The sequence below is a fragment of the Plectropomus leopardus genome, chromosome 14 (assembly GCF_008729295.1).
Source record: "Plectropomus leopardus isolate mb chromosome 14, YSFRI_Pleo_2.0, whole genome shotgun sequence".
Taxonomy (NCBI): Eukaryota; Metazoa; Chordata; class Actinopteri; order Perciformes; family Serranidae; genus Plectropomus; species Plectropomus leopardus.
In genome coordinates, this window is record NC_056476.1 from 29,399,128 (window position 1) to 29,471,216 (window position 72,089).

General features: G+C 39.2%; 4 protein-coding genes across 4 annotated transcripts in view; 2 read left to right on the forward strand and 2 right to left on the reverse strand.

Annotated features, from left to right (window-relative positions):
* Positions 1-758: 758 nt before the first annotated feature.
* lrit3b (leucine-rich repeat, immunoglobulin-like and transmembrane domains 3b) lies at positions 759-13,197 on the reverse strand. Its single transcript, XM_042500833.1, has 8 exons — positions 13,071-13,197; positions 10,474-10,812; positions 9,007-9,067; positions 7,280-7,654; positions 5,844-5,929; positions 4,674-4,967; positions 3,997-4,056; positions 759-1,414 (listed from the first exon to the last, which is right to left on the reverse strand). The coding sequence occupies exons 1-8, from the start codon at positions 13,195-13,197 to the stop codon at positions 948-950; spliced, it is 1,809 nt and encodes a 602-aa protein (XP_042356767.1). The 3' UTR covers positions 759-947.
* Positions 13,198-21,968: 8,771 nt separating this feature from the next.
* Positions 21,969-30,875, reverse strand: LOC121954029 (jnk1/mapk8 associated membrane protein). Its single transcript, XM_042501338.1, has 7 exons — positions 30,769-30,875; positions 29,615-29,694; positions 28,839-28,993; positions 27,699-27,905; positions 26,912-27,093; positions 26,375-26,451; positions 21,969-25,095 (listed from the first exon to the last, which is right to left on the reverse strand). The coding sequence occupies exons 1-7, from the start codon at positions 30,770-30,772 to the stop codon at positions 24,877-24,879; spliced, it is 924 nt and encodes a 307-aa protein (XP_042357272.1). The 5' UTR covers positions 30,773-30,875; the 3' UTR covers positions 21,969-24,876.
* A 4,607-nt stretch (positions 30,876-35,482) lies between these two features.
* Positions 35,483-38,425, forward strand: LOC121953857 (G-protein coupled receptor 135). The gene is made up of 2 exons (XM_042501107.1): positions 35,483-35,740; positions 36,553-38,425. The coding sequence occupies exons 1-2, from the start codon at positions 35,625-35,627 to the stop codon at positions 37,901-37,903; spliced, it is 1,467 nt and encodes a 488-aa protein (XP_042357041.1). The 5' UTR covers positions 35,483-35,624; the 3' UTR covers positions 37,904-38,425.
* A 10,666-nt stretch (positions 38,426-49,091) lies between these two features.
* The window catches only part of daam1a (dishevelled associated activator of morphogenesis 1a), a 33,684-nt gene continuing 10,686 nt past the window's right edge, over positions 49,092-72,089 (forward strand). The window contains exons 1-16 of the mRNA XM_042500478.1: positions 49,092-49,243; positions 59,624-59,843; positions 59,951-60,040; positions 62,109-62,180; positions 62,468-62,562; positions 62,693-62,912; positions 64,450-64,563; positions 65,196-65,306; positions 65,568-65,671; positions 66,482-66,548; positions 68,416-68,533; positions 68,658-68,796; positions 69,005-69,063; positions 69,562-69,749; positions 69,865-70,116; positions 71,930-72,037. Coding sequence (XP_042356412.1) covers positions 59,658-59,843; positions 59,951-60,040; positions 62,109-62,180; positions 62,468-62,562; positions 62,693-62,912; positions 64,450-64,563; positions 65,196-65,306; positions 65,568-65,671; positions 66,482-66,548; positions 68,416-68,533; positions 68,658-68,796; positions 69,005-69,063; positions 69,562-69,749; positions 69,865-70,116; positions 71,930-72,037 — 1,923 coding nt within the window. The 5' untranslated portion in view covers positions 49,092-49,243; positions 59,624-59,657. The remainder of the gene's footprint in view (positions 49,244-59,623; positions 59,844-59,950; positions 60,041-62,108; positions 62,181-62,467; positions 62,563-62,692; positions 62,913-64,449; positions 64,564-65,195; positions 65,307-65,567; positions 65,672-66,481; positions 66,549-68,415; positions 68,534-68,657; positions 68,797-69,004; positions 69,064-69,561; positions 69,750-69,864; positions 70,117-71,929; positions 72,038-72,089) is intronic.

Sequence of the window (72,089 nt, forward strand, 5' to 3'; positions counted from 1 at the left end):
TCACAAAGATAACCGACTGCGTCAGATGGAGTTCTGTAAGGAACCCTTACGTGTGGGGGTGCAAGAGCCCGTCATCACTGCTTGCAGCTTTAATTTCTCTTATTTTTTGTTAAAAGAAAACATAGGAGAAGACAACTCCAGATGCACCAAACTTTCTTAACCATCCAAATCTGCTCTGACCAGGTGTGCTCAATGATGAATCCCACTTGATAATAAGTCACCTGTTAGCACAGGTAATGCCCCCTAAACACTATATAAGGGCAGGTTTTGTACTGTGTGCAAAGACTCTGACACATGAAGAAGATTGGAGACATCAGGCCCCACATGTCTAATGCTATAGCTACCTGGGTATCAGATGAAAATAGGCCCAACATGGACATCTTATCCCACATGGGTAAACCTTGACTTGGGTCCCCAGAGGATGCTGCTTTTAAAAGCATGCTGATTTTATGCTTCACTTGCTTTTTCTCAAGCACCACCATGAAGGTGATATTTGTGGACAAGGTGAAATATCTCAATAACTATATTGGCGGATTGCCTTGACAGAGCAGCATGTGTTTATTTGCAAAATATTATATGAGAAATAAAGACGCAGTTTTTGCAACCTGCTATAAACTGAAAGGATAACCAAAATAAATGACTGAAACCTTAACAAAATGTTCCAAACATATGGGGGCTGTATTACCTCTGGTGTCAACCCAAACTCCAGGTGTCAAAACATACGTTTACAAAATTAGAGGCGTCATAGACATCCTGTGTCACACATTTTATTTTTACAAACAAGTTACATTTCAACAACATCATCAAATTGTGCATTATTTTGCAGTTCAGAATGAGCCCCAAAAGCTTGAAACACTAAAACTACAGGTAAGCAAACAATTAAGCTTTATCTCCATCCTCTTGTTTAGGTCAATCGAGTAACTGACCCAGACCAACTGCAGCGTATCTTATACAACTGTTTCTGACAACAGAGCAGTTGTAGTGTTGTCCAGAGGCTCAGGTGTGAACTGGATGGATGTCTTTGCATCAGTTAAGTTCACTTTGCGCCTTTTAATGTACTTGTCTATGGAGATAACTTTGGGCAAAGGATTAGGAGCCATCTGGGTCTTGTTAATGGAAGGTGGTGTAATGTTTTGGAGTATCTGATTCTCCTTCACTGAGGAGGTGTTAGTAGGAGCTGCAGTCTGGTTTGGCTTCCTGTATTTTGACGATGATTTGGGTGGAGTCTGCTGGGACTTCTTTTTTGGAAGACGGGATAGTCTGGTGACTCCCACCACCTTCAGTTTGATCGGGGCTTCAGATATTCCTGCCATGTTGCGTGCCTGGCAGCGATATTCACCAGCATCCTTGTACGATAATCCATTCAGGCTGATTATGGACCAGCGAACCCCGACTCGGGGAGATTCCTGCATAACTGGACAATGAAAAGTTGTACAATTTTAGCTCTCAGCACATTATACCTATATATTTTTTTTCCATTTAAGTATGGCTTCGAGTTTTGCTTTTGACACCAGATCCAAATGGATCCAACTGGTACTCCCAAAGACATTAGGTCCTTATGAATTAGGTTTAAAGAAAATATCATACTTGGAATGAAGACATAAATGTGTAAAAATAAATTAAAAAGTGTAAAAAAAAATGTTTTAAGAAGAAATCACCACAAATTCAGATTTGCAGATTGGATAACACATGGCTCTTCTGCTCTTCTGACAATACCATATATATACATGAATAATGAAAATAAATGAAACCTGTTGATTTGATTTGTTGAAGTTTTTCATGAAGTTGAAAACCAGCTGTGTTTCTCCCTTTGACCAGAAATGTGGGCTTTTCTTCTGAAAGCATCTCATTCCCACAGCTTTGCAAACTGTTGGCACTGTTGTAATGTAATAATAATAATAATAATAATAATAATAATAATAATAATAATAATAATAATAATAATACCAGCATGGAATATGCTGTTTATATGACCCATATCAAATTCAGAATATTGTCATATTCTGAATAAAAGGGGATTACTAGTATGCATGTAGCTGTAGCCAATGTCTCTGATGCTTAGCACTGAATCACCCAAATATACCTAAACCACCATCAGTCACTATGTTAAAGTTCACAGTTATATTTCAATTATACCATTTAACTGGACTGATGTCCTTGCCCCAGTATACAAGCACCAGGGGAGAGTTTATTTATTGAGGGTTAGGGTTAGTATAAGTAGTAGTAGTAGTAGTAGTAGTAGTAGTATAAGTATTATTAAGTATTATTGACTCAACTACGGTAGATGGGGATATGCCCCCTTTCAGATTTTTTTGAATTCATGCTGCTTAACTTCTAGGTCAAAGACCAACATGGGGACTGTTGAGCATGCGAAGAACGCCTAGGCCAGTTTAGGTCCGACTGAGGCGTTTACATAAAAGAATAAATCTTTCCCGAACCACATTATCTTGGTGTGTTAGTTTGACTTCAAGAAATTCAACTTAGTACAATGTCAGTCAGACTTACATGTTTAAATGTATTTTGTAAGTCCAGTTTTAGTTGGACTAACACAATAATTCAACTTTCTCTAACATCATGTTAACGTACTAAGTGAAAAAAACTCAGCATAAAAAAGAACGGGCAGGGAGCTAAGGAGCAGAGAAGACTAACAAGGCTGATGCAGGACAGGTGTGACAGAAACAAAACCATAAGGGAAAGTGCATTCCATGTAGTCGTACTACCTGCCCTCATTGACTTTCCCTCAGCACTTGCCCTTGGGAAATCACCTCCACCATCATAAGATTATTATAAAGACCATTCCAATTGCCTGAAAAACTGAATTGAACTTGAGATCGACCCTCAGAGCTAAGAGATGGAGTGAACATCGCAGGTCAATTCAGAGGTCTCGTACAATGCGTTGCAGTTCTGCATGTGATGTAAGAAAATGTGTCCATGGTTAGGTGGCAGTAATGAGTAAAACTCTGATTCCACCACAGAGGAAGGAGAAGATGAGTAAAACTGGTAAATCAATAAAGCTAAATACATGTGACATGCTTTTCAGTTTCACTTTGTTCTGATGTATCTCCTCGGTCTGTATGGGCTTACATGTGTACAGATTTACTCATCTGTTAGCAGATAGCTGCTTGTTAAAAATTGCCATATAACTGATTGCAGTTAATGTTTACATGTACTGCTGTCCTGTTCAGCTTGTGTGATTTCGGTATTCCCAACATTATTATTATGATAATCATCATATCAAAAACAGATATTATAAAATGAGAAACAGGTGCAGCACAGTGACTGTCTGTTTATTACATTTATCAGCAGAAGACGCCCTCAGCTCACAGAAAGGAGTATGCAGGTATTTATTTATTGATATGTATTCCTAATGGTTTGTAAAGGCAGTACAGCAGTAGTCCTGCAGCTGGTGGTCAGTCCGTGATAGTCGGGCTGATAATGAATGAGAGAAGGCGTGTTTCATTTAAATTGCAACTACTAATGAAAGGCAGCGCAGGTGAGAGGACTGCAGGAGTAGTGAGGCACAGGTGAAACTAATCAGGGGCAGGGCAGACAAACACCAAGGTCTAACGGCCTCTGGACCTAAAGCAAGACCGTGACAAGTCCTGGTTTGGATTTATTAAGATCATTTCTTGGCTTTTTAGCCTTTATTAGGTAAGACAGATCAATAGAGTGAAAGGAGGGGAGAGAGAGAGAGAGGGGGCGACATGCAGCAAAGGGCCTCAAGCGGAAGTTGAACCTGAGGACGCTGTGGCAAAGACACTGCCTTCATTCATGAGGCACCTGCTTTATCCACTCAGCCACCGACGCCCCCTAATTTGAATTTATATTCCAAACATGATTATGGCCATAAACTCCTTGCTGTGTGAGGAAACCTTTACAGCTGCTCGGTCATGCGTGCAAACATAACGGAAAAGGAAATATAGGAAAATTCTAGTAGTAGGGGAACATGAATGTGAACCCTGTATGATACAAAAATGAAATGATAGCTCGACTTACAACTCTCCAAATTCCTGGGCAGCTGGTCAGAGTTCTCAAAGATGTCTTGTTGGCAACAACCTGCACAGAACAGAATCACAGCATGACTGATGCTCAGATCTTAGGCCACATTTAAGGGGCAATCACACCAAGACATTGACAAGGAGTGTGACTCCGCACCTTCAGTGGAAAAGTTGAAAATATTTTAACTCTCATGCATAGCAACAAGAGAGGAGCAACCGACAGGCGTGCTGTACCATAGGGCAATGCTTCTCTAGTGACGCATCTCTATGTGATCGACTCCTTAGATGAGAATGGCTCCACTAAAAATGGAAAAGTCTTTCCTTTGCATTTTTAAAAAAATAACACATATGATGACACAGATCTGAAAAAAAAAAAGTGTAAGTTTGTACTGACACACCATAGAGGAACACCACGTGCCTGCATGAAGTGCCGCTGTGACGTCACCATTCTCACAGGATCCATGCATTGCCAGTTCACAGGGGTAGCATTTCCAAAAGATTACACCCTGGAACCTGGTTTCAAAAGTTTGCGTTTTCAGGCCCCTAAAGCTCTGTTGTGTAGATGAAAGGCCAAACTGCAACAAAAGTTTAACGTTTCATGCAAGAATAATTGCCGTATAAATGGCCCCTTAGTACTATCACTTTATCACCTGAGAGGGACCCTGGGCTGCTCACCAGTGTAGGCAGCGGTTTTGATCCAGGTCAGAGTTGGGGTTGGGTAGCCGGTGGCGTCACAGCGGAGGATGACATTGCTGCCCAGTGGAGAGATGACTCTGGTGGCTGCAGGCTGGACTGAGGGCCTCATGCAGCGGGACAGCTCTGCCTGCGTCACTATCATCCCTGACTGACCCAGAGACCTGCGGCACATCAGCAGCTGGTCCATGAGAACCACAGGACTCCCCAGGGACATGGACAGGGACATCACCATGGAGATCTGGCAGTCACACAACCAGGGGTTGTCATGGAGACCTGGATAGTCAGGATAATTTGACTTATTTACATAATTCTCGTGTTTGATTTGTCTCATGAATTGGATGGTGTTTTAGAGACTGTGTTGTTATTCAGGATGTCAAACATAACACATAAGGCAGGTTTCCATTAACCCTCAAACTGCACAACTAAAATGAGGTGGTATTTCAGGTGATTCATAAAAGCCATATTTTTTTCAAAACTGTAATGGAAACACATTTTTGGTTTTTCTAGCTCACATGATGCTGGCTATATGCTTGTCAGCGGGAACTGGCTCCCTCATGATACAGCAAGAGCTACAAGAGCTGTTACTGCATCACATAACTCTTCAAAAGTTAAGTAGATCGTCCAGAAGTTTTGAATCCACAATTCCTCTGTGAAATTGTGGACTATCACCTCCCATAAATCCCTCATACATGGTCGCTCCCATGTATAAGGGGCTCGCCTTTCCATTATGGCTCCATAACACGCCTACGTGGTCTTGGATTGGAAATAATGTCAGCTAGTGTGGTGGCTGCAGTAGAAATAAAAGATGCTGATGTTTTGAACATCTATCACCATGCTTCTTGGAATGTTATCACCAGAGGAGAAGTTGCAGAACATCATTCAATGGAAATACAGTTATCTTGCAACTGTGTTTCATTGACATTTCGAAATATCATTTAAGTTTTGCGCAAATCTATGATGGAAACCCGCCTATAGATATGTAAACTAGTTAACTTGCAACTCTTCAAGATCATGGATGTATACTTGGCCCATGGGAGTGAAACTCCTTCTGCCTGAAAGATATTTATCTCATGTCTTTGCCAATGTAAATCGCTGCATTAGACAGCATTAGAATAAATTATGCCTCCACTTCTCCAAAACATACTGTACCCAAAATCCTTCTTTGGACCTGTCCTCCTTCTTGTCCAGCGAGAGGAAACCAAAGGTCTAGCAGCTCAACGGGTAAAATAGTCAGCCTGAGAAAAGGAAAGGAGAGGAGTCAAGCTGAATATATCTGTTGTATGCTACTGACTACTGTCAGTGCAGTACTCTCAGTACTCTACATCAGTGGGTTAGTGTAAGTGGTGCTATGGTATCTGGACCAAGCGTTAATCTTCAGGACTGAAAAATGAAGCCAACAGGAAATGCCAAAACTGCAGTTCCTCTAATGGCCACTTGAGGCTGGCTTCAAGAGCAATTCAACCCCCATAGAACCTTTTGTTAAAATGTCCAAATTAAAAGCAGAAATAAACATGTTTACAGCCTGGTACAACAAAAGCTTTGGTCTCTGTAGCTAATTTCCCTGTTCATGACAACTGTGCAGGGGGTGAAATTTTATATAATTCACCTTGTTTTTGTAGTGTGTGTATCTTTTTACTTTGTGAGTTAGTTTTTTTACATCGCAAATTGTTACAAAATGTTTATGTTAAGACTTAAAGGTACAAGGATGTAGGTGCTTTGAATGAATGGTGGATGCTGTCCACAAAGAAGCTGCTGCCAACATGTTGATTAGGTAATAAAATTACGGCATAACCTCAGATTCACAGAATAGGCCTATAGGCCTGAAGCTATTGCTATTTTACTGTGTTTTCAGTTTGTGAAAGGTAACTGTAATGTTTTGTTCGCTAAAAAATGTCTTGCTCAGCATTGGGTTGTACTTGGAGACCCCTCTAAGGATATTCAGTTTTCCCAGTTTGTCCTTTTTGTTTTAATGGCTGAACCTTTAGAAACCTAGAGTGACATCACTTATCTTGCTTTCAAATGCCTTTCATGAGTATTTACACCTTTGAAACCTGGGCAAATTTGTGCAATGTCTTTAAAAAAAACATGGGGGAAATGCAATAATCAAAAGGGTAAGAATTGTTCCACAAACTGCCAGAAATTATCAGATTTAGAAAATTATTATTTTTTAAAAGCTATGGGAAAATGTCTAGGGGAAAAAAGAAAAAAGCCAGGGAAAACTGTATTTATGGTTATCATAATTACATATTTAAAATTAAGTAAGAGGATTGTTAGAATTTTGAAGCACTATTTCCATGTAATTTCCTTTCTTTATTTTATATACCATTGCGCAGGTAATTTTCTTGTACCTTTTTCTAATGTCTTCCTATTTTTTTGGGTCATTCCTTCTTTTGTAGCTTCTTGACCTTCCCATGTTTTATAATTAATTTAGGCCAATATGTTTTCTGCTGGTGAAAATTAGCCTTGGCATTATCACGGTTAATCCAGCATAAGCACAGCAAAAATGCCGAATTTGAGGCTTTAAAACAAGAGTCCACAAACCAATGGGTGACATCACGGTGTCAAAGTCTTTGATTTGAACACACCTGTTGCTGGACAGGTCGAGATAGGTGATGTTGGGAAGAAAGAGCGAAGCGTGGGCAGGAAGAACGGACAGACGGTTGTTGTGAAGGCCGAGAGTCTGGAGGCGGGGCATGTCCCGCAGCCCCTCCCAGGGGAAGGATGTCAGGAAGTTTCCATCCAGACGCAGCTCTCGCAGCGCCTTCAGGTTAACAAAGCTGCTTGGGTGGATGGATGTGATGGAGTTGTAGGTCAGCCACAAAAAACGCAGCTCTGACAGGTTGTAGAAGGCTGCCCGGGGCACCCTGGAGATCAAGGTCTTCTCGAGACGCAGTTTGACTGTGTCAGCTGGGACATTAATGGGAACGGCTGTGATTCCAGGGTCACTGCACTGCACCAACCTGCCATGATACACACAAACCTGTGAAGACTCAAGTTTGGACAGATACACTGAGACATATCATTGCTGATTATATATATATATATATATATATATATATATATATATATATATATATACATACACATACATATATATGGTCACTGCAAATGTGCACTGTACAATATTTCTGGTCTTTTATAACATCAATGTGGTATAGTCATTTATGGAATATTTTGCTTTGTCTCCTGTGTTTGGATGACATTTCATCCAAAATCAACAATATATAATGCTATGTATAACATTTTTCACTGTCCAACACATGTATCATGTCAGAATAAAATGCTGTTTTGTTAGCCTGTGCGAAATTTGGTTGCATCAAGATTAATGCAACCCTCTGTATGTTATCCACTATTATCCATCCATCCATTATTGGTTACTGCTTATCCTCTACAGGGCTGCGGCTGGCTGGAGCCAATCGCAGCTGACATTGGGCGAGAGGCAGGGTACACCCTGGACAGGTTGCCAGACTATCACAGGACTGATTCATGAAGATAGACAACCATCCACACCTACAGGCAGAGATGGAAGAAGTTCTCTGATCTTCTACTTCAGTAGAAATATCAGTGCTTCAGTGAAGAAATACTCTGTCAAGTATGAGTCCTGTATTAAAACTTTTACTCTAGTGAAAGTATAAAATTATTAGCATCAATATAGTATACCTTATGTACCAAAAGTGAAACCTCTAATTATGCAGAATAGCCCACTTTAGAAATATATACTGTATATTATATTGCTGGGTTATAATGATTGATGCATTCATGTGCTCATCACTTTATTGTTGCAGCTGGTAAAGTTACTATTTGAGCAACTTTATATGTTGCTTGGTTGCTTAATCTGGAATACTTATATCATAATTTAGTTGGTTTAAAATGCGCACTAATTATGAAAATCTGCTAAATAGCTCAAAGATAAAGCTGTCATATATGCAGGTGAATAAAATGTAGAATATTTGCCTGGGTAGAGTATAGTATAAGTATAAAGTAGCAAAAAATGGAAAGGCTTAAGTAAAGTACAAGTACAGCCAAGTTGCACTTTACTGTACTTGAATAAATGTACTTAGTTACATTACACCATCACCTACAAATTATCCTGCCTGTCTTTGGACTGTGGAAGGATATCAGATACCAATAATTGATAAAGTACTTTGAATCAAATTTCGTCATATGATTAAAATCATCAAATATAACATCTGTTGCCTTGGCACTTTGTTTCCTTTCCTACTCAAATATAACATGTCATAATGAGCTGTGTTCCAGCACAAACACATAACCTGCACACACAGAGATAAGAATGAAAAGCGCCGGACTGCACCTGAGCTCTGCTATTCCACTGTTCCCATAGGAGCAGGCACACAAAGCTGGACAGGACAGCACTGCCGACACACAGGAATGCAGGATGTGAATGAGCAGCAGCAGATACATCCTTCATCAGACAAACAACACACTCACACGGCCACTTTGTATCTCCATATTCCCAGTCCCCCTCCAGTCTCAGGTTGTGTCCACAGTGCAGAGTGAAACTGAATCCCAGATTAGCTGGGATTACACTGCTTACAAGCGGCATGTAATCCCACGCCTCACTGTCACAATCACAAATCACAACATCAGGGCAAGACCAGGCCTTTGGGACCTTAAGGACCATTATATATATATATCCCACCACCTGAACCTGTGGAGTATTTCATACTGAGCATGATACATCACAGAACAATCCGAGACATGAGGACATAAATTTGAAATGGCTCTGTTAACTACTGTCACTCTGTGTTGTTTAACAACATGTCAAGGCTACGTTTAGGCGGCCCTAAACAGCCCTACTAAAAATGGAAAAGTCTTTCTTTTACGTCTAAAAAAAAAATCCACGTTCATATGATAACATTACGAAAACGATCCTCATGTACATGGACGGAAAATTACCTGTTAAACAAAGAGCAAAAAATAAAAGAGCAAAAAGCAACATAATCTTAAATATATACTTACAATAATTAGAGCTAAAAATTTTGAACATTGGAACTGAGATTTGGTTATGTATGGTTGAGGGATTGTCATACAATTTACACCAGTCACTCAGGGAGGCTCAAGGAAAAATATATGTAGTTCTTGAGAGGGTCATGATGATGTTTAGCCCTTAGGACCTGCATTAATATTACACATATTTGTATCACTGTGCAAAAAATGCGCAGTTGAACCAATTCAAATTGCATTTTTTGATCTAACAGCAATCAAAGCATAAAAACATGCATTTAATTATTTCTAGGTGTTATTCTGGGCGTTTGACTTGGATTTGTCATTTTTACTATATTTGGCATATGGACAAAAGCTATTTCTACTAGGTGTACTTTCATAATTAATCAAAGTTCACATATCCCAGATTGTGATAATAATAATAATAATAATGATAATGATGTTAAATAAGCATATTGAAAATAATGCATTTTTATGTTTTTTTTTTTTTATCTAAAAACACAGTGGCATCATGTAAAAAAAATGGCATTTAAAGGGTTAAAATTCAGAAAAGTAATGAATATTTGGTATGATTAGGACTGATTTTGGTTAAAAATCAATTCAATGAAAGTAGAAAATAATACTAAAATATAATATTTTTTAAACAAAAATACAAAATCTTGCCAAAAGTTGTGCCATACCAAATCAAAAAGGATTAAAATCCCGTAAAATACGCAAAATGGTCCGTAAGGGATTAAAAAAAAAAAAACAAAGAAAAGAAGTCACCCCTCAGCCACCCTCTACTCCCTCTGATAAATAAAGTACAGTTCCTTACCATCCTCGCCTGTAGGTGGCGCGTGCTGCCGCTGCGACTCCGCATTGGATGATGTTGAGCTCTCGCGGATGTCTCGGGAGCGCGCGGCACGTCTCAGGGCGGACACGGGCTGATCTACCAGCACTCCACGCGCATGTTTTGATTCGTGAAAGTTACAGTTAGTGGACCAGCTGTAAAATGTCCACTGTAACGCAACCGGCACACGACCAGTATGTTTTCCGTCGACGTGAGTTTGAGGAGCCGCCGTCAGAGCACCAGAGGAGATTGCAAACACCTCAACACGTCCACGGAGCGAGACACACCGCGACACACCAGCAGAGACACCGGGTGAGCCAAGTACTGTACCGAGCTAGCTGTAGCCGTTTATTAGATATCATGCTAGCCGAGTGGCCCCGACACGGGACAGTCATGGCCAGGACTCGTGTAGTTGTCCTGTGTCTGAGCTGAGCTTTATGGGTTCCTGTGGTAGAGAAACAGCTCGTTAGTGTCACTTCAACTTCCTGTCCCCTCAGTTTGAACAGTTCGCAGTTATCCCACGGAACAAGCCCCGGTAACAACAGCGCGTGAGCCAAACCCCATACAAAAATCTGACTTTTCAATGTTTTCTTTCAGAGGCAAGTAAGACATTCCTGTCAGAACATGACTTGCATATATTAGGAATGAACACGATTCAGTGTTTCATTCGGGATATGGTTCTTGAAGTTCTAAGCTACTGTACTACTATGAGGTGTATATTTATGTATGTTGTTGTCATGTGTTGGTGAGGCAGCGCGGCAATTGTAATCCTTTAAAACCTGAATGGACATCAGTTTTCTTGCACCGCGCTCAGACACCTTTCGACTATTTCGACTGCGACTATTTGAACATTTGAAAAGCAACCAGCAAATTGATATATATATATATATATATATATATATATATATATATATATATATATATATATATATATATATATATATATATATACATACACACACATATATATATATGTGTATATGTGTGTGTGTGTGTGTGTGTGTGTGTGTGTGTATTAAAGGGTGACAAGAAAATAACCTAAAACTTGATGAGTATTGAATGAGTATGGAAAAATATCAAGAAAACTTTTTTAATGTATGAATGTTTATCAGTGTATTTAATTATCATAACGATATGTTTAAAATTAGATGACAAAAAATATTTGTATCATTATTATTTAGATTTATTACTTTTATTTTTAGAAAAAAATTAGATTGAGGGTATATTATATTATTATTTCTTTTCTTTTTTTTTTTTTTGCTAAATTCAGATTCTTTCAACTTCTTACAAATTCGTTGCTATTTTTTGCACCATTGCCTTCTTTTTTTGTTTTGAAAGAAACTGAGCCAATTTGAGCAGTTTTAAAGTGTCCAATCAAATGCTTTTCTAAATGTATGTACAATTAAGAATGAACATCATGTGACAGGACCTGGTGTTATCAGTTCAGCAATTATTTGTCAGTTTAACAAAGTGGAAAGGTAGCACATTTTATGACAATATTTTAACAAAGTTAAGGGGTGGGGGATATGGCTCTTAAATAATATCAGAATATTTCAGGGAATTTTTGCAGTAATAATATTCTTGAAGGTATGACAAAATGCAAAAAAATAAGATATCTGACTGTTCTGGTGGAATTATTGGATAATGATCAGATAGTTATTGTGTTTGTATAGTTCCTTAGTTCATAATTGTATAACCCTTACATTAGTTGTAGTGGTTTGAATTTAGAGCCTTACATTATGCAAGGTTCCTGTGGATCCTTATCAAGTCTTAAAAGGCAAAGGATTCATTAATCTAAAATCAAGGTCTTACATGGTATTGAAATGTCTTAAATCAATCTTCCCACAGTCTTAAAAAAGCGAAGACATGGTAATTTATTTTAGTTTTTAACTTTTTTTCTAAAACTGCAGTGTTAAGTGTGACAATAATTTTAAAAAAAATTTAAAAAAAAAGCTGTCACTGTACTGTGGGTGACAGAGATTTCACTACATGGCTAAAACCCACACAGGGCAATGCATGTAAGGTTCATTGTCTTTTATGCAAAAAAAGTTTTCAAACTTGGCACGATGTGAATCAAGGCAGTGTTGCAAAGTTAGACACACAAAATGGAAAACTCGACAACGTCAGGTATTTACCATTTCTGTTCTACCCTTGTCTCTGCCATAAGACAAAAACGTCATATTTTATGTCGCAATAAACATTAGGGCCAAAGTTTCTCCAACCCTAAGTATGTTGGTTTATGTTTTATTTCTTAAATTTTAAGCTTATAAAGTTCATTGTAACATTGGTCTTAAATTGAATGCGAAATGGCAGTTAACAGCATCTTACATCTAACCTTCCTTTGGCTTTAGAAACACTGATTAATACCGAAAGCGGTAGCTTGCTACTCCCTCAAGCTGACAAATACAATCTATTTTTTATATCAGTGTCATTGAAGCGTTTCTTGTAATTCTCAGTTGTAACACTTTCCTGGAATGAAGGTTTCAGTTTATGACTTTGAACTGTGTGTGTACATTTTTAGTTTTCAAACCTGGGTGTAGCCCGTGGTGTTCTGTTTTCTAGCAGGTGATTAGTTTTCCTGCCTGTGGCGATGTCTTTATGGTATGTGAGCAGTTCAGAGAGCAGGCAGGTGGGCTGTGGTGTGAACCTTTGTAAACATGATGGGGTGTGTCTCAGAACACTCGCCAGTTCAGCCAGGAAGTCAATCATTATGCAGTGAATGGGATTTCAGGCTGCTATGAGATTAGGTAACACTATATGCAGAAGGGGCTGTGATAGCACAGATTGAATTGTCATCAGCGAGCCCGTCCACATTAAGAAAGATTGGATTTAGTGTCATGAAAACAAAAGAACATACAGTTTTTAGCTGCATCCATACTTGTGACATTTCACAGAGGTGTCAGATAAGATAATTAATCATTAACAATGTGTATGTGATCCATGCTTGTGAACTGGCACATCTAAATTTGGAGCACAGTGATATCACTTCCAGTCAGTGCACAGATTGAGGAAATGGCCACAGTGCTTTTTTACAATGCATTCTGGAACTGTCGAGGGAGATATTGCTCTAATACGGAAGAGACCGTAATTACTGTTGTTGGACTTGTGCTGTTTTCATGTAAGAATCACTGCAGAGAACTGAGTAACCCTCTGGTTTTCCCAAAGCTTTGGTTCATGAGAGATCATGATAACTGTATGAAAACTAATGATATCAGTGGATTAGAACTCATTTTGACAACACAGCATAAGTTGACAGCGTTTGACACAGTGGAGTGGTTTGAGTGTGTATTTAACTAACTACTTAACCCTTTGAAACCTGCAGCTACATGACTTTTCTCTTGCTGCTTTCATATGCCTTTCATGATTATTAAAATCTTTAAACCTTGAGCAAATTGGTTCAAAAACATGGGAAAAAAAGGCAATGAGGACCTTGGTGAGAAATGTCTGACAAACTGCAAAAAATAAGTGGATTTATATATTTTTTTAAGCTAGGGGAAAAAAGGAAAATGCTTTGGAAAAGCTATTTATAATTAGTTTGATTGCATATTTAAAATCATGTTATATAAGTATTTTAATCTCATTTCAGGTCATTTCCTTTTTATTTAAGCTTTTTTTAAACTCCTGTTTTTTATTCATTTTTAGGTAATTTTCTTTTACTCTTTTACTAATTTCTTGTTCATTTTTGACTTATATCTTATACTGCTTATTGCCTTCTTCTCATGGTTTTGATAGAAATCAAGCCAATTTTCAAAGGGTTAACTAAGGATGTCCTGATCAGTTTTATTTTTAGCTCTGGTCTGAGTTTTCTGCCATGGAGTCTGATCCTTACCTAAATGTTGATTATGTGTCTGTCTGACTCATTGGCCCAGCAGCTGTGGCTCTCTGTCACGAGCTACTTGATCCAGATACTGGAGGTCCTGGCTCAGAACTATTAAGTTGATCAGCCTGAATTAGAAATACAATATGAATGGAATTAAACTGAGAGAAATCGACACAATCAAATCAGCTAGAGAGTTGAACTTTTTGGAACAATAGAAACATGCAGTCCACTTGAGGTTTTTTTGTACCGATGCCAGTTTGTACACAAACCAAACAACAGGGCAGATTCATTTTGACTGATTGTGGGTGTCCAAGGTACACACAATAACAACCGTCAGAGTGCTGATGGAAAGGTTTATCACTGTGACCAGAGCTCAAAGAAACCTCAAACCCTCAATTTAAACACAGCGTGAGACGACTGAACCAGAGCCAGCAGACCAAAAATCAGACTGCACAGTGACAGGGGTTCTAGATTTATGGACAAAAATGAACATTTTTACAAATGCAACAATTAGTCTATTTGACATAAAGTAAAATCAATTGAAACATTTTTTTATCATTTAATTGTTTTAGTAAGTTTTCGGTAAAAAAAAATGGTGTCTGTAAGCCTTTATTTGAATATATGTTGTGCTCTTTTTGTATATATGTTGTACTTTATATGTTTTCTGTGACCTAAAAAATGTGTCAAAATAGACAATTGTTTGTTTTTTGCTCGTGGGGAATGTGACTGAGTTGTTTACTCACAGCCACTCCTCTATTTAAGATTGCTTTCTCGTCTGAAACAAATGTTTGCCTGATGAAGGTCTAGTACCAAAACGTTAAAAAATAAAGTGATATTGCAAGTTTGACAGTGTGTGGGAGTCCTTTTGCAGCTTTTTGGTCGATCCGTCCCTCCCTAACGCACCTGTCTCATCTGATAGATGTGAGAAAAGTTCTTTTGTTTAAGTAATTTTTCAAGCAAAAGTGCCAAATAAGAGTTCAGGAGCAGCTCTGTTCATCACCAATGGGGACTTAATGACTAAATGATAGCTTAGGATGTGTTCATGTGTATTTATGACCTGTCCTGAACTTCTCCACAGGCTGAAGGCAGCCGACCCCGACCTGGCCCTCCCAGTGACCCAAGCAGCAGATGGCCCCATGTGGACGACCCCACCACCAGACAGCCCCAGCTGGACGACTGCGAGCGGATGGGGACTCTGTTTGGGATGCTCAACAAGTGTCTGCGGGGGATGGGCTTCAGCCAGATGTACTTTGGGGACAAGATAGTGGAGCCGGTGGTGATCGTGTTCTTCTGGCTGCTGCTCTGGTTCCTGGGGATCCAGGCGCTGGGCCTGGTGGGAACTCTGTGCATCATCATCATCTACATCCAGAAGTAATGAGAGCGGACGGCCAGAGCGGAGCCTGCTGTTTTTTCTTTGTTTATTGCTTCCGTACACGGGACTCATTTCATGCTGATGGTTGTTTGGACTGGAGTCTGCAGTGGATCTGGGGGGGGGGCTGTGGAGAGGGCTGCGCTGTAGTGACGAGGGCTCAGCACGTCTCTAAAGATGGTTTGTTCGGTCATTCTACAGGATTATCAATGTGGAGCTTTTCCTCTCAGTAACAGGAACGCTTTCGTCCCACTGCCTCTGCTCTTATCTTGATGTAATGGTATGGAATGGCTGATTTAAAGGAATAGCACGGCATTGTGGGAAGTCTTTTATTTCTGTTCTAAGGCCAGGAGTCCCAGCACTCAGGAAACAGAACTCAAAAAGTTTGGAGAGCTTTGCTGGCATACAATATGTGAATGTGGTGTGCAAGTGCAGCTGTGATGTATCTCCAATAATCTATCATAACTAAACAGAATGTAAAGCTGACAGTACACGTTATGTTCTTCTGAAACCTTTTAACTGTAAAATGTTTACTTTGAGATGATTCTGGGGATGCACAACATATTAATGGCTGATTATGAGAACATTTTTGTTTTCCAGTGATGGAATTTAAGCTGGTAATTACATTGAGTAATGGATAGATGTTTTGTAGTAGCTGTGAAGAGGGATGCACCTGTGAGATGTTGTCTGGGATTGTTTCTAAATAAGTAAGTGGTCCTTCCTCTCTAATAGGCTTGAGTGGTATGTAATATTTCATACCTTCCTGAAATTTTATCTGGGTATATGGTATATTACGGTTTAAGTGTGCTGCGCGAAATCCCTCAGACAGCGAGTGTCACTCTTAATTTCAGCTTTTCATACTAATAAATACTCAATAGAGACACACAAAATTTACAGAAAGTCATATTCTCACACCTAAATGCTTTAAATTTAACTTTCTCTCAGTCACTGAAGACTGGCGAGGCTTAATTTCCTCATTAACTCATCATCAGCCACAATTCATTCAAACTCGACAGAAACAAAACAGAACCGCCTTGGTTAATCTTTGTAGTAATTTAGTTAGTAAGTCCACTGTTCCAACAATCATCAGCTTCGGCTGAAAATCCTTAATTCACCAAGTTCGATGTAACAAAACATGCTGTTATTCCCCACCGTCTCTCCGCCTGCTGGCAGCCAGCTGTTTACAGTCCTGTAACTTCTCCCTCCACCACTAGGTGTCACATGTCTTTCAGCTCTGCTGCCTGTTCCACCAGTAGAGACTGGAGACTGAGCTCTGGTGATGCATGCTGTGCACTACATACAATGAGTTTAACAGAAAGAGGAGCACATGTATATATGATGTTTTTGAAAAACACACTATCAGAATTTCTAAATACTAGTACTGTATGATTTGGCAGTACAATACCAGTGTTCCATGATTTGTTTTGAGGGGTTTTTTTCCATAAAGTTTTTAAGTTTGAATGAGTTCAGCAGGACATTGAAAGTGACACTCATGTTATATAGTAAACAAGCTAACAGCGCTAATGACGGATTGCAAATATCACAACAGATATCAAACAAAAATGAAGAGACTATTTTTTATTAAGTGACTGTGAGCTGTTAATTCACCACTCGCGGTGCGGCCTCTCTCTCCCCCTGTGCTGCTGCCTGCATGACCACGACTGCTTGTGCCAAAGAGTAGTGTGAAAGTCAAGAGCGCTCACTTTGTAGCAAAATCTGGGGACCAAGATGTCTCCAAAACACACTGCACAGCAGACTGACAAGCAAACACAACACAAACAAACTAAAAAAACACTGCTCAACCTGAAGCAATCTTAGGCGATTGAAGAGTCTCCGACTGATGATTCAAATCTCCAACTTTCAAGTGGCAGCCCTACTAAACACCCTGGTACACTTCAGCTTTAGTCACTCTTGAGCTTTCCCTCCTCTGCTCTCGGTTTCTTGGTGCCTGTGCTCGGTTAACCTCCTCCCTCTGTGTATCAAACAGATGATTATCAGCTATTGCTATCAGTCCTGAAATTGCACATAAGCGCATGTCTAGTACATGGAGGTGGAAACCCTCTCTGACAGGAATGTGAAGGATTTCTCACATTCATGGGAAGGTCTGCTAGCTCTCAATGAAACTTAATGTGTTCAGCAGAGACAGAGGAGGTCTTGCGAAGAGACAAAACTTTTCTTCCAGTGTGTCTGCTGCTGTTGCAGAGCTGCAGTGTTACTCCCCACATGGCCATTTACACTATACCTTACACTTTATACTATACCTTAACACTGACTATGTTTACATGCAGCCATGTATACTTAGAAAAACGCGCCCTGCTTGTCAGTTTGCTTCTGTGCATCAAAACAGGATTTTGTCAATCTTTTTTAACCTGACTTGTTAGACGGTGTGAATGCAGCCTCCCTCTTTATTCTTTCAGCTACTATCTTTAAAAGTTAAGTGTTGTGATATGCACATTTCTAAAAACCTGCTGATATCTAAGTCTTTAAAAAATGTCTTCAGCAGGTGTTTCTTCTTCCAAACGGAAATGTGGGTATTTCTTCTGGGCATGCATCTCTACCACAGCCTTCAAAATATTAGTGAGCTGGTTTCTGTACAACATATCCATGACAACGCACAGAGCTGACCATAAACAGACAAGAGGCCGCCTGTCACAAATTGCAGTAAAAGCCCCGGCTGAGAGGCGTAATTGCTAATTGAGAATATCCAAACAGATTATGCAGTTTACATGTCCTGTAACAAAGTCAGAATATTGTCCTAATCATAATAGAATATTAGTGTGCATGGAGACGTAGTCACTGCTGCTGAAGAAGTCTCCACTGCAGTGTTCAGCCGAGTAGCTGGCATCACAGTTTGTTTATGTGTAGAGCGACTGATAGAATAACCTTATTATCATATCAGAGCAGATCTTGTTTGTGGATTTTGGTTGTTTTGTGAAATGTTGTGAATTTGAAGTCTGCTTAACATCAGAGTTACACTGTTGTCTGCAACTATGGGAGCATAACACGGGATGCCTCTTTTTAATTATCATATCTGACTGTAATCATACTCCCAAGTCCTGAGATTTATATATCTTATGAAAGCCTTCTCAGGCTGTATTTGTTAGTTGTTAACCATTTGTAACCCAAGCAAATTGGTTTGATTTCTCTCTGAAACATGGGGAGAAGGCAATGAGCAACTTAACAAAACATGGCCCAAAAAAAATAGTAAGATATTTGTAAACAATAACGAGAAAATTACCTAAAAATATATGTATATATGTAGTTTTTTTTACTAATTTTCGGGGCATTTGTTTGTCACCTTTAACTAATTTCTTGCAATATGCAAGATATTTTTTGTAAAGTTGCGGCCTGCCTTTTCTCCTGTGTTTTGAAAGAAATCATACCAGTTTGCTCGAGTTTTAAAGGGTAAAATAGGTCATGGAAGTCATCTGAAGGCAGTACAAGAAAACCAGTGTTGATCCAGGTTTCAAATGGTTAAATTAGCAACTGAGACTGAAATGCAAAGTAGAGAAGACCAGCCCTGTCCTCTGTCAGTCACCCACAAATGCTACTTTTTCTGTTAACCATTTCCATTCACTGGCATCGTTTTCACAAGACTCTCAATACCCCAGGATGATAAAGGCAAAAAAAGATGTTAGAAATATTTGCAAACTTGTTTAAAATAAAAACAGGGTTACCACATATCCTTAAAAGTCATAAAAGGCATTGAATTCATCAATCTAAAAATAAGGCCTGAATTGGTATTAAAATGTCTTAATTCAAGTGTTAGAAAAAAACAAAAGACTTGGAGACATTGCTTGTTAAAATATCAATAATCACTAATTTTCAAAAGAATAATGTCTGTCTATGTCTGTCTGTAGCATCATCTAACATCATTTAAACCTCCAAAACCTTAGATAATTGGTTTGATTTTTTTCAAAAACATGGCTAAAATGGCAATAAGCAAATAAGCAAGAAATGTTCTGAGAATTGCAAAAGAAAAAAACGTAGGGGAAATAAAATAACCTGAAATGTGTTTAAAGAGAGAGAGAGAAATTATTAGATAATATATTTATATAATATAATAATTTATTAAACCATTTTGTCTTTATATTCATTAATTATTATTTTATTTATATTATATAATTTATTTTTGGGGGTATTTTGGTTTTGTTCTGTTTGTTTACCTTTTTTTGTTTGTACTTTTTTTTGTGTGCTTAATATCAGGTAATTGTTTTGTAACTTTTTCTCATGTTTTTGAAAGAAATCAAGCCAATTCGCTCAGGTTTCTAGGGGTTAACGATCTGTTGAAGAACACTCCCTCAGCCACCACAAAGCTTCGCTGGTGATGAGCGGCGCCTGGTTTCCTCCCGACGTGACGCCAATCAGTTCAATGTGGGTAAATTTGGACAGAAATTCTAGAATCCTGTGTTTCTTTTGTCATGGGGTATTGAGTATAGACTGATGGGGGTCTGAATGTTCACCTTTACCATATTTTAAAAAAACAACATTTGCATCATTTTCATTGTTTCCCACAGAAACAGTTTGATTTAATACAAAGCATCTAAATGTGGGGTCATTCTCAGGAGAACTGGCTGATGAGGAAAACAAGCAAACAACAAGCAAAAAAACGATTGCAGTAACTCATCTCACACCTCAGTATCTAACAGTATGGGAGTATCTTAAGGTTTATTTTTCTTTAACATTTTAAGTTTTTTTGTAGTCTCAGGTCCTTTTTACAGCTGTGTTCGTTTGATGATGTGAATGTGCTGCAGATGTCCAGTTTAACTGACCGCACACTGTTGTACACGAGCTCAACTGTAGTCGTCACACTGATTTCAAAGTTTACTACTGAGTGTCAAAGTTTAGGACAAACGTGACTGACGGTATGTCCACCGCTGACTTCCTGAAACGTTCTTGTTTTCACACAAACTGTAATGATTTTAAATGATTGTTTCTAAGGTGTTTGCACTGACCTGTGAAAGAAATATTGAAAATGTGCTGCAAAGTCTGTGATTAAAGCAAGCGTTCCTAAAAATCTTCTGTTGCTGTCACTGCTCTGTGAGGCTGGATTTACTTGCTTTAAGATAAATTTGTTGACATTGTGATGATCAGCAGGTGATGTTCACCATGTTCACCAGCGAAGTTCAGCAGGCAAACATTTGCTAGTTCAGCTGAGGCTGATGGGAATGTCATTCATTTTGTTGGTCCTTGTTCTGAAATCAAATGACGGATGAGAAGTCAGAGGATCACAGAGATCAGGGGTGTTTCTAGGATTTAAGGTCACTGGGGCCTTAGCCCAACCTCTGTATGGGGGGGGGGATCTTCCTTTTTGATGAACAGGCTCAATTTTGATGCTTTTTTATGCACACTGACTCTTTATTCATGCTGGAATTAGTTTTAGCTTTAATTATGAATTGTTATGTTAAATATTAGTAGTAATTAGGTATTGTATATCTATATTGTAGTGATTAATTCAATTACATTTTGGCTTCCTTTTTTATTTAGTTTTTAACAATATTTTTTCTTCTAAAATGTATGGGGATTTTTTTTCCCCCAGACCCGTAGGGCCTTATAAATAAAATTAAGCAATTTGAAATGACCAGAAAGTGTAAAAACAGAAATCATCATTGGAGTTTCCAATTTCCAACGGTCGTTGAACACATCAGGGGGGAGGAACACTTTATACATTTTCAGAAGTCACCCAGGAAGCCTCAAGGGAAGCCACCCTCTCTGATGAATAAACAACAGTCCCTTAGACCCTTAGGTATTTATATATATATATAAATAGTGGTGTCATGAGCGGTTTCATGACAGTCATTGAGGAGAGATTCATTTTCACTTCCTGTGGTTGCAGCCAAGACACTGACTGCTGTCTAGCTGAAAGTAATCAGCTGTTAGCTGTGAGGGAGCTGAAGGGAGTCAGTGCATGCAGAAGTTGAGTTTTTAGTTCTAATACCCAGGAGAGTAAAGTAAAGTTTTGATTGCCATAACTGTTTTTATTGTGTTTAACTTCTGTCTCAAAGAAGTACTTTTTAAAGAAGACTGAACACACTGAGTTGAAGTTGGAAAGCAACATTTGATTGTCTTCATGTGCTGCACCCACATCTCCAAAGCTCCAGGATGACTGTATTTACAAGCAGGTTAGACGAGTCCTCTGCTTCACTCTGCTGGATAAAGGAACTCTGCAGCACTGACTGATGGATCAAATGGACGTGTTCACATCTGGTAATGCTTGCTTTGCATACTGGATGGAAGCGGCTTAGATTTGCATGAGGAAATAAAATGACCACAATGACATGAGTGTGTTTTTACCCCTGCGGGTACAGACTGTTTGTGTGACTGACAGCAGGTGTTTATTTAAGATGTGTACGGGTGAGTCATAAATACTTTGAGCTCATGCATACAGGTTATCAGAGCACACAGAATTATACAGGCTGCTACGTTCAACGTAAAGCATGCGTTTGTAATTACAGTTTGTGTAAAAACACTGATATTTACAAGCTTACACATATTTACAATAATATACACATACAGAACATTAGCAGCTTAAAGTCAACAAACTGCAGCTCTGTGAGGGATCACAGCCTCAGGATCCAGAGAGGACAAAACCTACATCACATGAGCACTAAAATATCAGACAGCTTCTTGATGTAGTAATCAGTGATAGAATGATGTAAAACACACAACAGTGACACCATTTACATGTGTTCTCTGAGTTTGTGCCTTTTATAAATAATCATGTGTGTTAATAGGAAAACATCCATCTTTGGCAACCCTGGAAAAATCAACAGAGTTGTAACAGCTACTGCAGCTCTGGAGAGACTTCCAAAATCAACCAAACAACAAAAATATTCTGTACACCGCACCAAAAAATAGTGAAAACGTCACAACAGCTGGTGATGTTTTCACCTTGTGAGTCTGTATGTCTCACCATGGCAACATGTGGTCCTTGTGACACCAACTGTGGCGAGAACTACCACAGATGTTTTTTATGTATTTGGCCAGCTGTTTATGTGTCAGTCTGTGGGCAAATGTTTGTCAATGTGAAAACGTTGTGACGGTGCAAGATGCAGCCATGAAACGTTACACGTGTGTAGTTGAGATCGAAATGAAGGTCAAAAAATAATAAAAATAAAACAAACAACTAACACAAGGTGACATTAATACAGACAAGCAAATTACATCAAAAATTGTTTTGAACAAGTCAAGCAATCTAATGTTTGTCCAAGCTACAACCCTGATTAAGAAACGGCTGCACCGTGTTCACTGGGTTAAAAATCTATCTTAAAAATCAGACTATTTTTTCATTGTTAGAAGAATCTTGTAAGACTGAAAGTACCAGGGCTTTCTTTGAGGAAGCAGGATGCTCCTCTCAGTGACTGTAACAGTAATATATGAGCGGCACAAACCGGAGCTAACAGTCAGCTGTCTGTATGTGATGTGATGCACTCGTTATTCAGACATCCTGTTAATCTCTCCACCACATCATCAACTTTCATTCACAACATTTACTGTATTTACAAGATTTACAAGATGGGCGAAAATGCCAAAAAAAAAAGAAAAAAATCATCACACTGAATTAACGTGAAATAAATACAAGAGTGGCACATAAAACGTAAAAAGTGATTTCAGGAACGAGTTAAAATACTAAACACTGTCAAACGTCGGGAGATTTGCTCTGTTCTGGATCACTCCAGATCAAATCCTTAGTACGCTGCAGGGATGAGGTTATTCTGTAGGCCAACGTGGAAGTTAGCATCACCATGGTAACCCCGACAAGTAGCCAATTTGAGTCTTCCATTGGATTTTGAATCACAATAGAAAATAAGCTCTGTGGGAAACAAAAGTTTATGATACTTTCAAGTTTTGTTCAGCGAGATAATTGCACAAATGACCAACACTTTGAGCATTTTTGAGGCCTAAATCACCACATGTGAAAAGTTAAGTTAAGTTTAGCTCTAAAACTACACCACAGTCACTGACTTAACATCGCCACCACGACAAGACTGTGAAGCGTGTTTGGTGTGCAACAGGTCTTGCATGAAGCGTTAAACTTTTTTTGTTTCATTCTCATGACAACAGCATTTTGGCGGCCTGAAAGTGCAAACTTTTGAAACTGGGTTCCAGATTGTAATCTTTAGAAACTGCCACCCATTCTGTTGCTTTGTGAACTGGCAATGCGCAGATCCTGTGAGAACAGGGGTGTCACGGCCGCACTTCACACAGGCGCGTGTCATTTTTCTACAGTGTTATCACAAAGTTACAACTGCTAGCCTGGCATGCATATTACAGCGTCTGCTGATATTTTTGTGGATCTGTGTTCACGACGATCATTTCCACAGTTTTATCATATGAATGTGGATTTCTTTATTTAAACACAAAGACTTTCAGACAGACTTTCCGTTTTTAGTATGGCCGTTCTCGTCTTAACGTGGCCTTAGCCAATCATTAGTGTCCACCTTTTTAAAGACACATAAAGCTTCAGAGAGGACAGTGGGGTATGTACTGACATATTTTAAGTAGTAGAGCAAAACATGAAAGTCTCTTCAGCTTGTGTTTAACCACAGACCTTTTTTTGTGCCTCTAACCGAAAACCTATTCAACTGACTTCATGACGAGGCAAACAGGAGTGCTGAAATACGAACTCATTTCCTGGGTTTAGGCCTCATTCCTGCTCCTGTGGTAACTCATCATTGGCTTTTGTCATTAGTGTTATGGATTCTATGAAAATAGATTTTTTTTTAAAGTTAAAAGGTGAATTCACTCTGAATGAACAGAATCATAAGCTGCGAGCATGCTAACATGAAATGCTGTAACATGAGCACTCAGTGAGCAGTTGTCAGTGTGGGCTGTGAGGAGTCATGTTACCCTGGGAACATTTGCATGTTTAACTACTGAAATAAGTTTGCACAGCTGAGTGAACCGATGTGGAAACAGATCAGAGACCAGCTGTCCTGCTCAGAGAACATTAACGATAGGAAACCTAGAGAGCTTATTCCTTATTCGCAAACTTTTACTTAACGCACACCTTTTGGAGTCATTCTTGATCATGACATAGTTTTAAATAACAATCCCAGCCACGTGATGTCATTACTTTATGGTCATTGACTGGTTGAGCCAGTTTGATCACGTTAGCTCAGAATACTGAGGGACACACTGCTGTCAGTCCAAAGTTTGGACCGCAGCTAATGTGTGAAACCGTCTCTGTCTCTGTCTGTCAGTGTCCGTTGCCGCCCTCAGACAGGATGCGGCTGGGCTCCGTGAACTTGGCCGTGGCGATGTAGAACAGGGCGGGGCCCGGCACCAGGGCCAACAGCGGCAGGTCCTGCTCCAGCTTGTCCAGTCGGGAGATGGAGATGATGCCGTACGCGTGGAGCAGCCAGTGGCTGAACAGGACCACCAGACGCTTCTTCTTAGCAACCAGGTTCTTAAAAGACTGCACACACAAACAACCACACACACACACACACACACACACACACACACACACACACACACACACACACACACACACACACACACACACACACACACACACACACACACACACACACACACACACACACAGAGAAAACAGGTCAGAATGAATCACACTGGGACAGCAGCTCCTGATAAACACACTCAACGTGCAGGTATTCTGGGATGCTTCTGATTGGACAGCTCACAGTAGCAGTGTAGGGATGTCAGCGGTCACACGTCGGGGAACACGTGGAAGATAATGAGCATGTCATAGTATCATAAAAGCATCTATTTCATTCACCAACAGATGTGGAAGAGTATCTGGTATTTCTGGATGGTTTTCTCTGTAATTTTGCATTTCTCAGTTTGCATGTGAGATTCTACTATTTGGATTCCCATCATGGCGAGTTTAAGAAAAGGAATACATTGAATTACTTTTAAAAAAAGTTACCAATTATTATGCAATTCAGCGTCGTAGAAAAAAAAACATTCTTAAAATCCTACTTCCCATGTCTGAGCATTTTAAAGACTACTGAAAGATTAATTTATGTCAATTTAATACCAGTTGAGGCCATTTTGCATTTTTTAAGGCTTTAGAATGGGATGTCATAAAAGCTCTTGTAGGTGTAATGTGTAGGTGGCCCAATACTTTTGTCCATATAGTGTATGTATGTATATACAGTGTGTTGAGTTTTCCGTCTTCCTATTTCCTATTTCTATGTCTAGTTTTGCATCTTGTGTTTTTACTATTTACGCTGTTCTTTTTGCTGTTTGTCGTGTACATACCTTGCCTTGATATTCCTTTGCTACTCTTATCTTTTCTAGATTACTGAATCAAAAGTCTTTTAAGTCTTAAGGATATGCTTAAACCCTGTGGTTGTTTTGATGACAGTATAGTCCACAAGTTGACCATTTTATGTTCATTTGGACAAAGTGTTGCGTGAGCGTCCATCGTTTTGCCCTCTGGAAGGAGACGTGTTGAATTCTGCTGACAGTGGCATCTCCAGCTGTGCCGACACGACTGCTGGCATGACTGGCGAGCAGCTAGCTAGCGTGCTAACGAGAACATGGCGTAAGAACTGTGCGCAGAGCCCTTTGACCTTCTTGCAAAAGTGATGGAGGCAGTAATGAAATCCCTTTTTAGATCACAAAAAATACCAGACCCACTAGTTCCACATGTTTAAATAAAAGCATGAAGACAGTAATAGTTTAATTTTCCACACATTAGACAGACGCAGTGCACTGAGGGTTGTTACCTGGATTTCAGAGGCCGACATGTAAACAGCCAGTGTGACCAGAGACAGGACCAGGATGATGTAGGGGAACGCGTAGTCTGAAACACACAAACTGTCACTCACAGCTGCACAGCTCAAACTTAACTATTGTGCATTTTTATTTATTAAACTTTAGAAGCAGGGTCACTCCATGCTAACTCAGCCAAAATCTACAACTTTTCCCAGTTCATGTCATGGATTTTCTTAAAAGAAATATGTTGAAATTTCTATTAAATTCATGGGACATTGCAAAATTCTTTTAAGTTACGAATTTTTGAAGTTTGGCCCTCTGAGCTAAATTTCAGAATTTTTGTGATAGTTATTAAAGTAGTAACAGGAAGTCATTTTTAACCAGAACGAAGAATCTGTCATTTTCAAAAGTTCATATCTCTGCTAGTTTTCACTTTCTTGCACGTTTCTTGCATGATGTGTATGAATATACTTCTGTCACGTGTAGAAGCTGACATGGAATGACTCAGCAGTATAAAGAGACCTCAGCAGCACAGCGTCAGCACTCACAGAGCAGCCCTCCTCCCACAGCCTGCAGCACCGTCAGGATGGGGAAGAAGTACAGAGCGGCGTAGATGCTCTTGAAGCGATCTGATTTGCCCAGACCGCACGCGATCTTCTTCACCAGCAGAGGGCGCAGCAGCATCATCAGCACCAGGCAGAACGCGTAGTAGATCAACACAATGGTGTAGCTGAGGAGGAGGCAAACAAGATAAGAGGAAATTCACAACAATCACAACAACCTGGAGGGCACATGATGACATTACATTACATCCAAAAATTGCAAAAAAAAAAAAACATAAACACAAAAGTCTCCCTAAATCTTTATCATTCTATGATTTGTCCTTTCATTAGTTATTGCAACATCGCCTGAGCCAGCACTCACCAAATTTAACTGCAACAGATACTCAAAGAAGTCATACATGACCTCTGTTTCACAAAACTTCTTACTCAATATTTATCAAATCATAAACATCCAAGCTGCTTAGTTTGAGCATGGTTCTTTAAATAGAACATTTGCCCCCCTTTTTCATGATCTCTCTATTGCTAACAATCAATTTCATAATTACTCCACCTGAAAAAGCATTTGCACCCCCCCACCCCCAAATCACAAATCACTTCATCCCAATTTAGTGTCATAAACAGAGGTTCCAAGACATGGAATTAATTTCCTCCTCATCTTATTAAACTTTCTCCTTTATCGTTTAAAAAAATCTGTGAGAAATATCCTACTACAAATTAAATCAGTACTAGACTGAAAAGAATAAGCGTCCTCCTGCATGTAGTCCGTACTCACAGAGGGTAGACGGCCTCCTGGGTGCAGTGTAAGGTGTTGACGTAGTCCGGGCTGGGGTTGTAGAGCATGGTGTACCAGTCTGACAGCATTTGGACTCGACACGAGTGGATACTGAGCTTCCCCACGGGCTCTGTGACCAGCAGGGTGACCACGGCCGACACGCTGCACTCCAGCATGGCTGTGATGTGCTGCAGCAGAGCGCTGGAGCTGAACACACAACAACACAACTTCAAACCACACAAAGACCAGGCATTTTGGGTGTCTGTGACTTTTCAAATGAAATCAAAAGGGGAAAATGTGGCGTTCGCAGTGAAGCCACTGTCAGATAAAATCGATTTATTCTCGTGAATTTAAACTTTCGACACCTGGAGCGACATCTTTTTCTCGTGCTGTTTTCAGACACCTTTCACAAGTATTTAAACCTTTCAACCTCAAGCACATTGGTTCTATTTTGTTCAATAACATGGTAAAAAGACGATGAGCAACATGGTCAGAAATTGCAAGTAATTAATATATTTAGACAATTATTTTTAAAAAGCCAGGGCAAAATTTCTGGGGAAAAAAGAAGAAAGCCAGGGAAAAAAATATTATTATCATAATTAAGTATTCAAAATATTTTAAAGCACTTTTTCCTAGCTCATTTCCTTTTTTGTTTTTTAATGCTTTTTTCTATTTGATTTTTTTTCTTCTGGTTTGTGTTTTTTATGTTTTGTTGTCATTTCTTTTTATTTTCAGGCATTTTTCTTGTACTTTTTACCAGTTTCTCATTACTTTTGGGCCATTTCTATTTTCATAGCTTATTGCCTTCTTCCCATGTACTGAAAGAAATCCAAGCCATTTTGCTCAGGTTTCAAAAGATTAATTGAAAAAACTCCTATGTGCTCAGATAGTGACTGGCCATATCAGAGATTTGAGTTTTGATTGGTATCAAGTGTCTGGTTTCAGGGGAACTGAGCTGGCTTTTATTTCCAGCCCTGTATAACACAAGGACTAACCTACCTTAGAACTACTGCAAGCATTCAGTTTAAACTGGGGTCTTATTACACTCTGTTGAAGCGCTTTCTGTGATAATGACTGGGTTGTTCATTAAGTTGTGAAAGCAGAGAGAAAGAGTGTGTGTGTAATTGTGTGTATCCTCACCTTTTTTTCCCAGAGTACCACTCGATGAAGAACCAGTGCAGCACCAGAGGTAACATGGCCATGAAGCCCAGATAGAGCCAGTCGTAGAGCTCAGGGGACTCAAGGCAGCGCTCACACACATACTGCTGGTTGACCCGCTCTCCACGAGGACACACCTGGCAGGAAACACACACACACACACACACACACACACACACACACACACACACACGGCTATGAGTGGAAACAACCTACAAACACTCACTGCAAGCCCAACAGCCACATTTCAAGTCAAGTAAATGTCATGTGGATTTCATGTTTGCCTCGGAGGGCTCTACAGCATACGACATCCCTCACATCAACTCAGAAAAAACTCCCCAAAAAAGCCCTACAATGGGTGAAAAATGGTAGAAACCTCAGGAAGAGCAACTGAGGAGGGATCCCTCTTCCAGGACGGACAAACGTGTGAGAAAAAGAGTCCTCTTTTCCCTCATTCCCTCCTTTCTCTCTCTAATCCAACTCAGGATCTAATCTACATCATTACAATGCATTTCACTGTGAGAACTGTGATAAGTTTAGTTTCTATGGCTCTTATGTATTCTTGGATACCTAGGAGGATATTTTTTTCTCAGTTTCTGAGAAAAAAATATCACATGCAGTCCGACTCTCCCTCGAGCTCCCCTTTCAGACTAATACAGTGATATTGATGAGGCAAGGTGTCTGCACAGATGGATGACAGGCAATCTCACACACATTTCCACCAACAGTCAGACACAAATCTGATGGTGAGTACTCACACCACACTCTCCCTCCACTGTTCTGTTGACCATTATCCTGCCACAGTACAGGCCGGGACATGTAGAGCTCATGGCCACAGCTGCAAGGACACAAAACACCACAACAGCAGTCAACACTGGTATACAACAGGTTGGCAGTGTTACATAAATACACTCTTTTCCATAATGAAGCTGGGTACACCAGAAGTATCAGAGACAGTATGATCATTAGTGGAATTGATCTGATTAGTATTTTCTGGTAACATTAACTACTATATAGCTCATCACTATGCACTGTAGCAGGGAACCTTTGGAAGTCCTTTCTTCCAATGGCAATAAGATTTTTGAATTCCTCGCACTTTACTAAGCTAATTTGCACAGGAATGAATCTTATGATGCACTTTATTCTCTGACTCTTTTTTTTTTACTGTTGAGTTTTTCTTCTATTGACCGTCTGTTCTCTGATTTGTATTTTCTGTTATTAGGTTTTAGTCCTTTAGTGTTTTCTAGGCCTGTGTTTTTTTATGTATTTTTTGTTTTTATCTGTTTTTACTGTTGTTTTTACCTTGTTTTTATTGTTTTGCTTTGTAATTATTATTATTTTCTACTGTGAGCTGCTTTGCGCTTTAATTTCCTTCGGGAATAACAAAATTGATCGAATCTAATCTAAGATATAAAAATGTTTGTTCCCTATCTTTGCAGTACACTCTGTATTTAAAGGCAATTTGACAGTGGATTTTATATTTACCTGTCAGAGAAAACACACGCACACAGCTTCTAATAATAAATACTGTTGGGGGAAATACTGACGTTAGACAGTTAACGTTACCATGCATACAGCTTTCTGGTGAGAAGCGTAACGTTAACGGTAGCTCGTGACCAACAAAAGACACCACGATAACAGAACAAAGTTTCCGCTACTAGCTCAAATACGACTGTCACTGGTCGGCGTTAGAGGTGTCATGAACACACTCCTCGGTTTATTTGACCAGAGATACAAAATAAAAATATCTCCTGGTGAATCATTTTGGCTGCTACAGCCAGTGGAATGTTGTTAGCTAGCTAGCTAGTTCACTGCTAACGATAGCAAACATCAGTGTGATGCACCACAAACCGTCTAAACAAGATGACTGTTGTAAGATACAAAATAAAAAATGAACGCAACCTTAACTCACCCATCTTGGGGCCAATAATAGTTCACACAAGCTCTCTCGCCTCAGTGCTACTGTGTTTTCATCTGACAGCTGTTATTCAAACCGGATGCAGATGAAATCGAAGTAGCACCATGGGTAGCACAAACCGGAAAACGCGTTCTTCTTCTTCCTCTGGTTTTACTGGCATCCTTTCAAGTAGTACTGCCTCCTACTGGTTTTACTCGTTAACTGTCACCTTATTCTGTTGTAGTCTTTTTAATATACTGTTGTTTCAAAAACCTAAGTATCAATCTCCATGGAGTCCCCACACTAAAGCACCTCTTTAACTCTTGCCTCCCCTCGTCCCTCTGCAGTCTTGCAATCACTATCCCTCGATCCTCCTCATATTTCCTGCAGCATATGACAGCATTTATTTTATTTTATTCGTTTATTTGACAGCTAATTAAAGCTAATTTACATCTGTGGTCCTTGGGCAGGAGTATCTAAAAACAAACAATAAAAACACATCATGGAGACAACTAAAAACAATAAAAACAGCAATATATCTTATAAAACAACATACTTCAATTTACAGTACATTCTCTTTAAAAATGAGGAAACGTTAATTTACCACAGCATTTTAACAGAGTTCATAAAACTTTAATTTAATTGTGATGAGTACATGATTGAGTTGATTTTAGCCATGATTTCATCCCAGATTTAAGTTCTGCAAAGCTGCCACATTCTCTGATTTTACTTGGTCATGAGTTCCAGGAGGCCGTTGCTGTAAGAGAGAGAGCAGATTTGCCGAACTCAGATGATCTGTAATGTATTACACAGTCACCCCTGTTAGCTGTCCTAGTTGTTCTTCCACTATTTGCACGCATTGATATGAATTCTTTTAGAGCCAAACCGTTGATCACTTTGTACACCAAACACCCAAATCAAAGGTTAGGAGGTTGTAGTTCTTAATGATGTTACAGTAGTGATTGCTTTTTGGCTTTTTATCCAGTACCTTCAGTGTTTGCTTGTACAGTTTTCCCAGCTTGAGTGCAGCTTGTGATAACGTACGACATGGGAGAAAATATCATTAAGTGCAAACAGCTTTGCTGCATCAACAGGTAGCTGGTTTCTTATAAACCTGAAGGTCCTGAGATTAAATCTTACAGTGTTACACAGCTGTTTCACAGGTTTCTTAAAGGACAGCTTTGAGTCTAAGAGTACTCCCAGGTATTTGAAATGTGAAACTGTCTGTATCTTTTCGTCCTGAACACAAATATCAGGTTGAAATCCATTTTCCATATATAAAAGTACATACATGCTGTTTTGCTCACATTAAGTGTGAGGCAAGACTCTGAGAGCCAGTCAGTGATTTTAGCCATTGCAGAGGTTAATTTGGCTGCCACTTCTTGTCTGACCTTGCCATGTGCATAAATGACAGTATCATCTGCATACATTTGGGTTTTAATTTCAGGGCAAACAAGTGGCAGATCGTTCACATATAAACTGAATAAAAGAGGTCCCAAAACTGAGCTTTGAGGGACACCAACACAACAATCAGCAAACGATGAAATCCTATCTCCAACATGTGTGCATTGTCCCCTTTTGCCATCCATCTGATTGAATCAGAAGGGAAACTAAAATTTGAAAGACGGGTTGCTAGTGTGTCACATAGTATTTTTATCATTAATTTAACCACTTGTATTTATGTTATTTTTTATGTATATTACGTTTTTAATGTTAAATAAGACCCTCCCTCCCACCAATTTAATTAAAAATAATTTCTGTTTAGGTGAGAAAGGCAGGAGCTCACCTGCAAGTCGTCTTATTATAAACAGGGTTCTGGTAGCGTTCTTCAGTTGGCTGTTGAACAGAGAGAGAGCAACTAAAGAACAGCCAGTGACTGTTTTGTTTCGAGTGATTCTTGGGTGCAACACTAACAAGTGGCTAAATGAGGTTACAGGATGTGCCATTTCATGCAGACATGACCGGTTCTGATTGGCCGCAGTCTCAAGTGACGTCGCCCTATCGACTATCAAACTGCTGCAGCAGGTGCCCTCCAACCATCCGGGGGCGTACAGCCAGTTCAGCCTGACCGCGTTCAGAGGTTTATCATATGGACGCAAAAGGTCGCTTTGGGTGTTGGATTGTACTGATTGTACACACTGTACACACTGTCAAAGCAGCAGTATTTGACCACTTTGGAATGAGAAGTCATAATATATAGACCAAGAAGTCTAAAAACGTTCTGAGAATGGTACAATGCAACCAATGCAATGTTTTAGTCTTTAGTGGCAAGTTTTCTTATGGTTACCAGAATGTTCTTCATAAACATCAAAAAAATTTGATTTTTTGAAAACACATGACATTAGATTACATTTTCATGGTTTGTAATCTTAAACCTCAATAACATGTTCGGAGTGTTACTTTGAAAATGTTCTTCCTTTGTTCTCATGTAACATTGTGGGAACATGTTGTAAAAGAACATTCTATGATCACCTCTCAACATCACAAAACTTCCTCAGAATGTTGCAATTATAACGTTACGTCTTTGTCAACATTTAACCCTACAGGGACATTAATTTAATTGATAAACATCCTTAAAACATTTTTGGCAATTCAGAATGGGTAGTGTACATTGCACATAGTCTGACTGTAACTATTGACCAACTGTTGACTGCTGACCAGTTTAGGACATTTTTGCAGCACACATAATCTCACAATAATCAGAGCAGCTGTGTAGCTGTGGACCAGCAGGCCTAATGGTCAGGACACACCAGCTATGAGGAGTCTTTGCAGAACCACCTGGTTAGATGGTGTTGGTACATCCAGTGCACCAACACCATATCTTTACGTATCAGTTTTCAGCAGTATATTTTGCAAACACCATATGATGTCGTTTTACAGGGACATGGATGCAAAATCTATCACCAGTTGCCATGGAAACTGCATTAAACGTCACATGAAGCACGTTCATATGGGAGGCGTGGCTTCAGAGGGGGAGAGAGAGAGAGACTGAAAGCAGGTAGAGAGACCCCGAGACACAGAGAGACACACAGAGAGGTGTGAGTTGATATGCGCGTGCAGATTTGCGTGCACACCTGGGATTTGTGCAGCTGGTGTCTTCTGGTTTCAGAGCTTATCAATGGAGATTCAGAGGTAGAAGCTGCTGTTATTGTTCCAGAGAGAGATCAGCAGGGCGCGAGCTGCTGTCCTCCCCCAGCAGCGCTGAGACAGACACGCGGGCGGACTTTCTTCTCCTCTCCAAACGAAAGATTTAAAGGCCAAAATCTGAACAACACACGAAGGCCTACGAGCTGACACCAACGACATGGGCTCGTGAGTGGTTTCCTCGCGCAGCATCCAGAGGAAACAACGCTCGTGGTGTGAGGAAGAAGCTGAAAGATGAAGAAAAAAAGCAAACTGACAGACAGACGGAGACAGAGGGACAGAGAGACATGGCTTGTTTGTGTGGAGCTCACTGTGGACACACTGTGACAAAATGACCACAGTCTGAGGGAACACGAAGAAGAAGAAGAAGAGAGAGAACAAATAACGTACGCTGCAGAATAACGGACATTTATGCTAATTCAGCATACTTTGACAAAATGGTAGCAGCCTACGACTCTGGGAATGTAAACAAAAAAGAGTAACTTCCGGTAAGTTTTTGAACACTGCTCTTGTGTAAAAAAAATGTTTTTTTAAAATCATTTAATTTATTTATTTAGAAATCATTTTTAAAACTTCTTGTTCTTGCTTTATTTTTTTTCAGTAATGTGAATACTGAAGTAAACCCTTAGATGTTAATGGTTTGATTCTTACAACACGTTTTAAGAACCCAAGTGTGTTTTAGTGTGTTTTAATTATTTCAGCATTTTTTTTACTTGACGCACTGATTCTATTTTGAATTATTTATAGCTTTAATTAATTTATTTATTTTAAAGATTCCTTTTCTTTTATTTTTTAATATTCCCTCTTCTATTTTTGCACATATATATATATTTTAACATATTTTATATGCTGTATTTTCTATCATTTAAACTGTCATTTCCACACCATCCTTTGATCAAAGCACTCAAACAGTGGTGAGCTACATAACCAATCCTTCCGCTGCCCTTCCTGAACATGTAAACCATGTAGAACTATTTTTTTTTATTTAAAAGATGACTGTTGTTAAAATTCTACATTAAACATATGTTACATGATAAATGATATTTGTTCATTTAACATTGATTTTCAAGTAATTTTCTTGTAACTTTTTGTTGCTAATTTGTAGGCAATGTCTTATTAAGTTGCTAATTGCCTTCGCTTTTGAAAGAAATCAAGCCGATTTGCTCAGTATTCAAAGGGTTAACTGTGGCCGTCACAGGGCACACCTGTGTATTGATGATGCTGTGATGAAATGCCACACCTGTCAGGTGGATGGATTATCTTGGAAAAGGAGAAGTGCTCACTAACAGGGATTTTAACCAAATTACGACCATAGTTTCATAAAAAATCTGTCTATTGAGTGCATGAAAAAGTCTGAGATCTTTAAATTAAACTTGTGAAAAATAAGAGCAAAAACAAAAGTGTTGCATTCAAATTTTTGGTCAGTGTGTAGTTAAAAAGAATCTTAATCCACTTTTGTTTTACTGCCATTATTATCTTACAAAAATTCAAGATATTGCATTGGTATTTCAGAGGAGCTTAATATGTCTGTGTTAGCCTGTGAATACAGGTTTGACTTTCTTTTGGCTTTTGCTGTGTTGATGAGAAACTGAAAACCACAAACAGATGAGGGGGAGTTCTCAGCAGCTGCATCTGACTCCATGACACCAACATGGACTGACTGTAATCTGGATGGATGTGTGTGAGACGAGGGATGACCTTTGTTGGGCTGTTCTTACACTCCATCGATGGATTCGCCTGTTAGCACGGCCCTGCGGGGCGGTGGCGGCAGTAACTACACAGCTGACACCCCAGGTCCGAGCCTCACTGACCAGCTGGGCACCACCTCACCTGTTGTGCCGAGGTAATTCACTCTGGTCCTCCACTTTAACATCTCTCCTCTCTGCTTTGAAGTGAAAGCTGCACTGTGTAAATTTGCATGTGAGCAGCTCCAGAATGTCACAACTGGTTGAATTACTTAAGAGAAGCAAGTTAACCAGGAATGACCAGAATTATCCAGATTATCTGTATCAGTTTGGTTTGTTTGGTTTGACAAAGACCAAACAAATAAAATTGATAAATGAAAACGTGTGTGCAAACACCAGGAAAGGCAGTCTGCAATACATGCAAAGAAAGTGTCAGCATGGGAGGAACTTTTACTTCTAAAATCTCAGTGAGCTATTATTATTCCTTCATATTTTTTAGCTAAATTTTCACTGAACTTTGTTAAAAAAGTATCTGGGAGCTTGCTATACAAAATGTTGCTGGAGTTTGTTATATGCCAAACTGTACATTTCTACAGAAATGTGTTCATTTTATTGTAAATGCATATCAGCTCAAGCGTTTCCCACAGGTTGCTAGTGTATCTATAGCGGGGGGGCGGGGTCTGACTCTAATATCCAACGTTTATGGCTTTTTTGAATCACCTGAAATACCACCTCATGCAAGCATAAAATATTTTTGCGATTAATGGGACTTGAAATGTTTCCATTAAGTGTATTTTATAAGTGCAATTTTAATTTGCCCAGTTTGTGGGTTAATGGAAACCTGCCCACTGCCCTATACCATATACCCTGGTGAAATCCCATGAAGACATTAGCCTAAATGTTACCAGACTCTGCTGATTGAGCAATGATTTTTGCATCTTTTTTTTTGGGGGGGGGGGGGCTTTTTTAGGGTTGTTTCCATAGTAACCAGCCTTGTGACAGCCACCACCGAGGCCACGGTTGGAAACACAGGAAACCTATTGACGTTCAGGGACCAAAGAGGGAGCGAGCTCAGTCAGATCCATCAGGCGTCAACCCCGTCGGTGCTGAGCGCCGCTGAGAGTAACTCCGTCCTGCAGGGCATCACGGTGGCAACTCAGGCGCTGGTACTCCTCTCCATCTTCCTCCTCTCCAGCCTTGGTAACTCTGCAGTCGTCATCGTCATCATCAAACACAGACAGCTCCGAACGGTGACCAATGCTTTCATCATGTCGCTGTCTCTGTCCGACTTCCTCACTGCCGTCCTGTGTCTGCCGTTCTCCTTTGTCATGCTCTTCAGTAAGGACGGGATGTGGATGTTTGGGGATCGTTTCTGTGTGGCAAACGGCTTTTTCAACACCTGCTTCGGGATCATTTCCACCCTCACAATGACTCTGATCTCCTTTGACAGGTACTACGCCATAGTCAGACAGCCACAGGCTAAAATCGGACGGCAGAAAGCAACTCAGCTGTTGATTGCCGTGTGGTTAACTGCAGTAATTTTCTCTCTGCCTTGGTATCTGTTGGTTCCAACACCAACAGAAATCCATAAGCGAGGGTTCTACCACTGTATGTATGTGTTCCACTCTGGAACCTCACGCATGGGGACTGCTTATAGCATCTGCCTTATTGTTGTGTGCTATTTACTGCCCTTCTCTCTCATGTGTTTCTGTCACTATAACATCTGTAAGACAGTCCGTCTCTCTGAAATCAGAGTCAGGCCAGTGACCACGTACGCATACTTATTGCGATTTTACAGTGAAATGCGAACAGCCACCACAGTCCTGATCATGATTGTTTTCATCATCTTTTGTTGGGGTCCGTATTGTTTAATGGGGTTGGTCGCAGCGCTAGGGGACTACACATTTAACCCTGCAATGGATACAGTTGCCATCTGGCTAGCCTGGGCAAACGGAGCCATCAACCCCCTAATCTACGCCCTGAGGAACCCCAATATATCCATGCTACTAGGGCGGAGCAGAGAGGAGGGCTATCGGACCCGAAATATTGCAGCGTACCTCTCCAGCCAAACCCAGAACCGTGAGATTCGGCTCAACCAAGCTGAGAGGATAAGGGACCGCTACGTGAGTCGAGTAGGGGTGAACAATAACAGCAGATTGTCAAGTTCAAGTCCCGGAAAAGGGGGAGGGGGCGGAGAGGTAGCAATGTGGGCTTGTAAAAACCCTGCGGTGTTCTTCTGCAGGGATGCCCAGCCGGACACCGCAACTCTACCCAACTCTATCAGTGCTCCTAAGATGAAGACAGCCGACACCAGCCTGTGACATTCTGAAGAATGAGCTGGTGAAGGTTCTCAATCATCCACGTCATGGAAATTCTAAGTGCTATATCGCAGGCAACTGGACTTATTTGAGTTTCTTTACGTTTTACCTCTCATCCTTAACACCTGGATCAACATCAGTGTTCTTGTGTTGCATTGAGACTTTTATTGCTAGCATTAAAGCACGTGAAAAAAAGCAGCTTTGCAAGAAATGTCCTGCCTGTCCTTTAGCAAACTGCAAAAAATATTAAAAAGTTACATGGAAGATGGACTCCAGTTATGGTGTATCTGAATACCTAGGCATGTAATAAGATGCTCTTAAAAAAGGTAAATTGAATGAAAAAGCTCCCTGTCAAGGAATCTCCAACAATGTTTGATGTTCAGTGTTATTGACACTGAAATTTAACTTAAGTCTTTTTTTAAAAGAGAGACAATGAAGTATCTAAAAATAAGCTGGGAGTGTATTATAAAATGAGGGAATAATTATCTTAATTATATATTTAAAAAATATATTTATTTTCTTGGTTATTTCTTCCCCCTCTTATTTTAGGGTATTTTCCTTTTAGCTTTTAATTAATCTCTTGCTAATTTTGGGGTCATTTCTTCTTTTATTGTTCATTTCTTTTCCTCCTATGTTTTTGAAAGAAATCAAGCCAATTTGCTCAGGTTTCAAAGGGTTAAAACATGATAGCCAGGTGGGTCAGAGACTCATATGTGACCTCAATGACTCTCTGATGGTCCACATCCACATAGTGTTTAAAGCCTGCAACTCCCAACCAGTCTGTTAGAACTGAAGAAGCCCAAAACGTCTAAAAAAACTCAAGCACGTCCAGTTGCCTGCAATCTAGCACTTAGAATTCTGAAAAATGCTTAATCATCTGATGATTGTTTTTATCCTATCTGTACTGTGACCACTTTGGGACATTTTGGGAAACGCCTATTTGTCTCTTCAGCTCACACTCTCAAAAGTATTAATGATTCGAACCACCACTTGATGAGATTTGGTTCCAGGAATCTAAAGGATTGCTTAAGTTGTTTTTTAAACCACTATGTAGGATGATGGTGAAAATCAGGTGTTGTACAGTATTTAGGTAAATGAAATTCCTTCCTGATTTCAGAGGACAGCATGAAGACCTCTCAAGGATCCACGTGGCCACATGAAGGACCTCTGGGATCCCCTCATGGAAGGGAAAACCATGATGAGGTTGTGTTTGTGCTTGTGTTGCAAAGGTCTCCGGCTCAGCTATCATATGTAAATGCAGCATTTGGATATAGAGGACTGATGAAGGATTTCCTTAATTCTAATGCGCCTATGCTTAAATCGTATGTATTTTGTGTACATGTCCTCTTCAAAAAAAGTGATAATTTGTTTGGATGACTAGATTTCCCCTTTTCAGAACTGAAGGCTTGGTCAATCAGAAGGTGGCACAGCGAATTTCATCCCCACATCCTTTTCAAAAAAGGTGATGCTGTAAGCTTGGTGACACTTTGAAGGATTGGCTGTCAAACTACTGGAGCTTGCAGCCAACCTCAAACACCACCCAGTCACAATAGATTGCTAAATTACTCCCACAGCCAGCAGCTTGTTGAGTTAACACAATTTATTTAAGAGATGTACTTCTACTATCAGCCGTGCCTCTTGTGAAGCAGTTAATAGTTTGAAAGAGCAGCGTTATCATAGAGTCGACGGTGAAACACAGCCAGTACACTAAAAGCTTCATCTGTTCTGGAGCCTCTCGGGTCTGACTGACGAGGGTTTTTTATACGTAAGTGGTGCAAAAGTACAAGTCAAAGTTCACCAAGTTCAGTTTGCTCAAATTTTGCAGTTTGAAATGCTGGTATGTTCAGGCAACTTAGTCTCACAGAAGTATGTGGACACACTTTCTTAACAATGCATGACATGGTGGTGGTTGCTAAATGTGTTCAAGTTCTGTGCTCATCACAAAAACAATGCCAAAGCAAAGTATTTTACAGATGGTCACAGTTTAGTTAGGTTTGGAACACTTGGTTAACTTCCAAGAACTATAAAATACTTAGGCTTAGGAAAAGATTGTACGGGACATAAGTGATTAAAACTTACTTACTTTGCATAGTCATGTAAAATACCACCTACGTGAAGTACTTTGCGTGTTAATGTAAAGTACCTAGCTGGCATCAGATGTCAGTGTAATGTTAGAAAGACGTTGGATTCTGACTTCCGACAGACAGACATTACATTTTGGTTGAAATGAAAATTGTGTTGATATTTTTTATATTCTACCTAACTAAAAACACCCAGAGTGGTACAATGCAATGTATTAGTTTTTTTTCAGCAGCAAGTTTTCTTTTGTTTCCTAAAATGTTCCTCTTAAAATTAGGATATCGTTCTCTATAAACATCATCAAAGTGTGAGTTTTTTTTTTTTTTGGGGGGGGGGGGGGGTTACATTACAGGAATGTTTCCTTAAAAAATGTGTTATCTCAGGCCTCAATAACTATATGAAAACCAAATGTTGCTGTGAAAATGTTCTTCCTTTGTTGTCATTGGATAACATTTTATAAAAGAATCTTCTATGATATGTCAATATCACTAAAATATTCAAAATTCAAGAAGGTTTATTGTCTTTTCAAAAAATTGGATACTTGAGAGGGAACAAAGTTAAGAATTGTTTTTTTTGTAAAATGCTACTTCTTAGTTAGCATTTAACCTTACAGGAATATTATATTAAATGATAAACACCCCTAAAAGGTTCTTTGAACATTAGATTTCATTTTTTTCTTAAAAACATTATTATAACTTGTAGGTAACGTTAGCCAGTGTTTGTGGGAACGTCCCCTGCTAGCTGGATAAAAGACATACAGAATTCCCCCACTTTCTACTGTGTCAACAAAATGAAACAAGATATTTGAAACAGGCTTTATCCAATGTTCAGATTTTTGTTCCATGTGAAAATGAGTGCGTATTCAGTTAGATATTTCCTCATTTGCATATTTAAGCATAACATTTCAGAAAACTTGTAATACAAAAAGTAATTTCCTTATTTTAAGTGATAATTGAGGAATTAACAGTTTTACGCTGTTCCCCCTTCATAGTTAGTTTAATGTTGTGACATTTTGCAGATGTTGGGGTCAGTAAGTCTGTATTTTTCATCAAATTGACTTTTGGACTGAATCTTGGTCATTGACGTCCCAATCTAAACTCACCCAAATGTTGAATCAACATTTGGTTGGGTTAAGTCATGTAACTACATGACTTTTTGGTTTCACAAAAAAACACAAACAGCAGTCTCCTGGTTGAAATTCCATGTTGTATGACCATCCACTCCCCGTCCCGCCTCCCGTGTGTAGACTTTTTTGCTCTTTATACCTAATCTATGCGTCCATCATGACAAAAGATCCTCAAAGACTTTGCATCGGCACTGTTCGCGCATTGCCAATACATAATTTGCACCCATTTTTCACCTACCACCACGTAATACGTTATTAAGAGTTCATGTATTATTTGAGACTGGGCTGGACTCGGCCAGTACCGAGGTGATTGTACATTGCCTGAATTTAACCAAACTTTAACCTCAGATCAGAAACAGTGCATATGAATAGTCATACTGTTTGTTTTGGAGGCATTAACAAACTGCCTGTTTTGTTGTTGATATATGAGGACATCATGTCTGCCTGTTAGCTTGCTGTGGCATTATTTTCTGTTTAGTAGGTATAACATTAACTATTTACTCCATTTATGATTATTAATGTGTGTAAAGGTGTCAGCTTGAGTGTGTCTCAACAGGCTTTGGGTCACGTTCTCACAAATACAGTGAAAGATTGAACCTTGTGATCACATGTGGCGTCTTCTGTTAAAATGCTTTTGTCCTGTTCAGTTATTTCTTCACATACCAAACACCTCTACTGTGAATGAACGTCAGCACAGCATTTGAAAGTTGGAGAGAACTTAAAATTCTGAATAAATCTCATTTCAGACTAAATTATACTTGTTGGCCTGGCAGGAAATCTGTAATGTGGCAAACAGTAACCCTAAACTAATGTTTCAGGTTAATGCAGTACAGAAAGCAGCATCGTTTTTGCTTATGTTGTACAAACATCCAGCTGTACTAATGTTACTCTCTTTTTGAAAACTCTCTTTTTTTAAAGGAAATGAAGTTTTTTTCTCAACAATAAAGAGGTCATTACATATTTCATTAGGAGCCAAGCAGCCTTGCTGCCAGTCATTATTGTTATTGTGTTATTATTATTTATTTATTTATTTAATTATTCCTATCATAAAATCTGCCCATACTTAAAAATAGACCAAAGCCTAATACACTTTGCACATACATCCAGTCTTATGTCAGACTCATATAACCCCAGTTTGAGGCTAATAGTCCTGATGGGGTCACGGCTCTGGCTGTGACACCAGGGTTTCCTTGTGTTTCTTTCTTCTTTTTTTTTTTAAATAAAAAAAGTAATAATAAAATAAAGATCTTTTCTGTAAAACAGGTGAGATAGAAAGTAAAATAATGACAGTGACAATAATTTTAGTAATAATGATAATAATAAAGACAATAATAACGGCCTACATACAAAGACAAAAAAATGAATAAATAAATAAATTAAAAAAAATAAAAACAAGGAAGAAAAATAAAGCAAATTTGTAAAACTGAAAAGGAGCTGTGGTATGTTAAATTCGTATTATTGGGTTAAATCAATTTATTCCAACATTTCAAGTACTGCTCCTCTTGTTTTCTAATTCTATGTTAGTTTCTCTATATCTGCGATGCTTTTGATATTTGATTTCCAAATGTTAAATGATTGGGGGAGTGAGATTTAGCCAGTTCATTGTTATCTGTGTCACTGCTGCGATTCTGACGATCCTGTATAACGCCAGACTGATTTTAGTACTTAGTGTTCCTCTCCCTGTCTCCCTCATGTTTCCTCCTCCCTGTAGGTCTGTGTGTTGTGGGCGTGCCCCCCCCACACCTTCTGATTCAGGCTCCACTCCTGCCTTCAGTCACCTTGTCACCATGCAGTATAAGAACTCAGATGCATCACTCATTCATCGCCACATTGTCCTGCCAGACTCAGTGGTAGTAACTTTTCTCGGCTGCCTAGCGTCTTGATACTACAGTTGTTTTTTTTTTGAGCCTGCTTATTGATTATTTTCTCCTGTGCCTCACATCACCGGTGTCTGCTCGCACGCCAACTCACCACCTTTATCTGACCACTACACCCTGCCCAGCTTCCATTCATCTGCCAGCTTTTCACAGCTCCAGCCGCTTCAAACTCCTCGTCCTCCTCTTCAACCTGCCTGCCCCCATCTCCAGCTTCAACTGCTTTTCTAATAAACCAGCCATCATCACCATCATCACCATCATCATCACCATCACCATCACCATCACCATCACATCATCATCATCATCATCATCATCATCATCACCACCACCATCAACATCACCACCACCACCCCACATCATCATCATCATCATCATCATCACCATCATCATCATCATCCACCCTTCCGTGTTTGACTCTGCTTTTGGGTCCTAAAGAACACTAAGATCCTCTACAGAAACTATCCAAAGTTTACAAAAATTCATTATCAGTCACTTCATCGGATTTCAGAAATTGTGCAGAAATGTTCAGATGCTTCAAGTTATCAGTGATTACGAAATCCATCACAAACACTGTAAAACAAATTAAACCTATCTCCTCCCATGTTTGACATCAACAGTTTTTTTAAAAAGAAATACTATTAAAACTTAAAACTTAACATTACAAATACGTGTAATTTAAAAACACTTTTTCTAAATCTACTGTTTTCTTCCAGTTTGTTGAACATTTCCTTCCCAAGTAGCTCATTGCCTTTTTTTCATATTGTACATTAATTTGTGTCAAAAGTTGAAATACTAATGAAAGGCGCCTGAAAGCAGCACAACAGAAGTGATGTTGCTCCTGGTTTCAAAGGGTTAAGGTCCACGCATTTGATAAATTACCACCTATTCACTTTTATTTCATGCAATGCAAAGAATATGTTGACTAAGGAGAAATGAAACAGACATGGCTCTTCAAAATACAAGATTGAGTCAGAAATTCACTGTAATTCAAAATAAAGTGTTTTTTTATTTATTTATTTTACAAACTTGACATGTCCATTTGAGAATGGACTTGTGAACCACTTTTGGATCGCAACACACCAATTGATAAACACTGAAATAAACAGTGCCCAAAAAGAAGTGTCTGTTAAGGATATTTTGTCAGTGTTTTGCGCGTCCTTATCACCTGTTTTCAGCTCTTGTGTGGGAAATGACTGAATGAAAGTAACTTAGCATGTGCAATAAATGATCAGCAGTTTTAAATCATGACTTCAAAAGGCGCAGTGAGTGTTTTTAAAGAGGGGCAGCCGGCTGATGAGCAGGTAGCTGCTGCCATCAAAGCAGTTTCATCCGTTCACTTCCTGCGCTGAGTCCGAAAGGTCAGACTCTTTGAAGACTCTTCACCTGCAGGGTTTTTTCAAGACAAACACAACCAGGGCAGCAGATCAGAGAGAGGACAGAAAGGACAGCACCCTGTTTTATTTGGTTTAACCCTTTTAAACTTGGAGCGACAGCATGTAGTATATTAAAAAAATATTCTATTTTTGTGTTGTCGTCTTTTTAATTCCAAAAACATAGTGGTATCATGACAAAAACCTGGACTTTAAAGCCTCAGAATTCTGAAAATTAATCAAAGTATCTGAAAGCAGCACAGGAAAAGTGATAAAAAGATTTATTTTGATGATCTGAACCTGGCACATGTAAGTGATTTATTCTTTTTTAAGCAACATCAGTTGTTATCACAAATGTTAAATATTTAAGAATTTTAACCCTTTAAATGCCAGGATTTTTTTCCTGATACATCCATGTTTTTGTTTTTTTTTTTTAGCATCCCAGCCTGAGATATGTCAATGATTAGCAGCAATGGAAAAAGCATGTATTTTTTTCCATATGCCAAATATGTTTTTTTTTTTTTTTAAAAAAATAGACATCACAAGTTGGAAAATAATAAAAATGACAAATCTCTCCGCAACAGCAAAGACTGACACCCAGAAATAGTAACATGCATGTTTTCATTTGGAAAAAATGCAGTTTTTGGGTTTCAGTGGCACATCTGTTTGCACTTAACAGTTTTGTTTCCATAGTGTATTTTAAACTTATTGTAGGATTCCAAGATCAAACAGAAATACACAATTCTTCTCTCAAAATGTATGCCATATGCATGACCACAGCCAAATTATCAAAAAATGAATGAGAAGTGTGTAAAATGCGCCAAAACACTCCCTAAATCTGTTGTTATACAAGCTTGCTGTTGTGCTTTTGCTCAAACACTTGTGTGATGAAAAAAGTATCCTACAGAGGGAGCCAGCAGGTTATCAGCCTCTCAGTGATGTTCAGCTTGATCAGTTAAAATCAGCTGAACATGTTGGACAGTGAAGCTCATTCTAACACCAGAAGTTTGAATATTGTGCTCATTCTGCAGCAACCGCAGTTGATTCATGTTTGATCTGAATCGCTCCTCTATCTAATTTTATGGAATCAAAATAGCCCAAAATCTCAAAATTTGACCACTGCATGAAAAAACTTTTCCAGTAGTTGAGATGTAATTGCAGGCTGCCAGCCATAGGCAGGATTATATTGACATGTGTGCAGAAACGCCGTTAATGTGACAGCTTCATAGATAATCAGTTTATCCTGCTAAGCTGACACTATCTGTGAGTCTGGTGTTTCAGCAGAGACGCAACAGCAGTCCGGTGTGATGGAATGTCACCTGGCCTCATAACACACACACACACACATGCACACACACACACACACACACACACACACACACAACACACACACACACACACACACACACAGTGCTGAGAGAATCTAGCTGGCTTTTCTCCCCAAATCATGTCTTCTAACACGAGAAGGAAGTGTTCAGGTGCTAAAGTAAAAGACTTGAGTTCAAATTCTTTCAATAAAACATGCTTATGTAAAATGAAAATACTGGTTATGCAAAAAAGGAGAAAAAGTCATATATGTTTATTATCACACTTAAATGCTGCAGTTGGCCATGGAGGAGCTCTGACTGACTGCTGCTCTGTTGGATTGTTACATTTATCCATGCAAGGATTCATAAATACATGCAGCTTACTCAAAGTATAAAGTGGCATCCAACTGAAAACCATAAAGGAGAAAGGAGAGGGATATATTGTTGGATTACCATAAAGCGAGCAAGCAAACAAAACTGTATTTTTATAGCAGATTTCATTCCAGGTGGAAGCAAAATGTGCTGCACAAGTTGCATGAAACAAAGCATCAACTGACCATCAAAGCAAACAAAATCCATAAAAACCCCTCCATAAAATAATAATTAAGATTAATAAAAGATACCAAGACATGTAAGTCAAAACAGATATTTTTTAAAAATTGCTAAAATTAAATAAAAATAACAATGCTAAACGTTAACAATCAAAAGAGGATAATACGTATCAATTTAACTAAGAATAGATTAAAATAAGATTAATAGAATGATAAAAGATGAGAACACAAATAACAGATATACCAATAAATCAGTAAAAGTAAAAACACACTAAAGTTAAAACCAATGAACAACATACAAATAAAATAAAATAAAATAAAATAAAATAAAATAAAATAAAATAAAATAAAATAAAATAAAATAAAATAAAATAAAATAAAATCTTGCAACTTATCTTAACCATCCCACAGAGTCTCGGCAGCATGTTTCAGGTATGCAATTAAGTGATGTTAACATGTCCTATATCACAGAAAAAAATAAAATAAAATAAGAATAAAATGAAATTAATAAAATGAAATTAAATAATCAAACCAGGCCACTGGAATGGGCGGCTAAAAAGAAATGCCATTTGGAGTCATTAGGAGTCCAAAATTTAAACCTTTTTTCTCTAGAGTAGGTTACCTTCCATAGCACTTTGATAGAATCTTTCAATAGACCCAAATATTTCAGATTCTCCATGAATCTGCAGCCTGAGGGTGATCGGGCAGAGACTGGCTCTCAGCCTGACTGCCACACTTGGCTGGTGACTGCTGGCCTCCACTGTGTTTGTTTTTGGTGACATTTGGTTTCGCTCTCTAGATCACACAACATTCCTCTCAGTGCTGCAGCACAGATACTGAAATGTTCTGCGAGCCTTCAGGGTTCTGTTCTTTTGTGGTACAATAAATCTCCTGTGTGCTCTCGCTGTGTCTGTGTGCTTCTATGAGCTGGCTGGTGACACACTGAGTGAACTGTAGATTGCCTTTAATTTTTTTTTTTTTTTTGCCTCTCTCTCTCTGTATTTACTCTTCATCCACACTGTGTCAACACACTGGTACCTTTGCCCTCAGAAACACAGCTGGACACCTCTGAGTGTGTGCGTGTGTGTGTCTGCTGTGACTGTATGTTGTGTATGCATCTGTGTATGTTTTGGAGTGTGGAATTCTTATTTTTATTGTTAATTTTTTTTAAAAAAGAAGCTTCATAGAGATATTTTAGCAGACCTAATTTCTCTAAAAAATGTTTTTATAATTACAATTACAACTTTGAATTCAGCTCAGAACTTTTTTACAGCTACAGTATGCAATCCAAAAGCAGAAACATTGTTGCAGAGACACTGTTTTGCAAGTCAGGAGTCTTTGCACCTAAGTCCCGAGTCAAGTTCCAAGTCCTAAACTTTGAGTTTGGAGTCTTAAACAAGTCATGCACTCTTCACTAAATGTAACTCCATTTGCCAAAAGAGTAAACAATTATGTATTTTACTGATGTATATAGTATTGTGTACAGGAAGTGCATTTATTAGTGATAGTCCTATTACTATTCTTATCTGGGTAAGATGAGTAGGATTTTTATTTTTATTTATGGGTAATCATTAATCTTTTTTGTTTTCTTTTTTCTGTATTTTTTTAATTGATTTTTTTATTTACTTTTTTTAATTTTTCAACTTAGACATCACATTTTCAGACATTGTAAAATTTTCAGGAAATTATTACATTTTTACAGACCCTAATCTTAATTTCGAAAAAGAAAATATAACACAATATTTGAGCATGGAATATCATTCTGTATTTTTACTTAATAAAATAACTCAAGTTCCACAGATTAGCTTTTTGTGGAAATTTAAACATAGATAGTGCAATTGTCACTATATGACCTCTGTATTTGGTAAGAATGTTTTTTGAAAATAAGGTCAGAAAAATAGACCAGGACAGGAGATCCATGGACTGAAAAGAGCGAAACAATTGTTATATTTGAACATCTGCCCTGACAGGCCGCTGATTTAAATATAAAGCTTCTAATTACAGTCATTTCCTCTCTGACAGTCTGCTGCTGTGATTGTTTCCATCGCTCGCTGTCCGATCACAGAGCGTGATCACATGAGAGCAGCCTGCTGACGTAACGACGACCGTCACTGTTAGAAAACCTGTTCTGAAGAGCTGCAGCAACACACATGAAACATCTCCTCATTATCAGACATGATGAGACGCTGCACACATATTACCACATACATACACACGCGCACACACACACACACACACACACACACACACAGTCTCTCTCTCTCTCACACACACACACACACACACACACACACACACACACACACACACACACACACACACACAAAGCAGTGGGTGAGGTCTGGGCGTGACTGCCTCCACCAGGAATGCAGTAGTGTGTGTTTTCAACTCCTCACATACTGTAACTCTCACCCAGGCTGATCTGTCAGTTTCTCTCTGCATTCTGACACACACTCACACACACACACACAGACACACACATCAGAATGGAGCAAGGAGACAGAGACAGGAGCAGGTGCTGTGTGGATAGGTGACGCAAAAAGAGGATTTGTTTTTCTTGGACACCTGCAAGTTTCTGCCAAACTTTCAGGAAATCTGTCTGAGCAGCTCTTGGTCACTTCTCGCTCTCTCTCTCATGTGTGGATTTTCTATTTGCCCACTCTCTGACTGAACAAACTTCCTGTGGATTAGGATTCTGTCGACTCTGTTTGAACATTTTCAAATCAACTTAAAGTGCTATTTCAGTTTCAGATTTGCTGCCAGATTTTTTTTTCATCAAGTCAAACCCATCTTTGGAGTTCAAGTTTCATTCATCATTTTCTGATTTTTTATTCCTTGTTTTATATTCTATTTTATTTATTCATTTGGATTATATAAACTATTAAACTATACTATCTATCTATCTATCTATCTATCTATATCTATAGATATAGATATAGATATAGATATATAATGTTCAACCACCTGCTGCTAAACACACCGCTGGAGCTCAACATGACGTCTCACTGCATCACATAGAAGAAGATCACAAAGGTAAGAAACGACATGCACACTTTCTCTCCCAGCTCTATAAGCTTTATCAGTCTAACAGCCCCCCTCTGCAAATACCACAATAAGATAGCCTGTTGTTTTTTTTTAACATTTTTGTGTCATTATTAACACTGCTAACTTACTGTATGAATCAGGAACCAATGATAAAGTCACAGGTTCCCACAGGAGACTAAACAAGACTGAATGACAGACTAAACTGACTTAAAGACTAAATTATATTCTAAGAAAATACTGTGTACTTACAATTTAGAGTACTGGGAAACAAATCTGATGTTCATTCATTTAATCTGCTGAACTTGGAACATAATTATGGTATAACATATTTCACAAGGAGGCATATATGCATGAAACTAACGATAATCAGGGCTGATATTTGGCATTTTGCTGATTATCCATATCTGCATTTTATTTCATTGGTCACTGATAAAAATTAATTAATTAAAAAGCGCAAAGAGAGTGGCAGCATTTTTTTTGGAAGAACAATTCAGGGCATACAAATCACAGTATTTGGGAGTATTCTCTCATTTTTTTAGTCATGTTTTTTCCCCGTAATCTCCCATCCCCTGTAACAGGAATACTGACAACAACAGAGATCACACCACTTGCAACAATACTGCTAAAACTCTTGAGCTGAAATAACATCAATACCCTACACATGCAAGAAAATAAAGAATAAATATTTCTATGAAAATTACAAAAAACATAGCAAACAAATGGGAAAAATGCAAAAAAAAAACAGACAAAAGTAATTCATTTTTTATTTTAACTTTCACTTTGACTTTATAAAAAAGTTGCTGGGAGTTTTATGGTGTATATGATGTTGAAAGTTTCAGTTTTGATTAAACAGACTGAAGGCATTTGAATAAAGTTTTGTGTTGGAGGTTGCTTTATTCCAAATTCTAAACACTGACAGAAAGATTTTCATTTTTATCATAAATGCAGTGATGAACCACAGCAAGTTTTGCTGATGAAAAGCTTTAAAGGCTGAAGCCTTAGTTAATTGTACCTGCCCTTTTTGCATTAATACTTTTAAACTGTTCTCTTTAGATTTCTATAATGGAAACTAACAAAACATACAAAACCAAATGTATGTGTAGCCCATAATAAAATTTCATAAACACACACTAGCATTCATAAGTTAATAAACTTACTTTTATTTATGCATTAATTGTTAAGTTTTAAAGTTCACTAAATGTCTCCAGCAGCTGCTCAAATTCTATACCAGAGCACAATAAATTTCTATTGCTTGCAAATACTTTATCATTTTGGACACTTTGCAAATATCATTAATTTACAATGCAAACAACTTTGTACCCAGCAAAGAACCCTGTGGAACTCCAAACATCTTCTCATTCCAAGTCGTCACATATCGCAGATTTGCTGTCTAAATGTTATGAGTTAGGTATCCTTCTGCATCTGCTCCTCGTGGTCTGGGATGTCGTTACCATGATGTTAACAGAAGCATATGGTGAAATGGCACTGCAAGTGGTTATGTTTTCGTAACAAAAGCAAATGGCAACCGGCGCTAGTTTTCAACAAATGCACATGATGGCACGGACACTCAAGATTTGAGGAAGGAGGCAAATGGTGAGGTATAGAAAAAAACATCACATTCAGACGGGAAGCAAAGACTGGACTCCTGTATGAAAGTCCAGGGTTTCCTGTGTGTGTGTGTGTGTGTGTATGTATTAGACTATGAAAACATCTAAACTCATGTTTGTTTTTGTTTCTTACCTTTCATTTGTTCTTGCTTATATTCATTTTCTTTTTTCAGTTTAAGTTAAATTACTTTTAACATTTTACTGTTTTCTTGCTAATTTTTGGGCGATTCATGGTGTGGTCTATTTGACCTTTTCCTGATTTTTTATTTTTTTATTTTTTATATTAAGTCAGTTTGTTCTGGTTTCTTTTTTTGTGACAATTTTGCACAATTTCATTTTTCAGCTGTATGCATTTTTGGAGTTTAATTTAGAAAACAAACCGATTCATATCATTTTGGCTATTTGGAATGCAAAACGTTAAAGCTCAATATCTTAAAAACTGCTCTGAACACAGATAGAACCTCATAATTCTAAGGTGGTGAAGTGCTACCTTTTGTTTTTTACATCGAATTTATCCATCCATTCAGCATTCTATATTGTGTCGTGCAGCTTGCTACACAATCACCTTTTCAGTGCCTACACACTGATCAACTGATTAAAAAAAATAATTATATAAAAACAAATAAAGTCTAACTGTGTGTAACTGCATGGTTGTGGGATGGCACCCCCTCCTGGGGTCATAAAAACCTTGAGAAATCCCCAAAACAACACAGAGGATGTGTCCTGGTTCCTCAGTGATAGCCACTGTACAGCCCAGTGTTATCATCATTATTTTGAGAACACATATATCATAACAACAAATGCATGCTTTGTTGCAGAGAGAACTGACTGAACTGCAAACTGAACTGAGCGAAACTAAAAGGTCTGTGTCTTATCTTGGATGTTTGTTTTATTGGATTTTGGAACCTGCCAGATTTTGGATCTGGGGGCAAATATTTGGAGTTGACATAAAATGTGCAGGCGTGCTGTGGCAGATTCACTTTTTAGTGTTGCTGTTTGGTCCAACTTTGATTCTCCAGCTATTCAGTCAGTCTGTGACATGTCTGAGCTTCACTGTGCACAATGATGTGCAGTTTGTCTTCACATTTGCAGTGAAATTCAATGAAGGTACCAAAATGTAGTCTAACAAGCCACCTCTTTCATCCGTGATGATGCCACATCCAAATCCAAATCATCTGTGTCAATGCACAGTGGTGCATTGTGGGATATTTTGGAAGTCAAATAAGAGTAAAAGTTCATTTTCTCCACAGACAACATTAGCCAAGTGATAGCTTTTCTACAGCTTGGATCAACATAAAAACTGTCCTGGTTGAATCATCAGCACAAAAGAACAACTGTAAAGGGCCAGAGGGGGAAAAATGAAATGAGGAAGTTCCTTTAATTATTATTTTGCATATCAAGAGTAAAGTTGAAATGTCAAGAATAAAGTCAAATTTTCAGTGTTAGTGCCTGGCAAAGAGAAAACATAAATACGAAGTGAGAAGACTTATTTATTTATCAATCTATTAATCGATAAATTCATTTTGAGAATAAAGTCAAAATGTCAAGAATAAACCTAACAAAAAAAAATATATAAAATAAAAATTGCATGCCAAAGGCACTGACAGAGTGGATGTTTTTGACAAGTTTGGAATGAGAACAGCCTGGGTGGTCACAAAAAATATATATATGAAAAAACCTACAACACTGCTACATTATTCCAAAGAGTCTTGTATTTCCATACTCAGTATATTTAAGGGATAATTCTTAGAAAGAAATTGAATGGGGGAAATGCCTCCCAAACCACCAGCCTCTTCTACACACTGTAGTGTGTGTGTGATTTTAACTCAGTCTCATAAATGCTGAATAGCTCACAGGAGCACCAGATATGGATTAATCCACTGCTGAAAATAGTTGCCAAGGCATACTTTATTTCTTCCTGTTTGAGTGACATTTGCCAAACTACTACAGCTGTTTTGACTGAGCCTTTTTTGAACAATAAAACATAATATTTTTCATTGTTTTTAAAGATTTGGGTCTGAGACTGACCAGCACATGTTGGTTTTGGTCTTTTTATGGGATTCTTATAGTGAGAAACTAAAGAATTACAGAGTGCGGACTACAGAACTGTTCTGAGACAGAAACGTCTCATTAGGAGACAGATACAGAATGACGCCATTTGATCAGCAGTCTCATCAACAACACACAATACTGCTGGAAAAGAACACTCTCTAGCAAACATTTACAGTCCGAATTGTCCTTGAGTGAGATGGTGAATCCCCACCAGCTGCGGGTCCGCCTGCTGTTGTGTCGCTGACACTGACCTTTGACTTCCTATGTGGCAGCAGGGCTGGAGAAAACACGCTCTCCCTGCAGGGATCGATACAAAGTATTGATTAAACCCTGTAAACTCTGAGCCGACTGGTTCATCTGAGCATCAGCATGAATTATAACCCTGTCATCATCAGTCTATACACACCGTAACAGTACGATCATTATTGGAGCCTGCAGCTCACTTTAACACATTCACATGATGGAGGCAAGGTCACTGACTGTGGACACTGTCAGATACCAACAACACATGCATCCACATCAGCTAGAAGAGCTTCAGGGCTGTTATATCTCAGTGTACTCACTGTTTTTCAGTCAGTATGTTTACATGATGTTAGAAAAAGTCAAATTATTGAACTTTTAAAATACATGTAAACATGTTAGATCGACTGAAATGGTGAAATTCTTAAAGTCACACTAACACACTAGCCCATTCTCATTCTGAACTCTTCAAGTACGTCCACTGTCAGTGCTTTTGGCGTACAAAGGTGACACCAAGAGCCACCTTTTACGTCCACCTGGAACCTGTCTGGACGATATCAAATTAAAACGCAACCGCACAGATTCAATGACATTTTCATTAAAAATTGGTGGAAAGCCGGACAGCACTAGGCATGTCCACATGCAATGCGCATGCTCAGCGTCACTTGAGAACGAAGCCAGACGGAACTGGTCATGTTTTTGTTGCCTAATACTAACCATTGTGACAGTCAGCGTTGATGTGCTGTGTCATCCCACCATGTGAATTTGTTGACTGTAACACTGTAAAGGCATCCCAGAGCGTGAACAGCTGACACAGAAGGATACCTAAAATGTCATAAGCAGACGCAGAAGGTCACTGATAAAGCGACACTATGTGACGAGTTGGGATGTGAAGGTGTTGACCATACCTAGATAATGCAGTTGAAGATAGATTGACTCTTTCATGTATATTCCTCAGCTGGACCCGAACTGATTTAAGTGTTCTGCTCCATGCACCAGAGTTTGGCATGTAAGGTAAACAGCATAAATTCATAGAAGAAAGCAGGGAAAAACTAAAGAATAAGAAGGGAAACAAAACCAGACAGAGGTATCAAGTAAAGTGTAGAGTACATACAAAATGTGCAGTGCCAAAAAGTTATCCAAGTTTCCACTGACGACATGCAACCTGTTTGCTGCTTGCTAACTTGTCTGGTATGTGAAGTAATAGGTCAACCAGAGGACCATCCAAAAGCAAAGGGGGCATATTTAAACCTACCGTGGACATACTTCTTTCAATTAATGGATTCTAGCTTGTATACTGGGACAAGGCCAGTTGTCCAAGTAAATGGCCTAATGAATCTATAATTGTAGCTCTACTTAACTTTGCATGTAAAATACTGATTGAGTCAATCTGTCCAACAATTTGATGACAAAAAAATTCTGTATTTTCCATCAAATGAGGATCAAATCAAATTATTGATATCATGATTATGATGATGAGTTAGGGAACCACTTCTAGACATTTCTGGTGTTTTTTGATGAGAATTTTATTCGACAGTAGAAAAAACTCGAGACTTTAAAGAGATAGTTCAGGATTTTTGAAATGGAGCTGTATGAGATTCTATAGTCAGTGTATTACATACAGGAGCTGGTGGTCGACATGCTCCTGGTTTGCAGGAACAGATGGGGCAGGGGTTGATAAATGTCTGTTAGCCACTTGAAAAAAGGCCTACCTAAAAAAAATCAATATCAGTCTAAGTGGACGCTGTATATAGCGTATTTTCACCGCTTAACCTCAACGTCACACAACCCTTTTCCTTGGCACTACTTTTCTCATCCACCACCGGTCAGCTGTTTGGCCCAGAAAGTACAGCAGGGCAATACTGAGTTGTGGGGTGCATGCCCCATCTGTTTCTGTAAACCAGGAGCATGCCACTGTCAGCTACTGTATGTAATACACTGACTACACATAAGTATCTCATACAGCCCCACTTCAAAAATTCCAAACTATCCCTTTAAGCATCATTTATCACTGGTCTTAACTGTCCTTAATCAGTACATGTTCTTCCTGCTGAGGGTCAGGGTGTGTCTCCTCCTGCATATCTATCAGGTCAGCATGCTTGACATAACACCGCTCCTTACCCTCCTGTAAGCCCTAACACTGCATCACAGCCAACTCTGACTCACTGACAGCAGAGATGATCATTAATCAGCATTTCCTGTATAAACCAGATTTTCATCACTATCAAGATGGACAGCTTTTCAAGCACCATATTTTACCGGTCTGGAAGTGAAATCTGACTGAGAATAACACCTGTTCCAGTGCACAACTGAAAAACTTGTATATTACATAAAAGTGCAGTTGCAGTTTTATACAGAAAGTTAACACTGTGAAATGGTCACAGTGAGACAAAAACTACCACTTCACACTTAAGCATCAAAGCTCTTTAATTAGGTTTAAATTTAAGGGTTCATGGTTTAGATTAAGATAAGTATATTCAGCATGTTATCATCCCATGTTGCCGCTTTGCAGTGGACTTCCATGTCTACATGTTACGCATGTTACACTCTAGGTATCCTTCTGCATCTGCTATTTATGTTCCAAGATGCTGCTACTGTGATACGCTACTGTAATTATGCCACACATGGCTACATTTAGGCAACAAAAGCATATGGCAGCCAACACCAGGACGTCAACAAACACACATGCTCATATGTATGGTTAGGGTTAGGCCGAAGAGGCACAAGGTAAGGTGTAAAAAAAATCACAGTCAGATGGAAATCAAACACTAGACATCTGCATGAAAGTACTGGGTTTGTTGGACCCACCTGCCCTGGCACCTTCATGTACCTTATATTAGATGGTCACCATCTGTGTTTCAACCTGACACAATCCTGCCATGTTTCATGTAGATGTGACAGGTGCAGACTGGCTGCTTGCTTGCGTATTATAACCCCGTGCCCGGCTCTGTCTGGCTACATTCTAAGCTGACGCATTCCAGTGCTGTGCTTTTGGCATTGTGATTTTATGCCAAAAGCACAGTCCAAGCAGCTGTATTTGATGAGTTCAGACTGAGAAAAGGCTGTTATGTTTGTTACTAAGGTAATGTGATATAACCTCATGATGTCGCTTCCTTTGATGTTGTCATAATTTCTGCCATAAATGTATAATAATAGCTGGATACCGGATGCCAAGATGGTGCTTACTCAATCCTTTGGAGTTGTTTGCCTGGTAATACTGTGTTTATTTCTGCAGTCTGCAGCCCACTGTGCAAACATGTTCCTCCCATTGATGTATTATGAGTTCCTCCCACTGGCCCCGCCCACCAGTTCGCACTTAGCTCATAGACTTCACATTTGATGACGTCATGGATTTTTAGATTGCTTTTCTTAGCTCAAGGAAGGTTTTACAAAAAGAAAAGGTGCCCTGTCAACACGTTTACAGATGTCTCTTTTGCACGGGTGGTCAATGGGGAAAATGTTTTTTGGGCTACAGTTTTTGCTGTTATAAGGTGGTGTCCACAGGGAAAACTTGGCTGCAAGATCAAACAGTTTTCCAGGGGGCCTGATTCCTTAAACCACTAGAGACCTCCGCCTAACCATAAACGCACATATGAGTCATTATTACTGCTCTTACAAACAACCTCCAGTAACTGGTTTTATTTTGACAGTCTTAGAGAAGAGACGCATAGAAAAACTAATATTTTGTGACTCTTTGTCCCACCAGCACTTGCTTTATGACTGTATGAAGACTTGAGTATGTTGCCGTTCTTAACAGCTCCACTGAAACTGGCTTTTGTGGCCCAACATACCAAAGTGCTGTTTCTATCATCAATCAAACCTTAAATAAATGATCGAGCACAAGACTGAGATGGAAGAGCACCAAGCCACACCTCATGAGTCAGCTGAGAACAACAGCTCTTCCAGTTGTGACTTGTTATCACACCCAAATGAATGTATGTGTGTCTGTGTGTAGTTGTGTTAGTTTGTGTGTGTTTGATCATGTTGGTGCTGATGTATAAGAGATAAGTGTTTGTGCAGCACGCACAGTGTAAGCTGTGCGAGCCTATATGTCTGCTCATTTTATGCACTGGTGTTTAAACTCTTGAACCTCAGCAAACTTGTGTGATTTCAAAAACATGGTAAAAAAAAACAACAAACAACTTGGTAAGAATGTTCCACAAATGAATACATTTAGAAAATGATTTTTTTTAAAGTTAAGGAAAAACTGTCAAGTGCAAACGCTAGGAAAAAAAATATATAATTATCATAATTACATATTTAAAATTAAGTTAAATTAGTGAACATTTTAAGCACTTTTTCCAAGTCATGTCAAGTCAAGTCAAGTCAGTTTTATTTATATAGCCCATTATCACAAAACATGGTTTGCCTCAGAGGGCTTTACAGTGTACGACATCCCTCTGCCCTTAGACCCTCACATCACCCAAGGAAAAACTCCCCAAAAAGAACCCCTGTAACGGGGGGAAAAAAAAGGAAAACTTCAGGAAGAGCGGTAGAGGATAGTGAGGGATCCCTCTTTCAGGACGGACAGACAAGCAATAGATGTCGTAAATAGCAAATGAAATACAATCATGGAAGGAAAGAGAGAGAGAGAGGGGGAGAGAGGGTGGGGAAGAGGGAGGGGGGGGGGCACAGCAATAATAGAAACAGATGCATGTCATATTACAATAATGGTAGGTGTGAAATTAGTAATTGCACTCTATGATGATGTTGAGGGTGATGATAACAGTCTCATGCATATGTTGAAAGGGAGGTGTCCAAATGCAAGACCACAGCATCGGCGCAACCAGGACCAGACCACATTCAGGGCGAGCGAGGGGCACAGTATCAGTACAGCCACAGCACGAGCACAACCAAAGGCAGGATCACAGCATCAGCACAGCTATCACCACGGTCAGGCACAGTCAAGGTTACGGCCCGGATCCAGGGAAACTAGGAAACAAGGGAGCAGGAATGCTCCCGAGAGGCAACAGGATTAGCGTAGTGCAGCTCATGTCTGTATTGTTGTTTTGTTTTGCCCATTTGTTTTTTTGTTTTGGTTTCTTTGTTTTATTTATTTATTTATTTATTCACAAATTTCCTGTAATTTCTCTTTTATTATTAATATATCTTATTATTAATTTCTTGTACATTTTTGGATAATTTCTTTTGTTGCTCATTGCCTTGTCCCTATCTTTTTGAAATAGATCAAGACAATTTGATCAGATTAAAAGGGTTCAGAGGTATGAGGCATTTACCAAGTGAGAGTGCAGGGCACCAGTGGTTAGGATTAGACAACAAGGGCACATGGTAAGGTGGAGAAGAAAAACATCACATTCAGACAGGAAGCGGACACTGGACTTCCACATGAAAGCCGGGGATTTGTTGGACCAAACCACCATCTCTTTTTTGGGACATTCATGCTCCTTATATTATGTCATTACTAGCAGCATTTCAACCTGATGCCATCCAGTTTTTCAGGTTCCATCTGGCTACACTCTCAACTGACACCGTCTGCCTATCATTCTGCTGTCTGGCACACATAATAAATAATACATAATGTAAATGTTTATGTCCAGCGGTGTATCATGCAGACGCTAAAGATGGGTTTTGGCAGTGGGATCCTACATGGAAAGCACTGCAAAAGCACTGGTATTCAGCAGTCCTGACCCTTACCATGTGCCTCCTTCCCCTAATCCTAACCATCCAAGCCAGCATGTGTGTTTGTTGACATCTCAGTGTTGGTTACCATGTGCTTTTGTTGCCTGAACATAACCAGATGCAGGCTAATCCGATGTAATTGTGTTGACATCACATTAGTGACATCCTGGAACGTCAATAACAGATGTAGAAGGATACCTAGAGCACAATATGTAGACATATAAGTTCACTGCAAAGCGGCAACACGTGACGCCTTGTGATGAGAACATGTTGTTGCAGTTTCCGTGTCAGTACTGCTTCTCCAAACTAGGGGCAACTCACATCTACTGTAGGTAATACGCTGACTGGCGGCTGTGGCTCAGAGGTAGAGCGGGTTGTCCTCCAATCGGAAGGTCAGCAGTCCGATCCATGACTTCTCCAGTCAATGTGTTAAAGTTTCCTAAGGCAAGATACTGAACCCCAAATTGCTCCTGTTGCTGCGTCACTGGAGCGTGTGTGCGAATGGTTGCTGAGTAGCAGGTGGCACCTTGTACGGTAGCCTCAGCCACCAGTGTGTGAATGTGACATGTGGTGTGAAAGCTCTTTGAGTGGTTGGAAGGCTAGAAAAATGCAATACAAATGCAGTCCATTTCCAGCTCCACCTGAAAAAATTGGACCATCTCTTTAATGTTTTTTTTTTTTTTTTAGAAGCTTATCCAGTCTCTCACAAACATTGCTTGACCTCAACTTGTTTTCTCCATCTAGGCACTGCTGCAGATGCATCATGATCAGTACTAGCAGGGAGTAAATGACAACACATCTGATGAATACATTTTGTCTTTCTCTTTAGTCAACCTTTCTGCTGAGGTCGTCCCGCTGTAACCATGGTGTCCCGGCTGAAGCAGCCCCAGGGGCGTGGCCTGTCCTCCCTATTTTCTTGCTGCTTCAAAGGAAGCGAGCAACCAGAGATCACCTACTGCCGCGATAACACCAGCACCATGGCTGTACTGGAGCCCACCCTGCCTATGCCCGCCCCCCAAGAGCTGGACTTGATGTTCACAGAGCTGGTGGTGAGTGGCACAACACCAAAGAGGCTTTTAGACATCCATATGTATCCAACAGCTGTCTTCTTATGTTCATCATTGTCCCTCTGTGTCTCTTTTGTCTTCTATTCCAGGATGAGCTTGACCTCACGGAGGAGCACAGGGCGGCCATGTTTTCTCTGCCAGCAGAGAAAAAATGGCAGATCTACTGCAGCAAGAAAATGGTAAGAAACTACATCAGCCAATTTGTCTTTATTTTTATGTATTATGGCTCTTGGACAGACTTTTATTGAGTAAGAGTTGCCATCACAAACCAAAATGAGTTCAGTACGCCTCAAATGAACTACGTCATGAAAATGACAAAAGCGTATATGTATTTTGGATATGGACACACTGGAAGGTGTGGTGAGTTTCTCTCATCTCAGAGGTGAGAGCATGATGATCAATCACACAACAGCTCACACTGTCAGTCTCACCTACAGATTAATGGTGTTGCACTCTGTTCACGAGTTTAAATGAAGAATGTAGGCTTGTTGGTTTTTGAATGTTACGAAAATTGTCGGCTGCAGCCCATTTCAGAAGTTTATTCAACACATATTTAATTTGAAGCATACTGAGGTCTTCACATCGCATGTGGAGCAAACAGAAGTGTCCTGGATAGCAAGCTAACACTGCTTTAGTTTGAGATATAAATGACCAAACATTATGTCTACAAAATGTATACATTCTGTCATTATTCATTTCATCATACAGTGACTTACTAACTCTTTAAAACTTGAGTGAATTTGCAGGATTTAAAAAAAACTAACAAAAAAAAACAAAGAAAAAAAGAAGAAAATGGGCAGCTACATGTTAGCATTACTAACGTCACGTATTATGAATGAAATTATGAGATTTTAATGTCCCTCTAAGTTTAACATATCTGGCGTTTGATTTTCAAATGAGTAAAAACCCACATTAAGTTAAATCAACGCTCCGATCTCCGCTCTGTGCCGCCATTATTTTTGAAGATCGCGGGCGCGCAAGGAATCTTGGGAAATGGAAGGCCGCGAAGGATAGTAGCGATGTGTCCTCCAAACAGAGGGAAAAGGGGCGCATTTGTGGGCTGCGAAAGGAGGAGCCTTCGACTTGTGACCAAATGGGACAGCCTTCGCGCAGCGCTGTGACGTAATTGGCCTTCGAATGCAGCCTCCGAAGGATGCAGACCCTGAATTGGGACACAGCTACTGTCAGTCTCACCTACAGATTAATGGTGTTGCACTCTGTTCACGAGTTTAAATGAAGAATGTCGGCTTGTTGGTTTTTGAATGTTACGAAAATTGTCGGCTGCAGCCCATTTCAGAAGTTTATTCAACACATATTTAATTTGAAGCATACTGAGGTCTTCACATCGCATGTGGAGCAAACAGAAGTGTCCTGGATAGCAAGCTAACACTGCTTTAGTTTGAGATATAAATGACCAAACATTATGTCTACAAAATGTATACATTCTGTCATTATTCATTTCATCATACAGTGACTTACTAACTCTTTAAAACTCGAGTGAATTTGCAGGATTTAAAAAAAACTAACAAAAAAAAACAAAGAAAAAAAAAGAAAATGGGCAGTTTAAGAAAAATGACCCCAAAATTACCAAGACATTTGTAAAAAAAAAAAAACCAAAAAAAAAAACATTACAATAAAATTACCTGAAAATTGACCAAAAAAAGGAAAGAAACAAAACATAGAAATGATGAGAGCAAAAAAAGTTCTTTAAAATTCTAATAATTTAAATAATAATAATAACTATTAATAACTTTTTTTCTGGACATTTTCCCCTCGCCTTTAAAATATTACTTTATATATTATTTCATGTCTTAGAATGTTATATTATCATAAATGATATTTTAATATATTTTTATATTAAAACTTGGTCACTCTGCATGGGCAGCAGTTAACATTAACACCATATACAGTATATGACCATTTAAGGAAATCATGTCACAAGCTCATGTTAACTAACTAGGTTTTTGCTAACAGGGATAATTTATTTATGTTTATATATAAACATCAGATCTTGTAACATACAAATTTATGGCAGAAAATAAGGAAAAGCATAAGATAAAGTTCTTCTAATAGGCAGTCGATGCTGGTATCAGCACAACTTTTGAGCTTCTCTCGCAGCCTTTTTAAATAAAAGGGCTAATAACTATTAGGCAAGTTACATCGCATGTTTGTTATATGTGAGTATATCCTTGACCCTGACCTGTATGTGTGTGTGTGTGTGTGTGTGTGTGTGTGTGTGTATTGCAGGAGGCAGAGGAGAATAACGGAGCAACCAGATGGCCAGAGTATTATATTGACCAGCTCCGGGTCATGGCTGCTGTGAGTTACACTCTGTCGTCTTCCAGCTGTTCACTTTAATCACAGACAGATTTTGCTTTATTACAAATTTTCTTTTTTCATTGTGAAAATATTGAGGATTTTTTTTGAAGCAACAATAAAAAAAATGTGGGTTGTAAGTTTGATTTTTGCTTCATTATAAATCAACACGAAGCTGTACAAGTCAAAGGGACCGAGCCAAACTGTCTACATTGTTGAATCTAAACAATAAACATTTTTTTTTTAAATGTGAAAAATATCAACCCATTATTTTGCATGACCCTTCCCAGAGGAAGACTCTGCTATCACTGGAGGATGATGAAGAGCAGGGAAGACATTATATCGTAGATGATCTAAAGACAGCACTGAGGACACAGCCGATGAGGTATGACTCCAGGTCTAACACGTTATTCTGGAAATGTACTGTACATTTTGAAAAGCTTTATTTCATTCCTTCTGTACTGCAGTGTGTTAAAGACCAACTTAAACACGCCATTCTGATCTATCTCCTCCAGCTTTGTGACACGATTCATTGAGTTGGACGGCTTGTCTTGCATCCTGAATTTCCTCAAGTCCATGGACTATGAAACCACCAACTCTCAGGTCCACACCTCTCTGATCGGCTGCATCAAGGCTCTGATGAACAACTCTCAAGGCAGAGCCCATGTCCTGGGTCACTGTGAGAGCATAAATATCATCGCTCAGAGTCTCACCACTGAAAGCATCAAAACAAAGGTAACCACAGTGAATTCAATACCCCATAATGACTAAGCAAAACCAGGATTTTAGAAAACTTGAAATGCAAATGTATTACAAAGAAAAAACGAAAGTATTCAGACCCTTTGCTGTGGCGCTCAAGTACCTTCCATTTCTCTTGATCATCTCTGAAATGTTTCTACACATTGATTGGAGTCGACCTGTGAAACATTAAACTGATTGGATATGATTTGGAAAGACACTCACCTGTCTATTCAACACGTTCTCACTCTGAACTTGTCACGAGGCAACACTGTCACTTGATCTTCCACATCTAAATATGACGTTTTAGGTATCATTTTGCCTCAGCTGTTTACGCTCTGGGATACTGTTACTGTGATGTCAACAATTGCCCATGATGGGATGTCGCAGCACTTTATCGTGGAGCAGCATGGTCCTTATGTTTACACAATAGTACGGACAATTACGATGGGGAGATCGGGATTAGGCAACAAAGTCACAGATACTTAGGTTTAGGGGAAGCAAATTCTGAAAAATTCTGTTTTTTGTTGGACCTTTCAACCTCCCTATCCACCCAATAAGCAAACTCATGCTCTTTATATTACATTGTTACCAGCAGCGTTTTTACCTGACACTGTCCTTCAGTATTTTATGTGCACTCAACCGGTTCCGTCTCGCCGCGTTCTCAGGTGACGCCACCCACGCGCACCTGGTGTCTTCTGGCTGTTCGCCAATGTACAATAACGACGCCACCGGTTCTGTCCAGGTGCGTTCTCATCTGATGCCATCCAGCTGTGTTTTGGTTGGATGCAGAAGGCGGCTTTTTAGCATCAAACTCCCACGCTGAAAGTACTGACAGACGAGTTCGGAACAGGCTAGTCTAGCTCAGGTCTCATAGCTGTGAGCACCTGAGCCTCAAAGAGACTCAAAAATACCACACATAGTCCTTTGCACCAACTAAGATAAGTTCCTTATTGGATTACGCACCTAATTTTGAACTGTTAAGAACATTTTGACCAAAACCAACTTGGATCAGAACCTGAAAAGTTGGTTCTCAGCTGGAATGAAAATATTGTAGGTTTTTGTTGACCTGAAATGAAGGAAAACCTGATGATATCAGCTGGCTTGTTGCATTCCACAGATTAGAAAGATAAAAAAAGAGTGTGCAATGGTCTTAATAATAGTTGGTCCATGCTTTTTTGGGGGGTGAAAACAAATATCTGACAGTCGGTAGGTAATCAGTGTATTCCAAGATTTTGCTGCTTACTTCTTTTGTTCATTATGCAGCACCCTCCATTGACAATGCCTACAATACAATACTTCAATTCAGAATTGAGGGAAAAGTAAGCTGGTTCACTAAATAGCACCAACGTTCCAATAACCTTAAACAGAACCAGAGCTGACTTAATTTTAAACAGTAATTGCAGCTTGACTGGTCCTTTCAGGCATACAAGCACAAGACAGTAATTCTAGCTTGAACATTAACTTTCAGTAAATAATCTGATTTTTCCTCTTTCTCATGTGGATTTTTTCTTTTATTTTTACTTCTCCTCAGGTTGCAGTGTTAGAGATCCTTGGTGCAGTATGTTTGGTGCCTGGAGGCCATAAGAAAGTTCTAGAAGCCATGCTGCACTACCAGAAGTACGCCGCTGAGAGAACACGCTTTCAGGTCTGCTTCTGCTGTCTGTGTGCACCTCATATATTCTTCTGCAAGGGACCATGGAGGGATGAATGAAATAGACTCTGATTTCCTGACACTATTACCCAAAGATTAACCCTTTGAGACCTGCAATTTGGCTTGGGTTTGAAAAAAAAGGGAAAAAGGCAATGAGCAACGAAAGAAGACTTGATCCAAAAAAATTGCAAAATGAGTAAAATGTGCAAGAAAATAACCTGCAAATGAGTAAAAACAAAAAAAAGAAAAAAGGGAAAAAACAAAAAACCAAAAAAAAAAAAAAAAAAAAAAATGAGGCAAACAATACTTAGAAAAGGGGCTTAAAAATTATAATTCAATAACAAAATTAAAAAGAAATTGGATGAATATCAAAATATTTTCTCTTTTTTTTCCTTTTCCCTACCTTTTTTTTTGTTAAATAATTTTCTAAATCCTCTAATTTCTTGCAATATGTATGATATTCCATACCAAAGTTGCTGATTACCTTTTCCCCATGTTTTGAATGAAATTGCACCAATTAACTCAGATGTCAAAGGTTTAGATACTGAAAGTGAAAGTCATCTGATTTTAAATGAAAGTTTACAGTGATTTCTAATTTTGATGTCTATAAACTGCTTTATGTGCAGACCCTGGTAACAGACTTGGACAGATCAACAGGCCGCTACAGGGACGAAGTCAATCTGAAGACTGCCATCATGTCCTTCATCAACGCTGTGCTCAGCCAGGGAGCAGGAGAGGTGATCAGCCAGCTCTGTGTCTTTCCTCTGCTGGAAACAGCGTTAGTTTATCAGGATGTGTTGTCAGTTTGTCATGTAGCATGATACCATAAGATTTATTTTTTGGTGTGCCCTCTTTTCCTCTAGATAGATATATTTAATTTGCCTTCAGGAGGAAATGTATGTCCCAGCAGTAGTCCTCATACAGCAGATTGTTGATATCTAATGAATAACAAAGAATAAACCAGCATGGTGATGTTGCATATTTTTGTGTGTTTTCAGACCAGTCTGGAGTTCCGTATCCACCTGCGCTATGAGTTTCTTATGTTGGGCATTCAGCCTGTCATCGATAAACTACGATCCCATGAAAACGCCACCCTGAACAGGTACACCAGGTGCACCAAAGGGTGCTCACAATTCAAAACAGCACAGCTGTGTCATAAGGCGGGTTTCCATTAACCCTCAAATTGAAAAAATTGAAATTGGAAAATATGCCCAATAGAAACATGTCAATTTAAAAAAAAAAAAAAAATCGTAAAAAAGTTTTTATGCTCACATAAAGTGGTATTTCAGGCAATTCTAAAAGAACAAATTTTGCAACACTGCAATGGAAACACTTTTTGGGCTTTTCTAGGTAATATGATGCTATGGCTATGTGCATTTCAGTAGGAACTGACTCCCTCATGATGCAGCAGGAGCTACAAGAGCTGTTATTGCATCACATAACTCTTCAAAAGTTGAGCGTATCACCTGAAAGTTTTAAATCCACAATTCCTCTTTGAAATCGTGGACTATCACCCTCATGGCCGCTCCCGCGTATAAGGGGCTTGCCTTTTCATTATTGCTTTCATACAATGCCTACATCACCTTAGCTTGGAAATAATGATGGTTAGTGTGGTGGCTACAATCGAAATAAAGCTGCTAATATGTTAAACACATGTCACCATGCTTCTTGGAATGTTATCACCAGAGGAGAAGTCACAGAACGTCACTCAGTGGAAACGCACTCATCTCGGAATTGTGTTTTATTGACATTTCAAAAATATCTCTTAAGTTTTGCACAAATCTGTAATGGAAACTTGCCCATAGAACTAACAAATATATAAACAGGTCAAAGGAATGTATTTCTTTGAGCACTTTGACATTGGTTTATGATGGCTCTCTGAGTTCAGTTGGTATGTGTGTGTTGTTCCCAGGCATCTGGACTTCTTTGAGATGTTGAGGAATGAAGACGAGCTTCTGATGTCCAAACACTTTGATGCTGTAAGTCATTTTAGACAAACTCTTTTAAAGGTTTATAAAAGACACTACTAAGTAGTCATCCAGGGTTCCTGTATCGTAAAGAAACTTGTACGTTACATTTCAATTTGATGTATATTAATCCTTAGGGCCCGCTTTAATATTAGACAGACTCATAAGAATATTGTACATTCATATTAATTTTAACCAACATCATACATATCCAATATTCATTATTTTTCCAAACTTTAACACTTTAAATGCCAGGTTTTTGTCATGATACCACTGTGTTTTTAGATGAAAAAAATACAAAAAAAAAGTATTTTCAATGTATTACCTATTATCACAGCCTGGGATATGTCAGCAACAAATTGACTTTTACACATTGTTATTTTTGCGCAGTTTCAGATACTCACACTCATACTGCCTTGCACACAAAATGCGCTTTCAAAATCAGGCTTTGAAGATTAAATATGATTTTTTTTTTTGTTTTTACTTACATTGGTTATTTTTTTAGGCAACACCTGTCCTAATCATAAATCTCAACTGTTTGGTAATTTCCATAATTTTAAGCCTTTAAATGCCAGGTTTTTGTCATGATGCCAGTATGTTTTTAGATGAAAAAAAAACACAAAAAATTATTATTTTCAATATTACGACGGAGGATTAGGGCCACATTAAGGGAAAAAAAATGTTAATTATTTACGAGATTAAAGTCATTAGTTACGAGAAAAAACTCATTATTAACGAGAAAAAAAGTCATTATTAATGAGAAAAAAGTCATTATTTACGAGATTAAACTCATTATTAACGAGAAAAAAGTCATTATTAATGAGAAAAGTCATTATTTACGAGATTAAACTCATAAGTAACGAGAAAAAAGTCATTATTAACGAGAAAAAACTCATTATTAACAAGAAAAAAAGTCATTATTAATGAGAAAAAAGTCATTATTTACGAGATTAAAGTCATTATTAACGAGAAAAAAGTCATTATTAACGAGCTCAAACTCATTATTAACGAGAAAAATGTCATTATTTATGAGAATAAAGTCATAATATTCAAACCTGCTGCTTTTGGAGATACTTGTTAACATGAGGGCTACAGAGGATTTGTTTCTTGAGACACAACGAAACCCCTCTGAATAGCCCGTAGATGCATCCAACGATAACCCTGCAGTTGACCAGTTCCAGCCATTTCCCCCTCCAGAAAAGCAGCAACATCCTCCAAGTCCAACTGGTTCTTTCGCCGGAAAAGATGCAATTTCTTGCATATTCTTTTTAAAGTCCTGATACTTATGATAATGTGATGCTGATGTGCCAAAAGATTAAGTATCTCCTTGTTTGTGAAACCTATCCTAAAATACAACTCAACCAAATCCTCCATAGCCCTCATGTTAACAAGTGTCTCCAAAAGCAGCAGGTTTGAATATTATGACTTTATTCTCATAAATAATGACTTTTTTCTCGTTACTAATGACTTTAATCTCGTAAATAATTTTTTTTTTCCCTTAATGTGGCCCTAATCCTCCGTCATACAATATACTACATACAAATTTGACTTTTTTATTATCACAACCTGGGATATGTCAATGATTTCCAGCAACATTGACTGTGACAGTGCACCCAGTGGAAATAGCATTTACTGTCTCCATATGCCAAATATGAAAAAAAGGTCATCAGGTGTAAAATAGTAAAAATGAAAACTTTCAAGACAAAAGCCCAGAATGACACACAGAGATAATACACAGTCTTGCCAATATTTGTGTCATATGCATGAACACAGCGAAATCATGAAAAAATGCACCAAATAGATCCTAAAGGTTAAAGTGTGAAGATGTGAATCAGCTGTTTATTGTCTTATAAACCTGATAAATACTGTTTTCCCTCAGACTCACATAGAAACTAAAAGTGCGAGCCAGATGTTTGAAGTGATCAGGAAGAACCTGAATCACACTGAAGCATACCCTCACCTCCTGTCTGCCCTGCAGCACTGCCTCATGATGCCATGTAAGAGCGGCTGTCCACCTACTGTTCACTGATAAAGTAATAACCAGCTGCATCTTTTCCCTCTTTTAACTCCTCTTTGCGTGTGTTTGTGTGTGTGTGTGTGTGTGTGTGTGTGTGTGTGCAGATAAGCAGAGCAGTACCAACCTTCAGTACTGGGTGTTGTTGGATCGGATCATTCAGCAGCTGGTTCTGCAGACAGACAAAGGTGAAAACCCTGATGTTGCTCCACTGGAGGACTTCAATGTTAAAAATATTGTACGCATGTAAGTTTCAAGGGTTCCTGACTTTGTTGTATGAGCATTACTGCTGCAAATTCTGTATATCTGTATTGTTTGGGGTTTTTTGCAGCACTTTTTTTAGTAAAGTTGAGCCAAGACAGAGCCCCCATATATATGTGTGTATATATATATTCTTATAACTTTTGTTTGTTGATTTGTATGTGTGTGTGTGTGTGTGTGTGTGTGTGTCTAGGCTTGTCAAGGAGAGCGAGGTGAAACTATGGAAAGAACAAGCTGATAAAATGAGGAAAGGTAAACACACACACACTGTACTATGTATATAATGCATATGTGTGCAGAGAGGACTGGAACTCTGCATCCTGTAACACATCAATCATGCAGAGCACAGCTGGACTGGTCAGTTTGAACATATGTAGATTTTCCTCCCACAATGACTGCAGGTTATCATGTACAAAAATATCATCAAAAACAATACAATCATGCATTTGTTTTTATGTTTTAATGAAATTACCCCCAAAATAGTTCATTCTGTCAGTTTCACACTGTGCTGACTTAGGAAGTGCTTTGCTAATTTTACTATGTAATCAGCAAAACATACATCAAGGTCAAAGCACATAATGCTACTCAAAACCAAAATCATGGTAAATAAATTAAGAAAAAGAGAGTGTTGATGCTTTGTTAGAGTCTATCATCTGCCCTAAAAGCTCACCGTACATTCCTAACAACTCAACTGTAGTTTGCAGAATGAACAAACTTTCATAAAGCTGTTTCACCTTCTCTTCTCTCCAGAGCATCACAATTTACAGCAGCGTTTTGAAAAGAAGGAGAGGGAGTGTGACGCCAAGAACAAGGAGAAGGAGGACATGATGACCATGCTGAACAAGCTGAAGGACAAACTGGAGCGAGAGAGCAATGACCACAAGCAGGCCAAACTCCAAGTGGCACAGCTGTCTGCTCAGCTGCAGCAGCTCAGCTCTGTACGTTCACCAACACAACAAACATCCATCTGTCAGACAGAAATGCTGTGATCACATGGTAACAACCGAATCATAAAGAAGTTAGGATAATTCAACAATCCTGTTGTTTTGTCAGGCTTCCAGTGTTCCAGGAGGTCCTCCTGTAACCTCTGGTAGTTTGGTTCCTCCTGGTCCTGCCCCGTCCATCCCTGGTCCTCCTCCTCCTCCTCCACCACCACCTCCCCCTCCAGGAGGCCCACCAGGTTTTGGCATGCCTCCATTTGCCCCACCTCCTCCTCCAGGAGCTCCGCTAAGAACTGCCCCGACAAAGAATGTTCCTCGGCCAGCTAACCCCCTGAAGTCATTCAACTGGAGCAAACTGCCTGAGGTACATTTAGTACTGCAAGACCTGTTCATGTGACTGCATCGCCTACTGTTATTGTTACTACTGCTGTTGTTATATTATTACACATACACATACTACATGTACTGCAGCGTTGCCACTACAGTTTCACCTGTTATTATTATTTCTACAGTACTCCTTATGTATCTAAACACACCCAAAGCCTCTAGTTTAACCACAGTGTAGTGCAGCACTAGTCTAGTAAAACCATCCTAATGACTTGATTTCAACATTATGTTTTCGCTTCCTGGTTCAGTCTGGACTCTCTGCCACCCCAAACACTTTCAGTGGGTGGGAGTACTCGCTTGGACAGACAAACTCCTTCAGCCAGTCCAGACGTTAGCACTAGCCTTGACTACACAAATCAAATATGCTATTGCGTTAAACAGTAACAGTCTAAAAAATACAATGTAATGAGCACCGTGACCTCCAGCATGCACTGGGGCAGCTTGCAGCCGAGTGTGAAGCAGTCGGAAAGAGAATCAGCACCTCCAAATCTGAGGCCATGGTTCTCTGCCGGAAAACGATGGATTGTCCCCTCTTGGCTGGGTGGAGAGTTACTGCCCCAAGCAAAGGACTTCAAGTATCTGGGGGTCGGGTTCATGAGTGAGGGTAAAATTGAGCATGAGATGGACAGGCGGTTTGGCGCACATCTGCAGTGTTGAAGGCGCTCTGCCAGATCATTGTGGTGAAGAAGGAACTGAGCCGAAAGGAAAAGCTCTCGATTTAATGGTCCATCTACATCCCAACCCTCCCCTATGGTGATGAGCTCTGGGTAGTGGCCAAAAGAATGAGATCACGGATACAAGCGGCTGAAATTAGTTTCCTCTGCAGGGTGGCTGGGCTCAGCCTTAGAGATAGGGTAAGGAGCTCGGACATCCAGAGGGAGCTCGGAGTAGAGCCACTGCTCCTTCACATCGAAGCTGAGGTGGTTCAGGTATCTGATCAGTATGCCTCCTGTTAGAGGTGCTCTGGGCATGTCCAACTGGTAGGAGGCCTCAGGGCAGACCCAGAACATGCTGGAGGGATCACCTTTCTCATCTGGCTTGGGGTCCCCCAGGAGGAGCTGGAAAGTGTTGATGGGGAGAGGGATGTCCTGGAATACTCTGCTCCGCCTGTTGCCCCCATGACCCAGCTCTGGATAAGCGGAAGAAAATGGATGGATGGATGGATTTATATTTACCCTTCGTATATAACACGTACCTTGTTGATAACCATCATTATGAGGTTTTTGTCCCATTTTGAAGGGTAATTTAGAGGCCAGGTCAACACCTTGAGCTCTTTGTGACATTCCTCAGGCCATTCTTGAGCAGTTTTCGAGGTATAGCATGGAGCATTGGTCTGCCGGGGGGCCACTGCTGTTGGGAAATGCTGTTACCATGAGGGAGGGTACTTCGTCTTCAATGGTAATTGGGTGGGTAGAGTGTCTCAAGTGGCATGAATGCCTGGACCCAAGTTTTCCCAGCAGAACACTGCAGTATTGACATGATCAATGTTTATTACTTCATCTGTCAGTTTTGGTTGATCAGTGTTTATTTGTGAGCATCTTCAGTGGGAACCAACAGGCATGGAGCTGAGTGCCATGGAAAGAAGTCAGATCGTATGAAGAGATGGACTAAAACACTTTTGCCTTTGGTCTTTTTATGAGATTCGTCGACAGCAAGAATACCAAACAGCAGCCGACCATCTTGTTTGGGAGGAAATAGCTGTGGGATACAGTTGGAATCTCTGGAAAAAAGATATTAATTGAACTCTGAATTAAGATTCTGTTGACAAACTGCAATGTCTTTTGTTTCAGAGCAAGTTAGAAGGAACCATATGGAAAGAAATTGATGATCTCAAGGTGTTTAAAATGCTGGATCTTGAAGAGTTCCAGAGGACCTTCTCAGCCTACCAGAAACCACAGGTACCACACACTGACACCATCCCTGCCATGCCTTCAGTAACTCATTCTCACT

Bases quoted from the DNA above. Each gene is read 5' to 3' on its own strand.
- lrit3b (XM_042500833.1), bottom strand. From the start codon at position 13,197: ATGATTGACTTCCTGGCTGAACTGGCGAGTGTTCTGAGACACACCCCA. The intron at 7,655-9,006 runs GTGCAGTCCGGC...GTATCATGGCAG, and splicing joins AGTGGAATAGCAGAGCTCAG to GTTGGTGCAGTGCAGTGACC. The intron at 4,057-4,673 runs GTGAGCAGCCCA...TGTTCTGTGCAG, and splicing joins CAAAACCGCTGCCTACACTG to GTTGTTGCCAACAAGACATC.
- LOC121954029 (XM_042501338.1), bottom strand. The intron at 26,452-26,911 runs GTGAGTGCTGAC...TGTGTGTTTCAG, and splicing joins TGTGGGAGGAGGGCTGCTCT to ACTACGCGTTCCCCTACATC. The intron at 25,096-26,374 runs GTAACAACCCTC...TTGTGTGTGCAG, and splicing joins TGTCGGCCTCTGAAATCCAG to TCTTTTAAGAACCTGGTTGC.
- LOC121953857 (XM_042501107.1), top strand. From the start codon at position 35,625: ATGGATTCGCCTGTTAGCACGGCCCTGCGGGGCGGTGGCGGCAGTAAC. The intron at 35,741-36,552 runs GTAATTCACTCT...GGGCTTTTTTAG, and splicing joins ACCTCACCTGTTGTGCCGAG to GGTTGTTTCCATAGTAACCA.